Source organism: Anastrepha ludens, chromosome X (assembly GCF_028408465.1).
Source record: "Anastrepha ludens isolate Willacy chromosome X, idAnaLude1.1, whole genome shotgun sequence".
In the NCBI taxonomy this organism is placed as follows: Eukaryota; Metazoa; Arthropoda; class Insecta; order Diptera; family Tephritidae; genus Anastrepha; species Anastrepha ludens.
The window spans coordinates 18028804-18100892 of record NC_071503.1 but is presented as its reverse complement, the minus strand read 5'-3'; the positions used below and the strand labels follow the sequence as shown (position 1 = coordinate 18100892).

At 37.6% G+C, this 72089-nt stretch overlaps 2 protein-coding genes across 2 annotated transcripts; one reads left to right on the top strand and one right to left on the bottom strand.

Moving 5' to 3' along the window:
• The first annotated feature begins 18498 nt into the window (after positions 1-18498).
• On the top strand, positions 18499-19103 carry LOC128869793 (putative nuclease HARBI1). Its single transcript, XM_054112395.1, has 2 exons — positions 18499-18681; positions 18742-19103. Exons 1-2 carry the CDS (start codon positions 18651-18653, stop codon positions 19101-19103), a joined length of 393 nt encoding a protein of 130 aa, XP_053968370.1. The 5' UTR covers positions 18499-18650.
• A 56-nt stretch (positions 19104-19159) lies between these two features.
• On the bottom strand, positions 19160-51444 carry LOC128869792 (kelch domain-containing protein 10 homolog). The gene is made up of 3 exons (XM_054112394.1): positions 51252-51444; positions 20081-20634; positions 19160-20012 (listed from the first exon to the last, which is right to left on the bottom strand). Exons 1-3 carry the CDS (start codon positions 51442-51444, stop codon positions 19662-19664), a joined length of 1098 nt encoding a protein of 365 aa, XP_053968369.1. The 3' UTR covers positions 19160-19661.
• Positions 51445-72089: the final 20645 nt, after the last annotated feature.

Below are 72089 nucleotides of genomic sequence, written 5' to 3'. Positions count from 1 at the left end.
ACAGTGGTGTTTTGCGCACGGGCTTGTCGTAGAATGTAACAATGGCACTGTCCAGCGCTTCAGAACACCGCGCAGGTAATTAACCGTGCACATTACTTTTCAAAAAGCATAGCATCGGCACAGGCTAGCGCGTAGCCTTATTACCATCTAGCAACAGCAGCACCTCGTGGACATAAGTTATCATATTAGCCTTGTGCCCGCAGAAACAACTTTTCCATGAAAACTGCTTACAGCGGCGCTTTGCGCATGTGTTTGGCGTGAAATGTAACAGCGGTTAAGTCTAGTAGGATGGCCACCCCAGCATATAGCATAAATATGTAGGCTCGCGAGATGATAGTCGACGGGCAATGCTATTATAGGAGGCAAAAAAGTCCGTCCAATATAGCGAAGGTTCTGAGCCATATTATGTAGAGATAGGAGCCCTACGAAATGAAATAGCATCTCCGGCCAATGAGAATCTGACGACATTTTATACCTCACGATACCCTTCTTGCAGCTAATCTACCTGAATTACCCAGTTCACTTGCAATGGCACAAGACTACAACACAACCTATAAAGGCCTAGAAATCTCCAAATAATACCATTTCCAACGAAGTTTAGTAGTACAATTTCTAAATCGAGGCCAGTGCTGATATAAAGGCCCGGGATCGGAGCAGGTTCCAGCAGTTGTAATAATACTGCCGCTATAAGGAGCTGTGATGCCAGAGTCCCCGTAGATCCAGGTCGCAACTCCAACAACAACGCAGGCATGCTACAGCGTAGTGTATTCATAGTCCCAGCAGACTCGGATCATGAAAGTGTAGCGAGCATAAACACCGCTGTGGAGGATCCTCTTCTACGTTCTCCTGGAGGAGCCACTAAAACCAGCTCCATAATGGAGAAGAGTCCTAGGACCATACCGAACAAAGAGGGGGTCAGAACCAAAGCTCAATACAAGGCGCCGATCAAACTCTGCGCTCGTCTGGAAAACTGGACCGACCTTTCGCAGGAGAAGAAGGATAGGTTGGCCTGGGGAAAAGACAAGGTCGAGAAAGGTCGTGCATACTTTAGCGACAAGAAATGGGGCCAGACATCAGATGAGAAGTTTGCAGCCGTATCGAGGTGGAGCTAGCAAACAAACGGCAGCAGTCAACAGAATGCGAAAGCCCTTCTGGTAAGAGACTGAAGCAAAAAGATGATGCTTCTGATACCATAAAACTAAGGATGAAGGCTGGCAACACAAAAGAGCCATAAGCGTTCACGTCTAAAGCAGCTATGACAGAGATGTCCACCATAGCAATGATCTTGAGCGAATGACGCAAGACAATTGGAAGAAAGTAGAGAGGAAACTACTGGACGCCATGATCGAAAAAAGGAATACTGAGCCAAATTCTCCAATTCCATCGTTTGAGTGCGCTGGCTGGTTTAGCGGCTTTAAAATACTCAAATGCATAGATGAGCCCACCCTGAAGTGGTTAATGGAGATTGTCAATATGCTCCGAGGCCTATGGGAAGACGCATCGTCAAAAGTACTAGACCGCAGCAGCATTCCGGCTCTCTCCAAAGCGAGGTTCTTATCGCTTTAGTGGCAAAGCCAGGAGATATGCTTTGCCTACTACAGCGACAAAATCCTGACGTGCCAAATGGTGTTTGGAGAGTGTTGAAAGTTCTCAAGGCGAGGGACAAACTTACATTCTCCAAATTAACAAGTTTGCCGTAGATATTCTATATCCACGCTTCGAAAAATGTCGTGGGGAGTGGGGAACGTGTACCTCCCCCTCAAAAAGCGGCTGCCGAAGGACAAAAATCACAACATACTAGCGGCAGAAAAGAATGAGAAGGGCCTTGGGATGAAGGAAATCCTTATTTCTTCTCCAAATCTACGCAAAGGAGAAGATGTGAGTGCAACGGCTTTGGAAACCAACACCGCGGTAGAACCAGAGGCAAATGCTTAATGTTTTACGGATTATTCAAATTAGCCTCAACCGAGCTGCTCCTTACTAAAGAGAATGGCGGATACGATGTGGCCCTTGTACAGGAGCCATGGTTAGCCTTGAGCAACGCGGTATCCACACTAAGGCCATCAAACTTCATTACTTACATACCGAACGGAGTTTCTAGGGTACGGACTGTTATACTGATATAAAAGGTATTCATTCTTATATTCCCAATTCACTCTGCACAGATGATTTAACTGTTGTAGTGCTGGAAAAAGAGGAAAGTGGCAATAACCTTCTTCAGGCGTCCTACTATATAACACATGAAGATGAAATGCCATCTAAACAGCTTCAAAGTCTGGCAGAAATAGTCGGGAAAAGGAAACATGATCTTGTCATCGGTGCTGACGCCAACGCCCATCACTCGATATGGGGCAGTACCGACATCAACGACAAAAATCATTTCACAAAAAACAGCATAGTCCTGAGGAGTCCCAGAAATACTAACTGTGTTCTATATGGAAAGATTTTGACTAAGAAAATGGGGAAAATACACCATAAATTTGAAAAATAAGTTGTAATTAGCAGGTTTACAAAAGTCGTTATTAAAGCATACAATATCTTGGACACGAATAAAACGCAAACCTCAGGCTTCTTGGTGGAACAAGGAGCTGAGCGCTAGAGCGCAATCTGTTCGTGAAACCCTCAAGCTAGCGAGATTGACAAAATGAAAAAGGAAATCCATGCTGCCAGAAGAAACTCTTGGAAGGACTTCTGTGCAGGTATAGAAAAAACGGTTGAGGTGGCAAGGCTTAGAAAGTTATTGTCACAGCATCCTCCTGTACCTAACCTTGTCAGGAAGGAAGATTGAACATGGGCCCAAAACAGGAAGAATCTAGAAGTTCTTATTAGCACCCACTTTCTCGCATGTGTCGATGTAAATAATACCGACCAGCCAGGGTGACAGTAGGATTCACTAAAATAGTCGTAATTACCCACGAAAAACTGGATTGGGCAATCATTTATGGCCATGATACATAAAGCTTCACGCTTAGTAATACCAGGACTGAAGAATATTTACAATGTATGTTTGAAGTTAAAATATGTGCCGGCAAATTGGAGAGTTGCGAGGATCATCTTTATACCCAAAGCAGGTGAAAGTGGCCATCTGTACTCGAAAGTTCATAGGCCGATTAGTCTTACGTCATTCACTCTCAAAATCTTTGAATAACTTTTGGCGAACCATATAGGAAACAGGTTAGGTCCTGAAGGGCTGTCAAAATCCCAACAACGCACATTAAGGGCATATTTAAGGAGACTGCACCACATTCTCTGGTATTTAATGTTATAAAAGCTGTGGAATATGTGGAATATGTTCTAGGGGTATTTCTGGATATTGCTGGTACATTCAATAATGCATCAACTAACGCTATCTCAGAAAGCCTTAATGGTGTAGAAATGGATTCTGCCATATATCACTAGTTAGTTAGTTAGGTTTGGCAGCCGCATCGCACATAGAGACAACGATGCCACTTAGACCACGGAATGGGTCCGTTGTGAGCCGCGGGGGCTGGGCTACATTTCCCTCTCCATATTGAACCATCCTGAGTTTTTGACAATGCGTAAAAGGTTGTTGATACCTAAAGTGTATAGATTATCTATATTCGTTAAGAAGTAGGATCTTAAAAATCGGTTTCTGCTTCTGGCTAGAGCCGGGCATGTGCAAAAAAGGTTTTGAATTGTTTCCAATTCTTCCTCATTTCCGCAGCTATGACAGAAATCATGCGTGTAAACGCCTAATCTCCTTGCATGTTTTCCTAAGAGACAATGTCCTGTGAGGGCCCCTACTAAGGTCCTGATTTGAAGTCTACTCAGTTATAACACACATAAATTTAGCCTTGGCCATGTTTGCCTAGCAATTTCGGAGGTGTTAGCGCTAATCCATCTTTGATTTGCAGAATTGATTAGTGCGCCCTTAATGAGAAGCTTACAAGTTGCGAGAGGTATCTCCATAATATTACTTATGTCTAGCATACAAGTACCTTTTCTTGCAAGTTGGTCTGCCCTACAGTTCCCAGGTATATCTCTGTGGCCTAGGACCCAGCATATACGTATTGCTTGGCCATCTCATTTAAAGATTGGCGACAACGTAAGACACTCCTTGATGTTGTTTGGAATGCATCCAGGGCTCGTAGGGCAGCTTGGCTGTCTGATAGAATGCAGATATCCGTTGATGATTTTCTGTTTATCTTTAACCATTTTAAGGCTTAATGAATAGCGTTTATTTCCGCTTCAAAAACGCTACAGTGATCCGGTAATTTAAAGGATTCACTAATAGAGAGCTCTTCGCAAAATAACCCTGATCCTACACCGGTGTCCATTTTGGATCCGTCCGTGTAGATCTTAACGGGTGTGTTGGGTGTTGTATCTTCTTCAAGCCATTCCAGTCTAGAAGGGATTCTCATTAGGAAATTCCTTTCGAAGCAAAGAATGGGAGGGTGATAATCACAGTCACTGGGTATATCCGTGTAGGAGTCTAAAATGGTTGAATGTCCATGTGTTACAGTTCTGCATTGTGAGCTCGTTTTGAGCCTTAAAGCGGAGCAGACCGCTGAGTATTTGCAGAAGAGATCTAGGGGTGGCAGATGTAGCATGATGTCCAAAGCCATGGATGGCGTGGTTTTCATGGCGCCACATATTGCTAATTCCGCTGATCTCTGCACCTTATTCAATAAATTAGAATAGGGCTTTTTCTGCTTAGCACACCACCAGACAACATTTCCATATAGAAGAATGGGTCCGACGACAGCAGTGTAGAGCCAATGAGCAACCTTAGGTTAAATTCCCCAGGTCTTACCTAAAGCTCTCTTACAGGCATAAAAAGCTGGGTTCGCTTTCCTGACTCTTTCTAAGGTGTTTGACTTCCAAGTCAGTTTCCTATCTATGTTTAGTCCCAAATACTTGGTTTCTACCGAAATTACAAGAGCTTCCCCTTTGAGCATAATTGGACTTAGCTGAGTGATTCTGTATTTCCTAGTGAACAATATGAGTTGTGTTTTGTCTGGATTGATTCCTAGACGACACTTTTCTGCCCACCTAGAAAGTATATCTAGAGCATTTTGTATTAGGTCTCTTAATGTAGATACAAATTTACCAGAGACAGCAGTAACAACATCATCGACGTAAGCTATCACCTTACAGCCCACCGAATCCAGTATTAACAGAAGTTTATTTACAACTGCGTTCCATAAAAACGGTGAGAGGACTCCACCTTGCGGTGTACCTCTACTTACCAATTTCCTGAGCACCGATTCTCCTAGTTCCGCTTCAATGATTCTGCTGTTTAGCATTTTGCCAATGAAGCCTACCAAGCCCGGTTCTACCCTAAGATCAGTGAGTGCTGCAGTAATTCAATATCAAGGAAAGCGGCTAAAGTAAATTCCTGTTTGTGCAGTGAACTCTCTGCCGTGTAAATAAGGTTATGTAGAGCTGTCTCTACCGATTTCCCTTTCGTGTAGGCATGTTGTGACGTAGAGATAAGATTTCTATCTATAGTTAGGCTTAAGTGAAATTCTATTAACCTCTCCAAAGTTTTCAATAGGAAGGAAGAAAGAGATATCGGTTTTAAGTCTTTTGGATGGGTATGTGAGTTTCTACCAGCTTTTGGAATAAAAACAATGTTGACTTGTCTCCACTTAAGAGGTATATAACCGTAGAAAAAGCAACCTTTGAAGATTGCTAGATGTCCGGCGGCCTTTTGCAGTTCCACCAGGTAAATACCCTCTCGGCCCGGTGATTTAAAAGGTTTGAAACTTTCAATCGCCCATAAAAGCCGATCCTCAGATATAGCGTCTATTCTGACTTCACGACAGTGTACTGAATCTTCCATGCCATGCCGAATAATGTCTGAGCAGCCTGGAAAATGAGTGTCGAGTAAAAGTTCTAGAGACTCTTTACTGGTTTTAGTGAAAGTACCATCACTTTTCTGTAGCAGTTCCCAATTTTGAGGGCTTCCCGCTAAAATCTTACTTAGTCTGGAGGCCTCAGTTGCCCCCTCAACCTCTTCACGAAAGGATTTCCAAGATTGCCTTTGGGCATTTCTGATTTCCTTTTTGTAGATTCTCAGAGCATCTTTATAGCCTTTCCAATCTTCTTCGAGACGTGTTTTCTTTGCCTCATTAAAAGCGTTTCTGCTTGTTTTTTGAAGCTTGCTTAGTTCAACCCTGCACCAGTTAGGCTTGGGTTTACCCCTCAGTCTTCTTATGGGACAGGTTTCCGCCAAGGCAGCATTCATGTTGTAGGTAATCTTGTCAACCAAATTTTCTAGTCCTTCTATGTTTTGTGGTACCACAGATGGACATGTTCCTAGGGTAACCCCAATACAATCTACATACTTTCCCAGTCTGTTTTCCAGATATTTCTACCAGGCTTAGGCTGCCGTAGATTTTTACTAACCTCAAACGAGATATATCTATGATCAGAGAAGGAATGTTCTTCCAAAACTTTCCAGTTCTTAATTCTGTTAATAAGGGAGCCAAAAGCAAAAGTAGCGTCTAACACTTCCTGTCTATTACTAATGACAAAAGTAGATTTATTACCTTTATTGCAAATCTGTAGTTTAGTTCCTATCATATAATCAAAGATACACTCACTTCAATTAGTATCAGTACTGCCCCATATCTCGTGATGAGCATTTACTTCCGCACTTCCTCTAGGACTACCTTTGTTGCGAGCATACATCAGTTTATATTTTTGAGTCCTTAGTCCGCACACAAGTCCATGTGATACCCATGGTTCTTGAATCAGGACAATATGATGTCCACCTTTGGTCAGGTGGATTATGAGGTTGGCGGACGCAACCTTTGAGTGGTGAAGGTTAATTTGGAGAACCCGTAACATCATGGTTACTGGGCTTCCTCTCCACCACCGTTTTGTTAGGATCATCTGAATCTGACGCCAGTAGCTCTTCCTCATCAGTGAGAGTAGTATCAAGTACTCTATCTAACAAGGAAGAGATACTGCCGTCAGCAGATGCCTTTCGTAGCGCTGTAGCGGTGTTAGGACTGGAGCCAGATTCCGCCGTGGGGCCTATCTCAGCTCCGACCGGGTCCTTTAAATTAGGCGTCTTGTCCTTATTATAGACCCTCAGTGTTATGGACGAAAACCCATAGCTTACTACACCATCAGATCGCGCCAGTGCGTCCACCGAGTCCTTGCAGGCTACGAAAGTAGCGCTTCGGTACTCGCCCTTGGGATCGTCCAGCTTTGTGACCTTCCAAGACGATGTAGGAAGCTCCGGATTACATACTCGAAGCATTTCAAAGATCCTTTGAGGGTCTGATGGCTCCGCTGGTAACCAGGTCCTAGCTCTTGGTAAACTGGGGATGTCATCCCTTGTAATACCAAACATCTCTAAATTGCAAGTCTCCTGAACTGAAGAAGGATAGTGGCAGAATGGAACGAAATCATTTTAACGAGAGAGGCACGTAGAGGGACTCCTCAAAGAGGCCATCCTCAACTTAAACCCGATTGATCTCTATGCGGAAAATTCGGCTGTGAGGATACAAACAACTGATCAGCTTACCTTTAGAACCTTCGCACATATGGATAGCGCAAAAGCTTAGTTCCGAGAAGTAACACTATCAATGTACTTACCGATGGATCAAAAATTGAAGAGGGGGTTGGCGATGGCATACATTGTGCGGAATTAAGCATTAAAAGTCATTTAAACTCCCTAATTATTGTATTGCAAGTTCTGGGGCTTGAAATATTTCTCGGGCTTAGGAGAGCCTCTATTGCCAATTTACTGTCTGTGCAAATTATACATTTTTTATCTGATCGCGAGACGAAGGACACAGCTTCATGCAGTGCCGCTGCCTCTGCTGTGTATACAGAGCAGTACTGTGGCAAAACGCCAACTGTTATGGTGGTATCCTGGTCGCTTGTGACTGCAAAAGTGGTGTGGGTATCTGATTTGGAGCCGTCGTTATATATATATAAATTCCCATTCTGACTTGTAAGGTTCAGCGCATTCGTTAAATATTTGTATGTATTCATTATTGTTATGCTCAAAACAGTGAAAAACGTATGCAATCCCTTACCGCAGCCCCTAACGCGCACAAAAACTCATCCCCTGAGGACAACTGCGTTCTTTTAATTACATATTTACACAATACATCGGTTTGTATGTGTAGGTGTTTGGTTGTATCTACACAATGTTGCCATTGATATTTTTGCTTACACACTTTTTCACACATCCGCGTTATCAGTTACAATTTTTCATTGTTTAATAAACCAAAGCCAAAAACCACCAAATGCAAATAGTTCATTTATCTATAATTAGCATTGTTCAACAGTGTTTTTAAGTTATTTTAATAAAAATTAGAATTTTTCTAAGTTTATTTTGTAAATGATTTCGAAATGTACTGCTTGGCAACACTGTGTGGTGAGAGAGCAATCAGCTGACAAGGTATTATGGGAATTTTTAAATATCGTGAAATAAAATCTACGATACTACGAAGGAATCTTTCATTTACATGGGGTTCTCATTAGTTTGATCGTAACAGCTGACAGGGGACTGCGTTTACGTCGTTCACTGTTTTGTTTTCAGCATTAGTGCTATATTTTTGGTATTTGAACATATTGCATGTATATAAATGAAGCCTTAAGGCTCTGCGGCTGAGGGTGAGAGTGATGGTTGAAGAGGTTTGGTACCGATATTATGTTGAGATGTTTGATGAGCATTAAGCATTGCATGGTCACTGACGGTTTTTTTGTCAAATTTTGCTTTTGTCTTGCTGAGTTGATTAATGCAAACATGTGTGTATTCTTGCTTTGGAGAATCGTTGGTATAAGCAACATAGTGTTGTGCAATATTCTGTCTTGAATGCTGGGCACGCCTGCTTCGGTTAACACCACTTTGAGAGGTGAAGTGGGAAAGGATCGAATGCTTCTTCTAACTACTGTGTGATAAGGAGTTTGGATCAGTGCAAGATGTTTCTTAACGCAGTGTCCATAGATCGCCAGTCCAAAGTCAATTTTTGATAACATCTGTGCCTTTGTTATATTTACAAGAGTCGACATATGAATATAACTGTGTTTAGATGTAATCTACTTTGCTATGTTAAGTCTGGATATTAAACTTATTCTAATGTATTTACAGGGGTCCTTATAAGTTAGTTTTTTATCAAAAATTAGACCAAATATTCTAAGCGTGTTAGTATCAGGTATTTGGGTGTGTGGAGATATAAGTTCCGGACGTTTTTGACCATACATAGATGACGTTTAAGATATTTGTGAAGATGGTCTTAACTTGGCAAAGATCTGTAATTGCAGAAAATATGACGATATCGTCAGCATAAATCAGGTGATCTACATTTGGGTTCGAGGATATCAAAGCGCTAAGTTCATTGAATGCTATAATAAATAGTGTTGTAGAAAGTGGTGAGCCTTGGGGCATGCCATTATGCATGGGATGGGTATTGGAAGTGTAATTGTTTATCGAAACGGCAAATTTGCGATTCAAAAGAAAGGCTTTTACAAAATTATAGGTTTTGTTTCCGACTTGCCATCTTTTTAGTTCCTGTAGGACGATGTGGGTACCAATTCTGTCGAAAGCTTTCTCTAAGTCCAAGCTTAATACAGACAAGTGGTTTTTTTCGGACAGCGTTTGTGTTGCATAATGTTCGAAATACAGAAGTGGGTCAATAACCCCGAGACCATTTTGAAATGCAAACTGGTGGGGGCTTATCAATTCTCTTTGCTTTTCATACCATATGACACTTTCGATGCGCAAGCTACCACTGATATACAGTTACGGACAAAACTCTCCGTACGACCGTTTTTTCTTAATTTGTCCCGATCTAAAGTATTTAGAAGAAATGGAATGATGCACTTTTGTTTTAAGTATAATTACATAATAAATGTAAAAAAAAAAATCATTTTCAGTATTTACTTCAAAAGTTATTCACGAAAAACCAAAACCAAAAACAAAATGCACTGACTAAAGTGTGCATACGTTATATTAGGACACTTATTTTGCTCTTCTTTTCTGCGAAAACTTAACTGCAAAGTACCGTTTGTTTTATTTTGTGCTCCTACTTTGCATTATTCCTAAAATGTATGGCATTCTGTCTTTTGAAAAAGTGTACGGTCGTAATAATGTCGCTCCGCAAAGAAATCTCCACTGATTTGAGCAAATTAGTTGTTGAATACAGAAGTAATAAGAAATCCTTTCGTAAAATAGCTGATTTATTGCATTTAAGCCAGTCTACGGTACAAATTATTTGTAAAAACTTTGAAACATCCAATTCTCTCTAGAGTGAGCCGCGTAGTGATCGGCCCAAAAAGCCCAACGGAAAAGATGTATCCTCATTCGCGAAGCAGTGGATCAGAATTCGAAAATATATGCTACTGATTTGGTCCAGGAGGTAGCCGAGAGGTCTCAAATTGTTGTCCACCCACGTCTAATAAGCAGGGCCCTTAGTAATGAAGGTTACAACTGCAGAACTTCTCGCAAGAAGCCCCTTATAAGCGAGAAAACCCGAAAGCTTCGTCTGGAGTTTGCAAAAAAGCACCTTAATAAGGGAATAGAACTTTTAAAACTAGTTTTATTCACTGATGAGTTCAAATACAACTTATTTGGGTACGACGGCAAAGCCAAAGTTTCGATAAAACCAAACACTACCATGGATCCTAGGAATCTGATTCCGACTGTAAAGCATGGTGGTGGCAATGTCATGGTTTGGGGAGCAGTTGCAGCCACAGGAGTTGGAAACCTCGTTTTTATTGAAGGAAATATGGATCGCTTCCAGTACAGGACCATCTTGGAACAAAACCTGATGCCATCCGTGGACAAACTAGGCATAGGCTCGAGCTAGATCTTCCAGCAAGATAATGACCCAAAGCATACTGTGCAAATCGTCAAGGACTGGCTGCTGTATTATGCTCCACGGCAACTATATTCACCTTCACGAAGACCGGACTTAAACATTACACTGCCCTGCATCGGTTTTGCGAATAAGATGGAACTCCAATTTAAAAAACTTTTATGACGTGATAAGAAAAACCGGCGATACACGGGTACTTTTTTATGTATTTTATCAGGTGTGCGGTCGTGTGTCAGACGATGTATTAGATTTGAAAATTTGAATTTGATTTTTTTTATTTCTTTTTAAATGGAATGTTTGACTTCAGATTTGTAATCAGCGACACTAAATACCTTAGGAACACTGCACTTTTCATTATATCTTATCTTGGGTGTAGATAAGTTCCTATGTTCTTTTTTTTCCCTACCCCCGTAGGCATAAGTACACCCCCTACTCTAAGGGTGCATGCGAACAATTTGGGTTTGGGCTTATTTCAAAGAGCAAAGTTCAACCTTCAATTACTGACAATAACGAAGATCGTAGCACGTCAGGGTTCTGCTCCACAGTTTTTGAAAAATGGCCAAATACGCAATTTTTAGGGGTTTCAACCCCCTTTTTTTTGAAAACCTGACGTGATGGAAAATTTTTGAACTCGGATTCGTGCTCAGCGCGAAAATTCCCTTCGGGAGCACTAGGTCACATCTTATTCGCATCAGAAAAATTGAAATTTGCAGGGCAGTGTTATTGAACATGTTTGGGAACTTTTGGAGCGAAAGATTCGAAAGCACTCTATTACTAGTGCTCCAATCCTCAAAATGAAGTTGCTCGAGGAATGGCAGAATATCTCGGTGGAGGAACTTGAAAATTTAGCAGCTTCAATGCCCAGACGCTTGCAAGCAGTCATCGATGCAGGTGGTGGCCTAACAAAATATTAATTTCCACAAATTTATTCAGTTTTCTTAGATAGTTCTTATTTTCTAAGTTCGACTTTTGTCAGTGCCTTTTTTGGTTTTTCATGAAAGTAAATACTTTTAAAGTAAACACTGAAAATAAATGTTTTTTTTTACATTTGTTATATAATTAGACTTAAAACAAAACTGCATCATTACCTTTCTTTTAAATGCTTTAGATCAGGAGAAATTAAGAAAAAAGAAGTCGTACGGAGAGTTTTGTCCGCAACTTTAGGTCTAAAATTTGAAATACAAGTATTGGATTTATTATGTTTAGAGATAGGAATAATTATCGCTTTTTTCCAGTCTTGGGGGAAGATACCTTGGTGTTTATGTTGCTCTCCAATTAAAATAAAATATATTTAGTGTTGAATTTCTTTATTTAAAACACTTCGTTGTTTATGTAAATGTTTAAATGTATAAGAAGAAAATATTCGTATAGTTATGGATCTGATTGTTATAACTGCACTGGCATCAGCTAACTATACAACAGTTAGAAAATAAAAAAATGAATATAGGAATTAATACAATAAATGAACAACATAATAAATGAATGATGAAAAGATTAAAAGGGTTGTATTTTAGACATTCCGCCCACCTCGTCGACCATACGACGAAACTATTTTTCTTTACCGCCCACCGTCTGAAGCGTAGATACTTGGGCAGAACTGTCCTCCATGCTCATGTCGATACTTGCCTGTTCATTCAGAGATTTTGGTAATAGGCCTCTTAAGGGTTGTGTTTTGTGTTTTAATTGTAACTACTCGAACAGCTCCGTCTGCACCAGCATGTGTATCAACTACACGACCTAATGCCCAATGCTTCGGAGGCAATCGCTCATCACGAATCAATATGAGCTGTCCAATTTTCACATTTGACTGAGAAGTACGCCATTTGCATCGAGCCTGTAGCTGTTGCAAATATTCATTGGACCATCTTCGCCAGAAATCTTGTTGGACCTGCTTCAGTAATTTCCACCGTTTTAGAAATCCGAGTTTTTCATCGAGAATGTTCTGTTCAGGGATCGCCGTTAATGCTCCTCCAACCAGAAAATGACCAGGAGTCAATGCCATTAGATCTTGAGGGTCATCACTTATGGCTGCCATTGGTCGTGAGTTCAAACACGCCTCCACTTGCTTTAGAATGGTATAAAATTCTTCGAAGGTTAACGGAGTGAGAATAATTACACGTTTCAAGTGATGCTTCATGCTCTTAACCCCGGCCTCCCATAAACCACCAAAGTTTGGTGCACCAGGGGGTATAAAATGCCAAGTTATGCCAACTTTTGAACTATAAGTGACGGCTGCTTGCAACTGCATTTTGAACGCCCGCACCTCCTGCTGCATCAAAGCATTCTCTCCAACAAACGTGGTTCCTTGGTCGCTGTAGATATTGGAACATAGTCCTCGTACCAATACAAATCGATTCAGCGCTGCTAAAAAAGTTTCAGTAGTCAAATCACTGACGAGTTCTAGATGGATTGCTCGTGTAGCAAAACAAACAAAAAGAGCCACATATCCTTTGTAACTGGTGTGGCCTCGACCTTTTGTTGTTTTTACGTTAAAAGAGCCCGCAAAGTCTACGCCAGTGTGCATGAAAGGAAGTGAGACATTGCAGCGTCCTGCAGGTAAGTCACCCAAGATTTGAGTCTGAGGGGCACATACGTATCGAAAATATTGCATGCAATGTTTAATAGTTCTCTTGACTGATATTCGGCCATCAATTACCCAAAATTGTCGACGAATATAGTGAAGTGTAGCTTGCGTACCACCGTGCAATGTTCGTTGATGTGCCTGTCTGATGATCAAAATGGTAAGATGGTTCTCCTTAGGAAGAATAGCAGGATATCATTCGGAAAATGGAATGTTTGCGTTTGCCAGGCGTCCAGCGATCCTTAAAATACCCTCGGAATCGAGTATAGGGTGTAGCTTATAGAGAATGCTACTTTTGTTGACACCGCTATACTTTGTAATAGCCAATAAATCTTTTTTAAAGACAGAACGTTAACGCAGATACTCGCTCCGGCCATAAGCACATTGTCTAACGATGAGTATTGTTCTAAGATAAACCAGTCGATTTGAGCAGTTTGCGCTATCGCACTTTGTACCGACTTGCGCTCTATAATTGTATATGGATTCTTAAGAACTGATTGAGGCCAGCTTGCTTCGGAACGTAGCAGCCATTCAGGTCCACGCCACCATAGTTGATGGCTCATGAGTGGTTGTATGCTCACTCCTCGTGAAGCGCAGTCAGCAGGGTTATCTGACGTTCGAACATATCTCCAATTGCTAATAGTAGTCACAGCGTGAATCTGACTTACACGATTAGAGACAAACTCTTTTAGCGTCCGAGGATCAGATCGTATCCACCATATGGTTGTGGTGGAATCGGACCAACAATAGGTATATATGGGATGTAAGTTTAACGTAGCGCGTACCTTATCACACAATTGCGCAGCTAAGACAGCCGTGGTATTGTAACCTTCTTCAAGGGGGCAACTCTTGTTTTGGATATAATAAGCATGTATGGATGCACCTGCGAATGCGGGTAGCTCATATGAATATGCTGTATTTGATATATTTATCCAACGAGCAACTTGTATCAGAGGCACCAACTTAAGTACATTGTGAAAAGTGACCCACACCGCGTTAAGGTCGTCAGGTTGAGTGTCATTCCAGTCTAATCCGGTAAGCCAAAGCTTCTGCATAAAGATCTTGCCTCGGATAATAATAGGAGCTAAAAACCCTAGTGGATCAAATAGCTTAGCAATATCAGATAATAATTGACGTTTCGTGGAGGTAGTAAGAGTATAATCGAGCTTTAACATAAAAGTCAGACAATCTGATTTGGGGGGTCCATACTAGACCCGATGTATTGGACTGCTCGTCCATTTGAAATTCATGTGACGTTTTAAATTCGGGATGAGTTGAGTTAATTGTTTCCAAAATTTTGGTTGAATTAGAATTCCACTTACATAACGTGAACCCTCCTGGTTGAAGTAAAGTCTGCAGCTCGTTTCGGCGTCTGCACGCATCGGCAACGTTGTCAGCACCTGTCAAAACATCATCAACGTAGAATTCATGGAAGCGAAGTTTACGGAATCATGATTTTTTCCGGTTAGGGATGGCACGAGCTAATTATGCTTCCAATGCTCCGATTTCTAGAACTCTGGGTGATTTTAATTCGCTTTCAAATCATACTGGCCTGGATTTCTGTTCCACAAAGAATCACTTCAAATTGGTTCTAAATGAATTGTTGAACTAAATTCTTAGTATTAATCTAATCTTCTTCTGTAAATTATAAAAAATGTATTCTTTTTCTTTCACTCATTACAATTGAAACTAGTTAATTATAAGTTTAATTTTACTTTAATTAATTTATTCAGCATTAATCTGTTTTCATAGTCTGTAAGAAATATTGTATTTTTAGACTATTAATTAATTAAATAAATAAATAAATAAAATATCTGAGTGGCTTCTGGGAAATTGCATTTTTCGTCTGATGCCAAAGTGTGCAGCACTTTGATCGCGAGGTAAGGCGCACAGGTGGTGCCATACGTAACGGTATTCAATCGATAATGCGATGGATGCTCATGTTTCGTTGGACTCCATACGATACGCTGCAGATCTGCCTCTCGTTCATCAACCAAGATTTGCTGATACATTTTAGTGATATCGCCTGTGAGGGCGATCTGATATCGGCGCCAGTTCATCACAACCGCTGTTAGGTCGTTCTGCAACTTAGGACCAGGATTTAAACAATCATTTAGCGATTTACCCGAGCTGCATTTCTTCGAAGCATTGAATACGATGCGTAGTTTCGTTGTTGTACTCAAAGCCTTCAAAACCTCATGGTGTGGCAGATTACAAACAGGTGATAAGCAGTTTATGTTACCAGTGATGAGTTGCATATGCTTCAGCGACGAATACTCATACATAAAATCTGTATATATAGTTCGCATAGATGCATCTCGAGATAGGCGCCTTTGCAAGTTTCCATGCAGGGCAACTGCATCACATTGGGTAGTGATGAGTTGTTTCAAGTCAATGTCACGTTTAATAAGCAGGCGTACTATGCAACGCCCATCCTTCCGTCGACATGTTGTGTTTTGAAAATACTCTTCGACGAAACGCTCCTCTTCAGTAAGGCTAGTCGCCGAATAAACTCCTCTAATTCCCAGAAACGACGAAGAGTTCGATCGAGATCAATTTGAGCGCTGTGACACTCGACGGGATTCTTCGGGGTGACTAGAGCATGGTCCTGGCATCTTCCGAAGACCACCCAAACCAGCTGTGTGTTTTGAGCTACCAGATTGTTATGACAGCTGCGACGTATACCGCTTAGTAACACAGCGGCGTAATTTTCGGCGTTGAGAATTATGTCAATGAATTTAGGAATAGTAAGCTTAGGATCTGCTAGATCTAGATCCTTAAAATGCAGAAGTTCATTGTTTGAGATACTCAATGTTGGAGTGATGTTGCCTACTCGAGGTAGGCAAGTAGGCATGTGCATGGCATGTTGAAGTCGCTCTTGAGCGAATGTAGTGTGAAAGTAACTAGTCCTTTGGCAGTTGCGACTCTACTACCATTAGCACCATGAAGAGACACTTTAACTTTTGATTTAGGCAAGCAGAGTGAGTTCACTGCATATTCGCTTATGAATGTCGCCTCTGCACCACTGTCGAGTAAATGACCACATTCAGATCGCACTTCAACCAATGATGTACCAAATATCACTTGAGGCATCGAAAATTTATGATTTGATTGACTTACATGATGCGATGACACCGGATTCGTGCTGCTATTAGCCGTGGTTGAAGCAAAATATTCGTGAAGCATTGTGTGATGTTTGGCATTACAGGTATAACACCGTCGAGCAGAAGTACAACAGGGTCCGCTTCTGAGGCAATTAATGCATAACTTACGCTTCAGTATACATTGGTATCGTTCATTAGGCGACAATTTGAAAAAGTCCCCACAGAACATAATGAAGTGTTTACCGGAACAGCTAGAGCAGCGGTTTGAGGTAGTATGATTTCCAGTCACACCGTGCAAGTTGTTAACCCTTTTACTAGAGGGATGAAGCTCTGGACTATCTCTAGGGACTGAGTTCGGCTGGCAAGGAACTCTTCTAGCTCCCTGAATGTCGGAACGCTGTCGTTTGATTTAAGGGCAAGCTCCCATGCCTTTCGAGTAATGGGATCCAATTTATGAATGATAGTAAACATCAGCCAATCGTCCCATTGCTCAATGGGACGTCCAAGATATTGTAACGCCCGTATCGATGATGTTACGCCGTCAAGCAGACTCCTCAGCGCGGAGGCAGATTCCTTCTGAGCAGAAGGCAACTTTGTTACAGCAGTTAAATGTGCATTAATTATAACGCGTTTATTTTCATATTTTGCTTTCAGTAGATCCCAAGCGTCTTAAAATTAGCATCAGTCGTTGTAATGTTATCTAGTGCATTCTTAGCTTCACCCGTCAGACTATCTTTCAGGTACTGTAAGCGCTGCGTGTTTGTTAACGCAGTGTTACTTATAACAAGAGAATTAAGTAAATCCTTAAACGGAATCCACTGGAGGAAATTTCCATCGAACGAAGGCACTTTGATACGAGGCAGAGCTTGGGCAACGAGTTGTACTTGAAATGATGTTTCAGTCAACGTTTCGTGAGGTGGTTCTGAAGTTTCCAAAATATCATTAAGCTCCCCCATTGTCTCAGCTATTGTAATTTCGGCAGCATTATTTGACATAAGCTGCTTGTATTTTCTCTCCATTCTCAATTGATATATCAGATTGCAGTTTGAGTACCGATGTATGCAAATTAGATGTGGTGAGTTTCTTAAACAGTTAGAAAGTCACCAGGTTCACTACGAGCAATGTACGTATGCACGCATGTATGTACTTGCATATCAAAGGTTAGGTTAGTTAATAACACATCACGTGCACTTTAATGTTTATGAACCACCTTTCTATATTTTTGGTTGAACAGTTTGATGTGAATTCGCCTTCACCGGAGAAAATTGCCTTTTTCACCTCCGCTTTACACCAAAGGCCGTAGATTCCCCGCAAGGGATGCCAAATGTTTATGTTGCTCTCCAATTAAAATAAAATATATTGTATTGTATTTAGTGCTGAATTTCTTTATTTAAAGCACTTCGTTGTATATGTAATATTACGTTTCCACCAAAAGCAAACACCGTGTTTGCAGGAGTTGTGTTTGGGAGAACTGTCAACTGTTTCCACCGAAAGTTTGGGAGAAACTGTGTTTGAACTGTCTTTTGTTGACATTGTGAAATAAGAATTATAAAAATTGATAAAATTATAAAATGGTGCATAAAATTCAATTTGTTATGTTGATTTTATCATTTTATTTTAAAATAATTGATAGTGAGTTGGTCACATATTATTTAAAAAAAAGGTTAAGGGAAAATAAAATAATTTTAAGCGTTGCTGCCAATTTAATGCGTTCGCAAAGTGTATGGTCTTTGGTATGGTAAACAGATTTATGATACATTATTTGTGTATAATGTACATGTATATTTTAGGAACATTCCAGTACCTTTTGAGAAGTAGACTGCCAGAGTAATGGGGACAAGTTTTTCAAAAATAATTTCCGAATGGAAAGATCCTGCTTTGAAAAATTGTGCAGCAAACTTGAAAAAATAGCCAAAAGAAAAACGAACTATCGAAACCCGATTTCACTAAAAAAGCGCGTGGCAATTGCTTTGTATGCACTAGGATCATCTTCTTGAATACAGATCAATTGGACATTTGTTTGGAGTAGGCAAAGCAACTGTTTGCAAAATACTCATCGAGTTTTGCAATGAAGTTGGGACATCTTTGGCTCCAATATATTTGAAAAATTTTCCACTGACAAGGGCGCAAATTGAGAATGGAGTCGCAGATTTTAATGCAATGGGCTATCCACAATGTATTGGAGCAATAGGTAGGTTTATAAGTAATGCGATAAAAATAACGTTTAATCAAAAGCATCTTTATTATACAGATGGATGTCATATTGAAATTCATCCAAGAAAGGAAGAAGCCATTGATTACTACAACTACAAAGGGTGGTATTCCGTAGTACTATTGGCTTTGGTAGACGCAAAATATAGATTTGTTTATATACATTGCGGCAGTCCTGGAAGATGCAACGACTCCGGAATTTTTGAAAAATCATCGCTAAAGCGCGAGTTGCAAAGTTGTGCACTTCTTGATGAATTGAGCTTGCTGTATGGATCCACAAAAATACCAGTCCATATTATAGGGGACTCTGCTTTTCGTCTCTCTCAGCATTTAATGAAGCCATATCCTACAAAGAGTCCAATTGGTTTAAATCTGAAAAACAACTTTTCACCAGAACAATAAAATTTGTAATACATAATTTTATAAAATTACATTTTATTCATTTTTGATTTCTTTATTGAAAATAATTTGTTTATATCGTTAATCTGGAAAAAGCGAATTTAATTATGCATAGACTCATGGATACGAACTTTAAATCAGACGGCAGACTATTATCCTTTTAAATTTGGTGTTCATCTGGTTGCCCGATTGGCCACTTGATCCTGCTTCCACTCTTATGATACAATTTTCTAGAATTCGTGATCTGAGCATCCATTGACAGTGTATGAACCATATTGTAAAAAAAATCGCCACAACTGCTCGTACACATATGTAGCGTATAAAAATAATTACTCTTATTTTCATATTAATTAGCTTTTTTCATTTTTACTCATTATTAATGTCTTATTTTATTATGTTTATTCTTTTGGTTCCATTTCTTCCATATGAAACTATGTCATTCCTAAATGGTTAGCAAACAATAATTATGCTTTTATGTCTAGAATGAAACATAAAAATTGTCGCTTCTTATTGCTCGTTACATGACATACCATACCATATATCTCTTCATTTATTGTATAATCATTTGGCTTTTGAAGAATGCCACAATCTCTGTGCAAAGCGCAATGGTATGCCCATTTTAAGCAGCTGTGAGTGGCCATTCAATTTGAGATTTGGTCTGTAATGTAACACTGCCTCCCAGCAAATTTCACTTAATAATGGTATGGTCATCCACATTTTATAAAGGTCATTGCACCGTCGTATACGTTTTTCATCATATTCAATACCACCGAATATGTACATACAACCATTTTGACTGTGCGCTGCGGCATGGAAGTACAAAGCTTTTGGTAGAGAGGCTGTTTTTATAAGTGTCCATTGCTTAGTAGTAAAATTTAATCTCCATATATCTGAAAAATATACTTGATCGGCCTGCAAATGGAAAAGGGATATCCAACTTCAAATATAATTTAATAATACTAAATTTAATTATTACGCACCTGCAAGCCTCCCGTAATGAATGCTTCGACCTCACCATTCGATTTCGTGTGCTGTACGCAGGAAAAGCACTTTCGTGGGTTTGGATATCCGGAATTTTGTCGCTCGATTGTTAGATTTGTTTGTGATGTTCGATCGGGTAATGTGACGAAATATTCCCATCGGTTTGTAATTAAATTAAATGCAGGGATGCGTTGTAAATCATACACTAAATTCGATGTACCACCACCCAGCACATATATGTATTGCCCATCGTAGACAACTTCGTGACGATAACGACCCTCTGGATCTTCGCGTATATCTGGACGACAGATATATACGCATTCCCACACTCGTGTGCGCAAATTTAAGCGATGCACTTCACAAGAGTAATCATAGCCAGTTGTTCCCCCAACCGTATATAAATAATGTTCATGTAAAACTATTCCCGGCCCATATTGCGGAATTGGCGCATCACCAGTAGCCTCTATTCGCTCAACACTCGGTTTTTTACCTGTTGTTTGATATATATAACAATCGTTTGAGCAAGATTCAGCAAATGGATAGCCGGTGCGTCAATCAAATGTCATATTGACAAATTGCAATCATTGTTGCCATGTTTCGATAAGAATGCAATAATAAATGAGGAAAATGAGCAACATTGCCACCACTTAATAATTAAATTAGACGCAAACCCAACAAAACACGCTTTGAAAAGTGGGTTTAGGTATGGAGTTGTGTTTTAATTTTGTATGGGATTTGACAGGTGTTTTGTTTCGTGTTTGCGCTAAGAACACGATAGCGGCAGAGAACCCAAACTCCGGCTGCGGTGGAAACTTAGTATAAATGTTTAAATGTATATGAAGAAAATATTCGTATGGTTATGGATCTGATTGTTTTAACTGCACTGGCATCAGCTGACTATACAACAGTTAGAAAATAAAAAAAATGAATATAGGAATGAATACAATAAATGAACAATATAATAAATGAATGATGAAAAGATTAACAGGGTTGTATTTTAGACACTTGGTTATATAAGTTGTTGTATAAACTTACAAGCCTTTCTTTTATGGAAAATGGAAGGCTTTTTAATAGAGGGTAAGCAATTTTATCGGAACCAGGGGTTTTTCCCGTCTTTGTGATGATTGTGGAATCAAATTCTTCTACTGTAATCAGAGACTCAGGAAGGCGTGCATTAGGGAATGGACTAGGATTGTGGTATTCTTCGACAATGATTTTATTTGATAACTCAGTGAATTTGGGGTGAAACTGTGAGTTTTGAGATCTATAAGAGAACTCGAATGCAAATTGTTCCGCAATATCGACGGGTACCTTTTGGTGAATGAACAAATGTAATATTATTTTGATTTTGGACTTGAAGTGGGTTTTATTTCTGCAGTGAGTTTATGAAACGACTCTGCTTTTGCCGACTTTAGTTCTTTTCTAAACTTGGCGTTAGCTCTTTTATAGTTAATTAAATTTTTTATGCTTCTATTGCGTTTGTATAGGGCCTATAGAGATTGTTTCGTATTTCTTAATACTGATAACAAGTCCAAGTAGGCAAGTTTAGTAACAAATTTTCTAGTGCATGTTTGAGACTCTTGGTTTTGATTTAGATACTTAACTTTGGCCAGTCAGCCTTATCAGTAATAAATTTCGATTTTGGTTTTACAGCGTAAGAGGTAGGCGTAGACAATGTGGTTACTATGGGAAAGTGGTCGCTATTGTGAACATCGTCTAATGTGAGAGAGGAGAGTTTGGGAGCTATGGATGCAGAAAAAAGGACAATATCTACGTGGGTAAATGTACCATGCGTCGAAAAATGAATTGGCGATCTGTCGTTAAGGACAACTAGGTTTTTGGTGAGTATTACATCTTCGATTTCTTGGCCTCTGCGAGTAGGGCAAGAAGATCCCCAAAGTGGAATCCACGCATTAAAATCACCTAAAATAATTGTTGGGGTGGGTACAGAGTTGACAATATCCATAATTTCTTTCCTAGTAAAAGTTTGATTTGGAGGAATGTAGCAAGTAGCTACAGAAATTTTGAAACCTATTTCAAGTTCAACAGCTACTACAGCGATGTTTGAAACTACCGAAATAAGTCTGTGGTTTAACGTTTTCTTTATAAAGGGAGCAATGCCTTGTTTGCTGGTGTTATTTTGGCATAAGTTGTGAGATATCCTACAAATTTGTGGGGAGCATAGGCTTTTTTGTTTGTTGGGACATGAGTTTTTTATAGTGCAATAATGTGTGGTGAAAATTCATTTATTAGTGTATTGAGATCTGGGTAATTATTAAATAAGCCTTTTAAATTCCATTGAAGAATTTTACATATTCTATTCAGTTATGCTTTGATCTAATGGTAAGGCGGGGAGGAATGCGGATGAGTTTTTGAGTATATGCAATGCCTCGCGAAATGAACATTTGTTTTCTGTTTGAATAGTAATGATTTTCTTTATTTGAGTAAATTTCGGACAAGATTTGCTTGAGGCTGGGTGATCACCCGAACAATTTACGCAAAAGGTGCGGGTTCAAGTATTGGGATGATGTGGAGGAAGAGTGCATTTATCGCAAACGGGTGGTTTGTTACATAGTTTTTTTGTATGCTCGAGAAGTGGGCTATTTTTACACCTCATAGGATTTGGGTAGTAGGCTCTGACTTTGGTTGTATACCAAGAAATGTCGATTTTTTCTGGTAAGTGATAACGATCGAAGTTCAGAAGGACTACGCCGCTTGAAACTGCTTTACCATTCAAATTTTTGGGGAATTTGTAAACAGATATAACACCCTGTTCTTTCATATTTTCAATCATCTCTGGTTCTGATATTTCGTTGAAGCAAGGTTTTTTGTTGCTATGAATTTGTTGGCGTATATTTATGTTTTTCACAAGCACTAATAAGTTACCATCTCTTAATTCACTTATTTCTTGTATTTCGGAACTAATATTTAACAATGCTTTGTGCACAGCGAAACAAGAAAACTTATTTAAAGGCTTATTTTCTTCCGTAGAACTAACCACTAAGTTCAGAGGGTTTTCTTTTGGAATTGTTGGCAATGTTGGAAATATTTGTTATCTTATTTTGTTTGCTTTTTTTTCTTTTGGGTTGGGGGCTAGAAGATAATAGGACAAACCTATTATTTCCTAAAGTTGTCGCCTCGGGGGGCATCTTTAAATACATTCAAGACAGAGTAAGGTATTTAAATAAAAATTTACCTTGAATATCATAATTTATTTAGCTAATGTTGTGTAACTATAAATTGCACGCAGAGTAAACGCAAGAGAAAAAAATATCACTGAAAGCACAACCGTACGAGACGAGTGGCAGTCGATGACTGTACTACCGGTTTACGGTTTTTTAAGCCCAGTTAAACTCTTTTATTAAGTAATCTCTGTATCTAGAGGCATATTTAATGAAACGCAAAAGTGTATCCCAATAATCATTTTCCCCATTGAGAATCTCAATCAGCTGTGAATCATTTAAGGTAAATTTTCGACTTTTCTGTATTCTCTTAATATTGGGCAGCGCGCCAGGAAATGTGCTATGTTTTCAAGCTCGCCTAAATTACACATTAAGCAAGTTATATTTTCTGTGTCAAATCTGTTGTTATTTAAAATTACCATGTCACTTCTAGCCCTCATTATTCACATGCTTGATTCTATATGGGCATTTCCACAGAAATGTCAACCGAAGCCAAAAAATTCAAAGTCTATAAAATTATGTTGTTTTAACATATTTTTATAGGGAATCTATCAAATGTAACTAATGTAAACAAATTTTACATTTGTACATACCACATTTTGAAATATTCGAATGCAAAGTCGAACCAGTGCAAAAGTTCCGTTTTAAACATTTCTGTTGCATGTTTTGTTTTGATTAATGATCTTGATGAGATATACATATTATGCCGTGACATTTGCGTTTTTAAATCTCGGTTTATATGTAAAGAATGTAAGAAAAATGTAAAAGGAACGATGCGATTGCCAATTACGGTAAATTTTTTCTTTGATTTACCGTATAACCCGATGTCGCGTGCGACATTGAAAAAGAACATTTGTTATCAGTGAGTCGAAGGTATTTGTACAATTTGCATCAAATATTAGTAGCAAATAGATATTTTTATTGCTAATTAAATACCCAAAACTTTGCTGGAAAATAATCAGCGCTTTGCTCTTTTTACTTATTTAAAGCTTGTAGCGTGCGACATCGTAAGTGTAAAATGTACTGATTCAAAATAAATTTTCGTTCGAAAATATCTTTATTTGTATATGTAAATACAAAATATAAAATTTTTGAATGTAGATGAGTAAAAACGGCGGTGAGAAAAATAAGGCGAACTGTAAACGGTGGAGAGAAAGGTTAAAGGATGATGAAACAAAATTACAAAACTATAAATTAAGAAACAAGGAAAGAATGCGGAAAGCTAGACAGACGTGGAGAGCACTGGCCGAAGGCAAAGAAGATATAATTCGCATACGACAACGAAAGAGGCGCCAAAAACTCTTAGAAAATGGAATGTCATATGCACGTCAAAGCCAAAACGCATCTTACGAATGTAGACAAACCTTGGCGAAAGCTGTTAAAAAAGTGGAGAAAGCGATGCCAAAAGACATGCACAGAAGGCTAAAAGTTCTTGAAGTCCTGGTAAAAAAATATAAGCAGTTTGAAGAAAAGAAAAACGTTAACCAATCCAGCAGAACCGTACCAGAAAGCCTAATTAATGCCATCAATGCTTTTTATCAGAATGATAATATTAGTGTGCAAGCTTCGGGAAAGAAAGACGCCATTATAATTGAAGGCAAATTAGTAGCTAAGCGCTTTATGTTAATGACTAGTAATGCCAGTTCTCACGGAAAGGGAGCCGTTGATGGAGTTGCAGCCGTCATTAGAAGAAAAGTGTGGCAAATAACAAAATCTAAAAACGTTGTTTTACCAGATGCACTATCGTTTTATCAATGTGCACAAAACAACACAAATGGAATTAAAATGTATTTTATGCCATCTGCTCAAATTGAAAATTTGCCTCTTCATTATAAGTTGGACGAAAAATGGAAGGAAGTGAAAAATATTCCAAGTATATCCCAGTTGCATTCGTTTTGTTGCGATGGCCAACAGTTAGAAGCAGCTAGGACTGCATATTCCATTAAAAGAACTTTATTTGACATTAGTAATACTATTCTCAGTTATGTTAGTTTCCGTTCTTTGTTTTTACATAGTATATAAGATTAATATACTTATTTTTGTTTTTCTTTATTGAAGATATTTTGTTAAGTTTATAATTTTGGTTGTGAAAATAAGTATATTAAATATATTAAAAACCATTGATAATCATCTTTTTCATGTCTAATTACATAAAAAGTAAAAAAATAAACATAAAAAGTATGATGGAACAAAATGTCGCATGCGACATGTCGCGTGCGACAGTGAGTAAAATTAAATAAAAAATAAACTACTTAATATTTTTAAATAAAATAAAAAGCATTATTAAGATACATCAATGCATAACATTTAAAAATTAGTCGCATTAATATATTTCTTCAGGTTTCGCTGAAAAAAGTGTTTGATTTTTTTGCTTTGAAAGCGACTTCTGTTTTTATCGCATGTGAATGGCTTGGTTTTTTGTAATTATCTTGAAAACGATCAATTTCCCAAAATCAACCTTAGCACCAATCATAGTGCTAATCAAGTGCTATAGCTTTCTCCTTTTGTCAAAATAAAATAATGTTTTGGTATATGTTTTTTTCCACTTTGAATGCGTACGAATGTCGCATTCGACATTGGAGAAATGCCCATATCATATTTATTGAAATAAACCAGATATTTTGACCAATCTAATTCCTTATATATCCTACTAGTACTAGAGGCTTTTGTATGTACATATTCATCCTGGCCTAGTTCTGTTTTCAACATGTTTTTTAAAATTCATCTGAGGTGTTATTTCCACTCCTAAGTAAGTATATCGAGACGCAGTCTGTATTTCTTCCTTACTATAATACCATTTCTCCTCTTTACTAAGTTTTCCAACTTTTCTCAACACCATTATTTGAGACTTTGAGCGGTTTACTTCAAGATTCCACAGGTTGCAGTAGCTTTGAAGGTTATTAATCATCGCTTGTAGTTTGTCTGGGTGATCCGCTAACAAAATGATATCATCCGAATACATTAGAAGTCTAATATTTTTCCTTTCTATGCTTTATCCTCCTTCTAAGCTTTCATTTAAGTCGTTTATGTAAAGAGCAAATAGTATTGGCGGTAAAAAGCATCCCTGTTTGCCGCCTGAGTTTGTTTTGAATGTATCTGAAATTTCTGAGCCGTTCGATACAACCGTTTTTGTATCGCTGTATATATTCTCTATGAACTTCACTAGTTTCGTTGCAAGATCAATATGGTGCAGTTTATATATCAAGGCGTTTCTTGGTACTCTATCAAATGCCGCTTTAAAGTCGACAAAGTACGCGTAAACCTTCTTCTTTTCTTCAAATTCTAATTGGAAAATACCGGCTAAATTGAATATATTGTTGACTGTGGAGTAATTCTTTCTGAAGCCGGCTTGATACTCGTTTAAGATACTGTTCCTTTCAGTCCAAGAAGTTATTCCTTCGTTAATTATGCCCATCATAACTTTAGCAATGCAGTTCACCATTGAAATTTCTCTGTAGTTTCCTACCAGCGCAGGATCCCCTTTTTTGAAGATAGGAAAAACTACGCTGGTTCTAAAAGCCTCGTCTACTTTGCATTTTTCGTAAAGATTTGTGTAAGCACTTGACATAGCCGTAATGAAAGTATCGGGAGCACTTTTAAGAACTCGTAAGGAATTCTATCAATCCCTGGAGCTTTGTTTAATTTAACTTTGTTTAGCACAGATCTAACTTCGTCTAGTGAAAAAACTGCGTCAAGCAGATCGTCAGCGTGGAAGTTATGTGCATGAAAAATTTTCTTGTCATTAGCAGTAGGGCCCAGCAGATTTTCAAAATAAACCTTAAATTCATGCGTTTATATGGCGGAACTTATTTCCGCAGCTTCACCCTTTATCTTCTTAACAAATTTCCACCAGCTAGCGCTATCTTTAATGTGGTTAATATTTTCTATAAGCCTGTTATACCATTCTTCTCTATTCCTTTTACATACTTCTTCAAAATATTTATTTGCTTTTAAGTATAACAATTTTTTTTGTTTCATTATAGCTTTCTCTAAAGACACTTAAGCTTTGAAATTATGAGATTCTTGCTTCTTCTACTTTCTTTGGTAAGCTTTTTCTTGCCTAAGCTTTTTGATGTCCTTTGGTTCCTTATCGACGACTGTTTTCTGGCTTCTTGGAGATCTCGAATATTAGGTTCTTTTACTCTACTTATAATTCCTATATTCCTATTTAATTCTTTTGATACTTCTCCGTTTTTTGGATTTAACTTTGGCAATAAGCAACATTTTGAGATTTTGCTGGCTCTTCCACCCAACTTCAATTTATTGGGCAAATGGTCCGACTAACTTTTAAAAACAACTTCAACTTTGTTGACTATACAGTAATCTATTGTCGATTCTCCCACTTGCCTGTTGAAAGTGAAATTTTCTCCTAGATCCCCTTTAGTTCTACAATTTAAAACAATTAATCCGAAACGGGTGGTTTGTTACATAGTTTTTTTGTATGCTCGAGAAGTGGGCTATTTTTACACCTCATAGGATTTGGGTAGTAGGCTCTGACTTTGGTTGTATACCAAGAAATGTCGATTTTTTCTGGTAAGTGATAACGATCGAAGTTCAGAAGGACTACGCCGCTTGAAACTGCTTTACCATTCAAATTTTTGGGGAATTTGTAAACAGATATAACACCCTGTTCTTTCATATTTTCAATCATCTCTGGTTCTGATATTTCGTTGAAGCAAGGTTTTTTGTTGCTATGAATTTGTTGGCGTATATTTATGTTTTTCACAAGCACTAATAAGTTACCATCTCTTAATTCACTTATTTCTTGTATTTCGGAACTAATATTTAACAATGCTTTGTGCACAGCGAAACAAGAAAACTTATTTAAAGGCTTATTTTCTTCCGTAGAACTAACCACTAAGTTCAGAGGGTTTTCTTTTGGAATTGTTGGCAATGTTGGAAATATTTGTTATCTTATTTTGTTTGCTTTTTTTTCTTTTGGGTTGGGGGCTAGAAGATAATAGGGCAAACCTATTATTCCCTAAAGTTGTCGCCTCGGGGGGCATCTTTAAATACATTCAAGACAGAGTAAGGTATTTAAATAAAAATTTACCTTGAATATCATAATTTATTTAGCTAATGTTGTGTAACTATAAATTGCACGCAGAGTAAACGCAAGAGAAAAAAATATCACTGAAAGCACAACCGTACGAGACGAGTGGCAGTCGATGACTGTACTACCGGTTTACGGTTTTTTAAGCCCAGTTAAACTCTTTTATTAAGTAATCTCTGTATCTAGAGGCATATTTAATGAAACGCAAAAGCGTATCCCAATAATCATTTTCCCCATTGAGAATCTCAATCAGCTGTGAATCATTTAAGGTAAATTTTCGACTTTTCTGTATTCTCTTAATATTGGGCAGCGCGCCAGGAAATGTGCTATGTTTTCAAGCTCGCCTAAATTACACATTAAGCAAGTTATATTTTCTGTGTCAAATCTGTTGTTATTTAAAATTACCATGTCACTTCTAGCCCTCATTATTCACATGCTTGATTCTATATGGGCATTTCCACAGAAATGTCAACCGAAGCCAAAAAATTCAAAGTCTATAAAATTATGTTGTTTTAACATATTTTTATAGGGAATCTATCAAATGTAACTAATGTAAACAAATTTTACATTTGTACATACCACATTTTGAAATATTCGAATGCAAAGTCGAACCAGTGCAAAAGTTCCGTTTTAAACATTTCTGTTGCATGTTTTGTTTTGATTAATGATCTTGATGAGATATACATATTATGCCGTGACATTTGCGTTTTTAAATCTCGGTTTATATGTAAAGAATGTAAGAAAAATGTAAAAGGAACGATGCGATTGCCAATTACGGTAAATTTTTTCTTTGATTTACCGTATAACTCGATGTCGCGTGCGACATTGAAAAAGAACATTTGTTATCAGTGAGTCGAAGGTATTTGTACAATTTGCATCAAATATTAGTAGCAAATAGATATTTTTATTGCTAATTAAATACCCAAAACTTTGCTGGAAAATAATCAGCGCTTTGCTCTTTTTACTTATTTAAAGCTTGTAGCGTGCGACATCGTAAGTGTAAAATGTACTGATTCAAAATAAATTTTCGTTCGAAAATATCTTTATTAGTATATGTAAATACAAAATATAAAATTTTTGAATGTAGATGAGTAAAAACGGCGGTGAGAAAAATAAGGCGAACTGTAAACGGTGGAGAGAAAGGTTAAAGGATGATGAAACAAAATTACAAAACTATAAATTAAGAAACAAGGAAAGAATGCGGAAAGCTAGACAGACGTGGAGAGCACTGGCCGAAGGCAAAGAAGATATAATTCGCATACGACAACGAAAGAGGCGCCAAAAACTCTTAGAAAATGGAATGTCATATGCACGTCAAAGCCAAAACGCATCTTACGAATGTAGACAAACCTTGGCGAAAGCTGTTAAAAAAGTGGAGAAAGCGATGCCAAAAGACATGCACAGAAGGCTAAAAGTTCTTGAAGTCCTGGTAAAAAAATATAAGCAGTTTGAAGAAAAGAAAAACGTTAACCAATCCAGCAGAACCGTACCAGAAAGCCTAATTAATGCCATCAATGCTTTTTATCAGAATGATAATATTAGTGTGCAAGCTTCGGGAAAGAAAGACGCCATTATAATTGAAGGTAAATTAGTAGCTAAGCGCTTTATGTTAATGACTAGTAATGCCAGTTCTCACGGAAAGGGAGCCGTTGATGGAGTTGCAGCCGTCATTAGAAGAAAAGTGTGGCAAATAACAAAATCTAAAAACGTTGTTTTACCAGATGCACTATCGTTTTATCAATGTGCACAAAACAACACAAATGGAATTAAAATGTATTTTATGCCATCTGCTCAAATTGAAAATTTGCCTCTTCATTATAAGTTGGACGAAAAATGGAAGGAAGTGAAAAATATTCCAAGTATATCCCAGTTGCATTCGTTTTGTTGCGATGGCCAACAGTTAGAAGCAGCTAGGACTGCATATTCCATTAAAAGAACTTTATTTGACATTAGTAATACTATTCTCAGTTATGTTAGTTTCCGTTCTTTGTTTTTACATAGTATATAAGATTAATATACTTATTTTTGTTTTTCTTTATTGAAGATATTTTGTTAAGTTTATAATTTTGGTTGTGAAAATAAGTATATTAAATATATTAAAAACCATTGATAATCATCTTTTTCATGTCTAATTACATAAAAAGTAAAAAAATAAACATAAAAAGTATGATGGAACAAAATGTCGCATGCGACATGTCGCGTGCGACAGTGAGTAAAATTAAATAAAAAATAAACTACTTAATATTTTTAAATAAAATAAAAAGCATTATTAAGATACATCAATGCATAACATTTAAAAATTAGTCGCATTAATATATTTCTTCAGGTTTCGCTGAAAAAAGTGTTTGATTTTTTTGCTTTGAAAGCGACTTCTGTTTTTATCGCATGTGAATGGCTTGGTTTTTTGTAATTATCTTGAAAACGAACAATTTCCCAAAATCAACCTTAGCACCAATCATAGTGCTAATCAAGTGCTATAGCTTTCGCCTTTTGTCAAAATAAAATAATGTTTTGGTATATGTTTTTTTCCACTTTGAATGCGTACGAATGTCGCATTCGACATTGGAGAAATGCCCATATCATATTTATTGAAATAAACCAGATATTTTGACCAATCTAATTCCTTATATATCCTACTAGTACTAGAGGCTTTTGTATGTACATATTCATCCTGGCCTAGTTCTGTTTTCAACATGTTTTTTAAAATTCATCTGAGGTGTTATTTCCACTCCTAAGTAAGTATATCGAGACGCAGTCTGTATTTCTTCCTTACTATAATACCATTTCTCCTCTTTACTAAGTTTTCCAACTTTTCTCAACACCATTATTTGAGACTTTGAGCGGTTTACTTCAAGATTCCACAGGTTGCAGTAGCTTTGAAGGTTATTAATCATCGCTTGTAGTTTGTCTGGGTGATCCGCTAACAAAATGATATCATCCGAATACATTAGAAGTCTAATATTTTTCCTTTCTATGCTTTATCCTCCTTCTAAGCTTTCATTTAAGTCGTTTATGTAAAGAGCAAATAGTATTGGCGGTAAAAAGCATCCCTGTTTGCCGCCTGAGTTTGTTTTGAATGTATCTGAAATTTCTGAGCCGTTCGATACAACCGTTTTTGTATCGCTGTATATATTCTCTATGAACTTCACTAGTTTCGTTGCAAGATCAATATGGTGCAGTTTATATATCAAGGCGTTTCTTGGTGCTCTATCAAATGCCGCTTTAAAGTCGACAAAGTACGCGTAAACCTTCTTCTTTTCTTCAAATTCTAAATGGAAAATACCGGCTAAATTGAATATATTGTTGACTGTGGAGTAATTCTTTCTGAAGCCGGCTTGATACTCGTTTAAGATACTGTTCCTTTCAGTCCAAGAAGTTATTCCTTCGTTAATTATGCCCATCATAACTTTAGCAATGCAGTTCACCATTGAAATTTCTCTGTAGTTTCCTACCAGCGCAGGATCCCCTTTTTTGAAGATAGGAAAAACTACGCTGGTTCTAAAAGCCTCGTCTACTTTGCATTTTTCGTAAAGATTTGTGTAAGCACTTGACATAGCCTTAATGAAAGTATCGGGAGCACTTTTAAGAACTCGTAAGGAATTCTATCAATCCCTGGAGCTTTGTTTAATTTAACTTTGTTTAGCACAGATCTAACTTCGTCTAGTGAAAAAACTGCGTCAAGCAGATCGTCAGCGTGGAAGTTATGTGCATGAAAAATTTTCTTGTCATTAGCAGTAGGGCTCAGCAGATTTTCAAAATAAACCTTAAATTCATGCGTTTATATGGCGGAACTTATTTCCGCAGCTTCACCATTTATCTTCTTAACAAATTTCCACCAGCTAGCGCTATCTTCTTCTTCTTAATTGGCGCGATAACCGCTTACGCGATTTTGGCCGAGATTAACAAAGCGCGCCAGTCGTTTCTTTCTCGTGCTAACCGGCGCCAATTGGACACACCAAGTGAAGCCAAGTCCTTCTCCACCTGATCTTTCCAACGCAGAGGAGGCCTTCCTCTTCCTCTGCTACCACCAGCTGGTACCGCATCGAATACTTTCAAAGCCGGAGCGTTTGTATCCATTCCGACGACATGACCCAGCCAACGAAGCCGCTGGATCTTTATTCGCTGCGCTATGTCTATGTCGCCGTAAAGCTCATACAGCTCATCGTTGCATCGCCTGCGATATTCGCCATTGCCAACGTGCAAAGGTCCAAAAATCTTACGCAGAATCTTTCTCTCGAACACTCCAAGCGTCGCTTCATCGGATGTTGACATCGTCCAAGCTTCTGCGCCATACGTTAGGACGGGCATGATGAGAGTCTTGTAGAATGTTAGTTTTGTTCGTCGAGAGAGGACTTTACTGCTCAGTTGCCTACTTAGTCCAAAGTAGCACTTGTTGGCAAGAGAGATTCTACGTTGGATTTCAAGGCTGACATTGTTATCGGTGTTAATGCTGGTTCCTAAATAAACGAAGTCTTTTACAACCTCGAAATTATAACTGTCAACAGTGACGTGGGTTCCGATACGCGAATGCGCCGACTGTTTGTTTGAAGACAGGAGGTACTTCGTTTTGTCCTCGTTCACCACCAACCCCATTCGCTTTGCCTCTTTATCCAGTTTGGAGAAGGCAGAACCAACAATTGTACGCTCTTATAAAATATTGTGCCTGAGCGATTAAGTTCTGCGGCTCGTACGATGCTTTCCAACCTCGTTTGGTATCAAACGGCTCGGAGAGGTCCTTCCCAATTCTGACGGCGCTGCTGGTGTTGAGCAACGTCATCTTACATAGCCGTATTAGTTTTGCGGGGATACCAAATTCAGACATAGCGGCATACAGGTAACTCCTTTCCGTACTGTCGAATGCAGCTTTGAAGTCGACGAAAAGACGGTGCCCGCGGCTTTGTTGTTCTTCAGCCGCGATATTGCTATTCTCACCTTGTCATGGTCGGGTAACGGAACGATAATTCCGTCATCAACGATTGGGGTATGGGGATCTTCACATTCTCTATGACATGCGCAGCTGTCACTGTTTAACAGGTTCGAGAAGTGTTCGCTCCATAATTTAGGATTGCTCTGTATGTCAGTCACCAGATCGCCGTCTTTGTTCTTACAGGAAAACGCCCCGGTCTTAAAACCTTCTGTAAGCCGCCGAACTTTCTGGTAGAATTTTCGGGCGTTGTTCCTATTGGCCAGCATCTCAAGCTCCTCGCACTCACGTATTTCGGCCTCTCGTTTCTTCTGTCGGATAATACGTCTCTCTTCCTTTTTCAGCTCTCTGTAGCGATCCCACATGGCTCGCGTTGCGCCCGATCGCAGCGTGGCTCTATAGGCGGCATCTTTTCTTTCGGCGGCAGCATGACATTCCTCGTCGTACCAATTATTTTTTCGGGCTCGCCGGAATCCGATTTCTTCTTCGGCGGCGGTACGTAGGGAACGAGAAATGTTGCTCCATTGCTCGCGCATGCCGGTGTGTTGGGCAGTGCTCTCCGAGAGCAGGAGTGAGAGTCGAGTGGCGAATCTTCTGGCTGTCTGTTGTGATTGCAGCTTTTCGATGTCGAACATTCTTTGCGTAGGTAGATGTACGTTTTTTGCTGCACAGAGGCGTGTGCGCAGTTTGGCTGCAACAAGGTAATGATCCGAGTCGATGTTGACTCCTCGGATCGTACGTACATCTAATACACTAGAAGCGTGTCTTCCATCTATCACAAAATGATCGATCTGGTTTCGCGTTTTTCGATCAGGAGACAGCCAGGTAGCTTGGTGTATCTTTTTATGCTGGAATCTGGTGCTGCAGACTACCATGTTTCGGGCCCCGGCGAAGTCGATCAGCCTCTGTCCGTTACCGGATGTTTCGTTGTGCAGGCTGAATTTTCCGACTGTGGGACCAATAATTCCCTCCTTGCCCACCCTGGCGTTGAAGTCGCCAAGCACGATTTTTATGTCGTGGCGGGGGCAGCGCTCATGGGAACGTTCCAAGCGCTCATAGAAAGAATCCTTGGTCGCATCGTCCTTCTCTTCCGTCGGGGCGTGGGCGCAAATTAGCGAGATGTTAAAAAATCGCGCTTTGATGCGGATTATTGCGAGACGCTCGTCCACCGGAGTAAACGACAGTACTTGGCGACGAAGTCTCTCTCCCACAACAAATCCGACACCGAATTTGCGCTCCTTTACATGGCAGCTGTAATAGACGTCGCAAGGTCCTATGTTTTTCTTACCTTGCCCCGTCCATCGCATCTCTTGGATGGCAGTGATGTCAGCCTTTACTCTCACGAGGACATCAACCAGCCGGGCAGAGGCACCTTCCCCATTAAGGGACCGGACATTCCAGGTGCATGCCCTCAAATCGTATTCCTTATTTCGTTTGCAGGGGTCGTCATCAGTGTTGGAAGTTCTCATCCGAGGCTTTGTTGCTGTTTTCATTGGGGGGGCTTTTTAAGTGGCGGGTCCCAAACCCAGCGCACAACCAGCTATGCTGGGATGCTTCGCCTTCTCACGTTAGCTCACTCCCGAACGGGTGTTCGGAAGCTAACCAGAGGATACGTGGGCTAATCCCGGACGTTGTGAGCTGCTTGGACCATATGTAGAAGAATCGTCCTGGCCACTCCCAGGTGAATGGCGATCAGTAACTTTCCCCACTTGCGTGGACTTCCACACATGGAACCATCCTCCCTCCCTCGCTATCTTTAATGTGATTAATACTTTCTATAAGCCTGTTATACCATTCTTCTCTATTCCTTTTACATACTTCTTCAAAATATTTATTTGCTTTTAAGTATAACAATTTTTTTTGTTTCATTATAGCTTTCTCTAAAGACACTTAAGCTTTGAAATTATGAGATTCTTGCTTCTTCTACTTTCTTTGGTAAACCACTCATTCTTGCCTAAGCTTTTTGATGTCCTTTGGTTCCTTATCGGCGACTGTTTTCTGGCTTCTTGGAGATCTCGAATATTAAGTTCTTTTACTCTACTTATAATTCCTATATTCCTATTTAATTCTTTTGATACTTCTCCGTTTTTTGGATTTAACTTTGGCAATAAGCAACATTTTGAGATTTTGCTGGCTCTTCCACCCAACTTCAATTTATTGGGCAAATGGTCCGACTAACTTTTAAAAACAACTTCAACTTTGTTGACTATACAGTAATCTATTGTCGATTCTCCCACTTGCCTGTTGAAAGTGAAATTTTCTCCTAGATCCCCTTTAGTTCTACAATTTAAAACAATTAATCCGAAACGGGTGGTTTGTTACATAGTTTTTTTGTATGCTCGAGAAGTGGGCTATTTTTACACCTCATAGGATTTGGGTAGTAGGCTCTGACTTTGGTTGTATACCAAGAAATGTCGATTTTTTCTGGTAAGTGATAACGATCGAAGTTCAGAAGGACTACGCCGCTTGAAACTGCTTTACCATTCAAATTTTTGGGGAATTTGTAAACAGATATAACACCCTGTTCTTTCATATTTTCAATCATCTCTGGTTCTGATATTTCGTTGAAGCAAGGTTTTTTGTTGCTATGAATTTGTTGGCGTATATTTATGTTTTTCACAAGCACTAATAAGTTACCATCTCTTAATTCACTTATTTCTTGTATTTCGGAACTAATATTTAACAATGCTTTGTGCACAGCGAAACAAGAAAACTTATTTAAAGGCTTATTTTCTTCCGTAGAACTAACCACTAAGTTCAGAGGGTTTTCTTTTGGAATTGTTGGCAATGTTGGAAATATTTGTTATCTTATTTTGTTTGCTTTTTTTTCTTTTGGGTTGGGGGCTAGAAGATAATAGGGCAAACCTATTATTCCCTAAAGTTGTCGCCTCGGGGGCATCTTTAAATACATTCAAGACAGAGTAAGGTATTTAAATAAAAATTTACCTTGAATATCATAATTTATTTAGCTAATGTTGTGTAACTATAAATTGCACGCAGAGTAAACGCAAGAGAAAAAAATATCACTGAAAGCACAACCGTACGAGACGAGTGGCAGTCGATGACTGTACTACCGGTTTACGGTTTTTTAAGCCCAGTTAAACTCTTTTATTAAGTAATCTCTGTATCTAGAGGCATATTTAATGAAACGCAAAAGTGTATCCCAATAATCATTTTCCCCATTGAGAATCTCAATCAGCTGTGAATCATTTAAGGTAAATTTTCGACTTTTCTGTATTCTCTTAATATTGGGCAGCGCGCCAGGAAATGTGCTATGTTTTCAAGCTCGCCTAAATTACACATTAAGCAAGTTATATTTTCTGTGTCAAATCTGTTGTTATTTAAAATTACCATGTCACTTCTAGCCCTCATTATTCACATGCTTGATTCTATATGGGCATTTCCACAGAAATGTCAACCGAAGCCAAAAAATTCAAAGTCTATAAAATTATGTTGTTTTAACATATTTTTATAGGGAATCTATCAAATGTAACTAATGTAAACAAATTTTACATTTGTACATACCACATTTTGAAATATTCGAATGCAAAGTCGAACCAGTGCAAAAGTTCCGTTTTAAACATTTCTGTTGCATGTTTTGTTTTGATTAATGATCTTGATGAGATATACATATTATGCCGTGACATTTGCGTTTTTAAATCTCGGTTTATATGTAAAGAATGTAAGAAAAATGTAAAAGGAACGATGCGATTGCCAATTACGGTAAATTTTTTCTTTGATTTACCGTATAACTCGATGTCGCGTGCGACATTGAAAAAGAACATTTGTTATCAGTGAGTCGAAGGTATTTGTACAATTTGCATCAAATATTAGTAGCAAATAGATATTTTTATTGCTAATTAAATACCCAAAACTTTGCTGGAAAATAATCAGCGCTTTGCTCTTTTTACTTATTTAAAGCTTGTAGCGTGCGACATCGTAAGTGTAAAATGTACTGATTCAAAATAAATTTTCGTTCGAAAATATCTTTATTAGTATATGTAAATACAAAATATAAAATTTTTGAATGTAGATGAGTAAAAACGGCGGCGAGAAAAATAAGGCGAACTGTAAACGGTGGAGAGAAAGGTTAAAGGATGATGAAACAAAATTACAAAACTATAAATTAAGAAACAAGGAAAGAATGCGGAAAGCTAGACAGACGTGGAGAGCACTGGCCGAAGGCAAAGAAGATATAATTCGCATACGACAACGAGAGAGGCGCCAAAAACTCTTAGAAAATGGAATGTCATATGCACGTCAAAGCCAAAACGCATCTTACGAATGTAGACAAACCTTGGCGAAAGCTGTTAAAAAAGTGGAGAAAGCGATGCCAAAAGACATGCACAGAAGGCTAAAAGTTCTTGAAGTCCTGGTAAAAAAATATAAGCAGTTTGAAGAAAAGAAAAACGTTAACCAATCCAGCAGAACCGTACCAGAAAGCCTAATTAATGCCATCAATGCTTTTTATCAGAATGATAATATTAGTGTGCAAGCTTCGGGAAAGAAAGACGCCATTATAATTGAAGGCAAATTAGTAGCTAAGCGCTTTATGTTAATGACTAGTAATGCCAGTTCTCACGGAAAGGGAGCCGTTGATGGAGTTGCAGCCGTCATTAGAAGAAAAGTGTGGCAAATAACAAAATCTAAAAACGTTGTTTTACCAGATGCACTATCGTTTTATCAATGTGCACAAAACAACACAAATGGAATTAAAATGTATTTTATGCCATCTGCTCAAATTGAAAATTTGCCTCTTCATTATAAGTTGGACGAAAAATGGAAGGAAGTGAAAAATATTCCAAGTATATCCCAGTTGCATTCGTTTTGTTGCGATGGCCAACAGTTAGAAGCAGCTAGGACTGCATATTCCATTAAAAGAACTTTATTTGACATTAGTAATACTATTCTCAGTTATGTTAGTTTCCGTTCTTTGTTTTTACATAGTATATAAGATTAATATACTTATTTTTGTTTTTCTTTATTGAAGATATTTTGTTAAGTTTATAATTTTGGTTGTGAAAATAAGTATATTAAATATATTAAAAACCATTGATAATCATCTTTTTCATGTCTAATTACATAAAAAGTAAAAAAATAAACATAAAAAGTATGATGGAACAAAATGTCGCATGCGACATGTCGCGTGCGACAGTGAGTAAAATTAAATAAAAAATAAACTACTTAATATTTTTAAATAAAATAAAAAGCATTATTAAGATACATCAATGCATAACATTTAAAAATTAGTCGCATTAATATATTTCTTCAGGTTTCGCTGAAAAAAGTGTTTGATTTTTTTGCTTTGAAAGCGACTTCTGTTTTTATCGCATGTGAATGGCTTGGTTTTTTGTAATTATCTTGAAAACGAACAATTTCCCAAAATCAACCTTAGCACCAATCATAGTGCTAATCAAGTGCTATAGCTTTCGCCTTTTGTCAAAATAAAATAATGTTTTGGTATATGTTTTTTTCCACTTTGAATGCGTACGAATGTCGCATTCGACATTGGAGAAATGCCCATATCATATTTATTGAAATAAACCAGATATTTTGACCAATCTAATTCCTTATATATCCTACTAGTACTAGAGGCTTTTGTATGTACATATTCATCCTGGCCTAGTTCTGTTTTCAACATGTTTTTTAAAATTCATCTGAGGTGTTATTTCCACTCCTAAGTAAGTATATCGAGACGCAGTCTGTATTTCTTCCTTACTATAATACCATTTCTCCTCTTTACTAAGTTTTCCAACTTTTCTCAACACCATTATTTGAGACTTTGAGCGGTTTACTTCAAGATTCCACAGGTTACAGTAGCTTTGAAGGTTATTAATCATCGCTTGTAGTTTGTCTGGGTGATCCGCTAACAAAATGATATCATCCGAATACATTAGAAGTCTAATATTTTTCCTTTCTATGCTTTATCCTCCTTCTAAGCTTTCATTTAAGTCGTTTATGTAAAGAGCAAATAGTATTGGCGGTAAAAAGCATCCCTGTTTGCCGCCTGAGTTTGTTTTGAATGTATCTGAAATTTCTGAGCCGTTCGATACAACCGTTTTTGTATCGCTGTATATATTCTCTATGAACTTCACTAGTTTCGTTGCAAGATCAATATGGTGCAGTTTATATATCAAGGCGTTTCTTGGTACTCTATCAAATGCCGCTTTAAAGTCGACAAAGTACGCGTAAACCTTCTTCTTTTCTTCAAATTCTAATTGGAAAATACCGGCTAAATTGAATATATTGTTGACTGTGGAGTAATTCTTTCTGAAGCCGGCTTGATACTCGTTTAAGATACTGTTCCTTTCAGTCCAAGAAGTTATTCCTTCGTTAATTATGCCCATCATAACTTTAGCAATGCAGTTCACCATTGAAATTTCTCTGTAGTTTCCTACCAGCGCAGGATCCCCTTTTTTGAAGATAGGAAAAACTACGCTGGTTCTAAAAGCCTCGTCTACTTTGCATTTTTCGTAAAGATTTGTGTAAGCACTTGACATAGCCGTAATGAAAGTATCGGGAGCACTTTTAAGAACTCGTAAGGAATTCTATCAATCCCTGGAGCTTTGTTTAATTTAACTTTGTTTAGCACAGATCTAACTTCGTCTAGTGAAAAAACTGCGTCAAGCAGATCGTCAGCGTGGAAGTTATGTGCATGAAAAATTTTCTTGTCATTAGCAGTAGGGCCCAGCAGATTTTCAAAATAAACCTTAAATTCATGCGTTTATATGGCGGAACTTATTTCCGCAGCTTCACCCTTTATCTTCTTAACAAATTTCCACCAGCTAGCGCTATCTTTAATGTGGTTAATATTTTCTATAAGCCTGTTATACCATTCTTCTCTATTCCTTTTACATACTTCTTCAAAATATTTATTTGCTTTTAAGTATAACAATTTTTTTTGTTTCATTATAGCTTTCTCTAAAGACACTTAAGCTTTGAAATTATGAGATTCTTGCTTCTTCTACTTTCTTTGGTAAGCTTTTTCTTGCCTAAGCTTTTTGATGTCCTTTGGTTCCTTATCGACGACTGTTTTCTGGCTTCTTGGAGATCTCGAATATTAGGTTCTTTTACTCTACTTATAATTCCTATATTCCTATTTAATTCTTTTGATACTTCTCCGTTTTTTGGATTTAACTTTGGCAATAAGCAACATTTTGAGATTTTGCTGGCTCTTCCACCCAACTTCAATTTATTGGGCAAATGGTCCGACTAACTTTTAAAAACAACTTCAAAGTTCAAAATTAAGCGTTGTAACACATCTTTGTTGACTATACAGTAATCTATTGTCGATTCTCCCACTTGCCTGTTGAAAGTGAAATTTTCTCCTAGATCCCCTTTAGTTCTACCATTTAAAACAATTAATCCGAAATCATTACAAAAATCAACCAAAATCTTACCTCTACTATTCTCTATCTTATCCATTGGATTTCTTATTTCGAACCATGTAACGCCCCCTACCAAGTCTTGGAGTTGTTGTTTTTGTTCCCCAATTCGCGCATTCATATCACTAATTAAGATGGGATTAATAAAATCATCTTCTAGGAAAAGTGTTATAATATTAATTATTTCTTTCTGCCACCCAGCTTGTCTTATATATGTGGGAATCAGTGCAAATTCCTCAGCTTCGTTTTTAATTATTAATACATCTACACCAGTCAGGGTTTTAAAAAACCATTGATAGTTAAGCGTTTTTAAGTTTGTTTTTACACCGCATACTACTCCCCCTATACCTCTTACAAAAATACTAATGCTACTGGACGGTTTCCAAGTTTTTCAAAACCCACAAAATATTTTTTATACTTTTCAATTTTAACTGATTTTATGTGTGTTTCGATTAATATGAAAATATCAAAAGACTTGGCATATTGAAAAATATCAGGTTGCAATGATTTGTTTTCTAAACCATGTACGTTATAAGAGAGTATATTTAGATTAGTCTTGAGCTCTTCACTTCATTTGGTATATTATGCCTTTACATTTATTTTTGTTTTCACGAGTCATTCTCGTTTGAGTATTTAATTTTTGTGTCTTACAATTTCTTATTTTTTTGAGTTTACTTTATGTTCTTTCATTTTCAATATTAAATTATTAAAATAGAAGTTTGATTCGCAAAATTTATTACCATATATATTATTCAATACTTTTGTTGCATTCTCTTCGCCACTCACCAACATTTTGTGTTTATCCCATTTAAAGCATTTATTTTCTAATATATTTTCATCCTGTTCCCCAATACTTGAATTTTACGCGTTGCATCCATGTTACGAATTTCTCTTTTATGTTGAAGTAGTACCTGTTTTTCCTCTCGCTTGTCTACGCTTAGGTCGTTCTCAACGGAAATAGTAGAGCCCGCCAGCTTCTTGATATTCTTAAAGATTGCTCCAACTGCTGCTTCTGTTGAAAATTCCACCTTAACTGCCATCTTATTGACTCGTTCATGTAGAAGTTTAACGCCTCGAATTGTATATACTTCCACGAAGTTCTTTCTATTGCTGTCATGAATTAATCGTTGTATTTCAGTCTTCTCGCTTTCCATTTTGGCTTTCAGCAATTTGACTTCAGAAACCAACGCTTTGTTTTTTTCACTTAATGCTTTAACTTGTTCAGTTAGGTCATCAACAATTGCCGATACTATTAATAGATCGTTTTTCGTGGCTAAATTTTGTAAACTTTCTTCTAGCAAATCTTTCATAAGCCGCATTAACTCCGCTACATCCAAATTTCCAACCGACCTCTTTTCTGCATCCGGTGAGATTTCTACCGGCATTCTTTTGGATCGCCCGGTGACATCCCTGCTATTAGTATCAGGTCAGTCCATAAGTTCGTGCGTATTTTACCCATAAATTCACTTTTGTACGATTTTTGAATACAAAAAATGATTCGCGGAATATAACGGAACTATTTATATTTTCTTTGAAATATTATGCAAGGGATCTTAATCGCGGATAGAAGCACGTGTTGTTAAAAAATAAAATAGAATCTTCGAACTCGTATAAGAGGCATATTTTGTATTTTTTTTTATAAAAGTGGTAAAAATGAAACAAATGCTGCTGCAGAAATAAACACTGTTCACGGAGAGGATATCGTCAGCGTAAGGACTGCGCAAAAGCGGTTTTCAAAATTCCGAAGGGGTAACTGCTGGGAAAGGTATCAAAGCTGGGAAAATGGGTTCCGCATAGACTTTACGGGCCAACCTTCAGCAGAGATTGCATGTGTGTTGTCAGCTGCTGCAACAGCTTGAAAATTAAATCTTTTTGAACCGTATCGTTACTGGTGATAAAAATGGTGAAGATTCTCCCGTCTACTTGGTGGGATATGGCCGGTATTGTATATTATGAACTTCTGAAACTAAATCAGACGATAACTGCTGATTATTATTCCCATCAGCTATCAAACCCGAATGAGGCACTTAACACAATTGACCGACTTTAGTAAATAGACGCAAAGTTTTGTTCCACCACGACAACGCAAGACCTCATACCGCAAGGGAAACATTAGGCAAGCTGAACGAGCTCAGATGGGAACTAATGCCGCATCCACCATACTCTCCGGATATTGCACCTTGTGATTATCACCTTTTCGTGGACTTCAATCCCATATGAGTAACAAGAACTACTCCTCATAAAAAGAAGCTATAAAAAGGGATATCGAAGCGTATTTTGGCTCCATGGACAAACAAATTTTTGAGCAGGGAATAAAAACTTTGCCTTAACGTTGGGAAGACATTGTAAATATTGAAAGAAAAATATATTATTGATTAATAAATACATTAAACATTTGTTTTATTAATTTTAAAACCACCTTTAAAAAACGCACTAACTTATGGACTGACCTGATATTTAGTGCTAGTTTTCGTTGCATACTTTCAGGCTGCTAAATTGCTGTTGATTCTTAATTTTATTTTTATGCTTCTATTGTAAATGCTGTTTCTCGTCGAGAGGTTATGTCCACAGCACCAAGTTCTCAAGCTGCCGGAACAAGATTTACTTCTCTCCCAGCTCTCGTTTCCTCGTCAGGTTGGTTGCACTTGTCAAATATCCGATTGCGCAGCAGATTTAGCCTTCGTAGATAATCTTCGTTGGTGCCTTTGGAGAAAGAAGTTGCCGCTCTGTAGTGTTGTGTTTCCGCCGCAATTATCAGCAGTTTCTTTCGTTCTTAAATCTCAATCGAGTGGCCTTGTTATGGTTACATTTATGGCTGCTGCCCGCTTAGCTGTGTGCCTCACCTTTAACTGCCACCAAACAATTAATTACCTTCAAAAAACTTATTAAAGTAAATACATTTTTTTGATACACTTTTTTGTTTCACTTTCGCACTTGTGTAACCTGCGAAAATTCAAAATTCGCGATACTTTTTGAACACACCTCGTATACTAAAAGTGATAAGCCCATTTATTTAAAAAGCTACCAGTATCCATTTTAGGCAGCAAACTTTATTAACAAGGAAATATAACTTAACTAATAAACGATCTTATGAGGAAGTCATACTCACTATATAGTTCACCTGTACACGTAGTTTCGAGGTCTGGCAACCTTAAATTATCAAGAGCAGAAGTCTTTATATGCCCATAATATGCAGATGCCCATATATCTAAACCCCTTAAAAAATATTTGAGAGAGGAAAATGGACACTTTAAGACCAGGCAAATAAAACTTTCAAAGAGAAAGTGTGTCAGTGGTTAGTGCAACAAGTGAAGACAAATCCAGCAACAAGCGCTCTAAAGTTAACTAAAATGGGCAAAAAGGATTTAAGTTAGACTTGATATCGAGAAACTGTTGGAAGAATACCGAGGGAAGTAAACGTAAATGGCTGAAGGCCGGCGGGCCAATTAAAAGGTCAAAAAAATCGATTTTTTTTTTCCTGAAATCAATAGCTTAGATATTCAAGAACATGAGACACAAATTTTCAGAGTTAAATTCCAAGTATTTGCAGAGCTACAGAGCCGAGCGTAGTGCGGCGTCGAGCAACCGTGCGCTTATTGTTGTAGTTTGAAGCGCGTTTTCTCGGCTTTTCATTTTCACGATTTTACCTAATTTATGTACACGATTGCAAAAAAACTAAACGAGCTATCCATTTCATTCAAAATGCGTTATCTTCAGTATTGTTTTCTCTTCTATGTGAACTAAAAAAACATCCAAAAACTTTTTTTAAGCGACTTTTTTACCCAGTTGAAAAGTTTTTGTTTTCCTTGAAAAACCACTTTTTTTTCTACCTTCCCCAAAAATTCGAATTTTACGTGTTTCTCCCAATTTTCTTAGTTCACATGGAAGATAATTACTTAAAAATTAATAATCTTTTTTTTTTTGTTTTCAGATAAAAATTGCAAGTTGTATCTTGTACAGAAGTTGGATACTTCAGTGGCAAGGCGCTCTGGGAATCTATTGATAACTCGGCTTACAATATATCGTTGGAGATTGTACAAATTTTTTTTTTTAGTTCAAATATATATTAAACTATCCCCAAAACTTCATTTGGCTAATTGTTTTTTTTTCTCATCCTACAACGCTTCGCGAAAACTACTGAATTTAGGACATCTAATTGGCCCGCCGGCCTGAATAGCCCGTAATAAACCTTTTGTAAATTCCAAGAATAGAAGTAAGAGATTGCAGTTTGCGCGTGAGTATCTATATAATACCTCAGCATTTTGGAGGACCGTATTTTTTGCAGACGAGTTAAAAATAAACTTATTTGGGCCAGATGGCAGACTTTTTATATGGCGCGAGGCCAATACGGAGCTCATACCCAACATTTGCCCTCTACTATAAAACACGGCGATGGCAACATTATGGTTTGGGCAATCATGTTATCAAATGGAGTTAGAAATTTGACCTTTATCGAACAAATATGTTTATTTAAAACTTCTGCAAGAAAATTTGGTTCAAAGCGCTGTAAAACTACAAATTGAAGACGACTTTCACTTTTATCAAGAGAACGACTCTAAGCACAAGTCACAAATAATACAAACATGGTTTATATATAAATGTCCCCATATTGTTGAAACTCCTGCACAATCACGGGATTTGAACGCCATAGAAAATTTGTGTTCGGTTTTGGAGAAAAATATAAGAAAATATGACATCCCTAAAAAATTGATCTTGAAAATGCGAAAATTGAAGAGTGGAACCAAATTAATTCAGAATAAACAAACTGTAATAATGATAATAAAGAATACCAACAAAGTACTAAACACCTTAAAATGTTAAAAATTAGAAATTTATATATTAGTTGCTCTTTTTTAATAGCATGATTTAAGCTGCGATGTGAATTCTCCGTATATTTTTTTTCTTTTTTTGCATTACATTGAAATGAGTGGACACGTTTTTGTATTTTATGTTGAGAAATGAAATAAATAAATAAATAAATAAAATATCTGCATACTCTGTTTTTCCATTTTCGCAAAATATTATGAAATATAGAACACTTTACAAAAAAATCGTATCTGTATCAAATAAGATACAGATGTAATTAAACTTGCTTGAGCATATTATCAGTATGTATCTATGGCAATTGGTATTAGTTTCTTTTGGGCTATGAATATATCGCTATGGAGGATTTGCCCCGGTTATTCGGGATTTGGAGTTGATTTGAATTCGGGTTTACATGATGCCTTTTATACCTATTTTCTCCACAAATTTTGCATTCGTTGGATATTTTGCTTATTTTAGCCGGCATTTTAGGGAAATATATTAGAATTTTTCAATGGCTTGTTTTTTTAGTCCCTATTATGTTTTGCTGCTCATCTGTTACAAATCTTCAATTTTTGATTGAGTGAATATAAAGCGTTTTTCAGTAAGAGCGCTTCAACTTTTTTTTTTGAATAAAACACAAACGGCTTAACTTTTTTAACTAATTTTTTGTTATTATCGAGTTTGAACATATACATTTAAGCATGAAATTCGATTTCTTTTGCATGACCACCGCGTGCACGTTTTACGAAGTCCAATCGTTGAACCCAATTTTCGACCACTCTTTTGCATAAATCGGTCGAAATTCCAGCAATTTCGCGTTCAATATTGGCTCTGAGCTCACAAATCGTCGCCGGCTTGTTACTGGAGACCAATCACTTCACATAACCCAAAAGAAAATAGTCTAGAGGCGTGAAATCACAGGAGCGCGGCGGCCATTCGACCGGTCCATTTCTGGAAATAATGCGCTCATCGAACTTACTCTTCAACAAATCAATTGTAGCGTGTGCTGTGTGGCTTGTGGCCCCGTCCTGTTGAAACCACATGTCGTCTAAGTCCATACCATTCAATTGCGGCCAAAAATAATCGTTTATCATGTCGCGGTATCGATTTCCATTCACAGTAACGTGGTGATCGATCTCGTCAACGAAAAAATATGGGCCAATTATGCCGCCGGCATGTAAACCGCACCAAACAGTGATTTTTTTCGGGATGCAACGGTGCCTCATGAATCACGTGTGGATTGCTTTCTGCCCAGTAACGCATATTTTGCTTGTTGACAAAGCCATTGAGCCAAAAGTGAGCTTCATCACTGAAGATGATTTTTTGGAAAAAATCTGGATGCTGGTAGCAGCAACAGAACGATTATTTTCATAAAAAATTTGCACGATTTGCAATCGTTGCTTAAGGGGGTAAGCTGGTCTAGAATTTTGAAAAAATCGAAAATTTTTTTTTTGTCTTAAAAGGTGCTTTAGGGTCTTAGAAATAATATACCAAATGAGGGATGCCAGCAAAAATGTCTAAATGCCCAAATTTTTCATTCGACGGCAGTGCCTTGCAGGTATGCCCCGAACGCTACTTACAACTTTAAACGCGTTTTTCTCGAAATCACTTTTTTTAAACTGGCCGAAGACATAACTCGAACAAATCCTTACCGATTCTTACGAAATTTTGACAATACATTCGAAATACCTTTCTCCGGAGACGTACGTAGGATTTTTTATTTATATTACATAGTTTTTTTTTTAATCAACAATTTTATGTCGTTCTTTATAGTGAAAATTGTAACTTTTTGTTCAAACGTGCACCATTTCGCGAAAAAACAAAATATCGAAAAAATCCTACGTACGTCTCTTTCTGTTGTTATATAGAAACTAAAAAAATTTTATTTTTTGATCCAGGACAAAAATTAAGGAGTTTACGTCTTCGGCAATGGACCCACTAGAAAAAAAGGCGCCTTAGGAGAACTGCTGGACAGCGGCCATTTTGAAATTAATTCAGACGAAAAATTTTGTATTTGTACCATGAAAGCTATATTATTAAACCTATTTCACAGATTTTCGATTGATTCCTTTGTTGAGTCAAAATAAATTCATAAAATATGCCCATTTTTTGCGCTCTAGACCAGCTTCCCCCCTTAAGTGTGTAGCGTTCCATGATGAAATGTATACTAATGAAGTTTACAAATGACAACCGAAAAATAAAAAATATTGCGTCGTTCGCCCTCCCTATCGGAAAAAAGTTGAAGCGCACCTATTGAAAAACGCTTTAATTTTGAAAGTATTGAAATATATGGGATATAACTATTGTTTGGTCCATTATATTCTCTGAGGTAAATAATCCGTTAATCACAGATGGACTTAAATAGCCTTTCAATAAATTTTTGAGTGGGTTGAGTAATTGTGTATCTATGGTATCTCGGAAAAAGAATTTTTAAGCCTTAAGAGCTTTTCTGTCTAGTTAGTATCGAAATTTGGGTTTTAAAAAACTGATTAGAGCTTCTATTGATGGTCTTAAACTTTGTCCTGAGCTCTCATTGGAGTAGGATGCTATTCTTACTGAATTTAATTCCGGAGGTCGAAAAAGGGTGTCAGCATTAGTTTCGCCTGGTTTGTGTTTGAGTACGAGGTCGTATTCCTCTAAGATTTCTGTCCATCTTTTAAGCTTTGACTTCCTGTTTTTAATACTGAGAGAGTACGTTACTTGTCAGTAAATATTTAAATTTAGCCTGTTCCGTATAAGTAATTTCGAAAAGATTTGGGAGACCATTGCGATAATTGCCCAAATTTCTTTATTGTTGGCCGCCCAATTCTTCTTCGTTTTCGTTAATATATAGAGGTGAAAACAATTGGTTTAGCGTCATAAGATGAACCAAAACTGGTGCTCTTTTACTTGAACTAGAAAAAAGCAAAACAGTTAACCCAGAAGTTTGAAGCAATTAGAGTAAACAGTAAAGGCGGTTGGCTCCATTACTACCCTCAGACAAACGTCGACTTTAGAGGTCAGAAGCTTGGATGCCGTTACAAAGAAGAAGGAAGGCGATGAAGCTGTCAGGAAAGTGCTAGCGGGCACTACTGACAATATCAATGTTATGGTCACAAAACCTAATCAACGAGAACAAGTTCGGACTTATGTTACTCTCGCCATTAAAAGCGCGGAAAAAACTGCTGCAGTAAAAGAATATGATAGCCATTACATCTCTGAAGCGATGCTACCGGTGCACCTTCATTCACACTGCAAGGTACCAGACAGAAGCGGAAAAGTTCTATGCATTCGATGCGGCGAAGATGGGCACAAGATGAAAGATTGCACCAAAGAGCCGAAGAGTTGCCTATGCACTGATGTCAAACGCAGCGAGGCAAAGCATATGACAGATTCGAGAAAATGCCCGATGACAAAAGAGCAGACCAAAACATGATTTTACTCCAACCAAACATGCACAGGAGTAAAAACGCAGATCTGCTAATGTAGTAGATGGTCTTCCAATCAAAGAAAGCATGAAGATGAGTCGGGAACTGGGGTAGGTTAATATGATATTACATTTCTTGGAATTAATTACTCTACCCTCTTCTTATAAGAACATTTAGAGGTTTGACTATTCTGGCGTAGTCCTATAGGAATCGTTTCTTGTAATCGGAGAAACCCTGAAACAACTTTAGGCCTGTTAGAATTCTTGCGTAAGGGAAGTCAACGATTTCTTGGTTTCTAGTGAGATTTGTGATGATTCCATCAGGAGAAGTTAGGAATCCTTAAAATTATATTTCCTTTTTAAAAACAATCGCAATTGTCCATTTGATTGCTTCCCGTAGAGTAGTTCCCGGAACAACCGCCAGGTGACGCTCTAAGTCAAGTGATTTGAGTTCTTTTTTTTTGTTAGAATGCCACATCTGAGATTAACATTTCTACCAAAATTTTCCCGTCATTGCTTGTTACGGCCGTAAATCTTTTTCTGAACGTTTTTTATGTGATACTTTTTACAGTTCTAAAAATGGATTTGAATTCGGAAGAACGAGTTTGTATTAAATTTTGCATCAGTGGTGCAAAAACCTTAGAAATATTGATAGTCTAGACCCTGAATGATGAATAATACCCCAAAGAAAGAGTAAAACAGCCATTTACGTGGCGTGATTGCTTCAGAATAGATCGTTCGCCCATCCAGGATGATAAATATAGTGGCAGTGGCATCGAAACTACAGTGAAATAAAAGTGGATTAGTAAGCACAAATTAATCATCAGTGAGCTGGTAGAGTACTTGAACGTTGCCTGTGGTCCCGTCCAGGACATTGTAGTAAATAATTTGTGCTTGCGAAATGATGCTGTAATGTTGGTCCCAAAGGACTTGAGTTTCATGCAATAAAAAGACTGCGTTGATATTAGCAAATACATGATTTCCAAGGCAGCATCCAACGATGCTTACAGTTTTTATGGATTTCAACGGTATTGTACACCACGAAGGCCAGATACAAGGTCAAACAGTTATATATATATATATAATTGGCGTACACCCTTTTTGGGTGTTTGGCCGAGCTCCTCCTCCTATTTGTGGTGTGCGTCTTGATGTTGTTCCACAAATGGAATGAACTACAGTTTTAAGCCGACTCCGAACGGTAAATATTTTTATGAGGAGCTTTTTCATGGCAGAAATACACTCGGAGGTTTCCCATTGCCTGCCGAGAGGCGACCGCTATTAGAAAATGTTTTTTTTTATTAATTTGGGTTTCACCGAGATTCGAACCAACGTTCTCTCTGTGAATTCCGAATGGTAATCACGCACCAACCCATTCGGCTACGGCGGCCATCTTTGACTTCTTTTTTATACTGATTCATACTTATTCACAGCATTTAAAGGGAATCAATTCCAAAAAGCAATAGAAAAAAATAACACTCTTTGTTTATCTTTGACTTCTTTTTTATACTGATTCATATTGATATATATATATAATTGGCGCGTACACCCTTTGTGGGTGTTTGGCCAAGCTCCTCCTCCTATTTGTGGTATGCGTCTTGATGGTGTTCCACAAATGGAGGGACCTACAGTTTCAAGCCGACTCCGAACGGCAGATATTTTTATGATAATGTTTTTTTATTAATTTTGGTTTCACCGAGATTCGAACCAACGTTCTCTCTGTGAATTCCGAATGGTAATCACGCACCAACCCATTCGGCTACGGCGGCCATCTTTGACTTCTTTTTTATACTGATTCATATTTATTCACAGCATTTAAAGGGAATCAATTCCGAAAAGCTTCAAATTCTTTGGAAAAACGACAAAGTAGTGGCCGTTGCATCTTTGTTGACTTCTATTCCCCTTTTATAGCGGCATGTTGCAGTATCATTTATTGTTTGTTAAAGAATGTCAGCAGCTTTTTTTTCCATTTTATGTGATGCCATTAAGACCTTGTCATCCGCGAATGTGGGTATCGTGCTATTTTTTGCTATTGGGATTGGTATATCTGTTGTGAATATCAGGTACAAAAGAGGCCCCAGGACGCTACCTTGAGGTACACCTGCTGTCATTTGCATCTGGCTTGAGCATTCGTCTGCAAACTTCACAAAACTCCTTAATGCCACACACCGTCAAAAGCTTTTGCAATATCAAGGTAGACAGCTACGCAGAACCTTTTATTATCAATATCTTCTAAACTTTGTGGACTTGCTGCAGAGTTAAGTTCTGTCTTCTAAATCCAAATTGATGGCTTGGTATTATATTTTTTTCTGTCAGTATTTTGTCTAATCTGGCAAAGAATATTTTTTCAAACACTTTTGAAATAATGGGCAAAGGACTGATGGGGGCATATGATATCGCTTCTGATGCATTCTTACCTGTTTGGGTATTGCAGTTATTTGTGCAACTTTCCAGGGGCTTGGGAAGCATTGTGTCCTTAATATGTTGTTGAATATTTGTCGTATCATCAGGTAGTTCTTTTGGGATTTTACGATTTAGTAGATCATATTCCGGTGCTTTCTTACTGTTAAGATTTTTCAAATGATATATGATTTCTCCAGAGGTTGCCATTTTCCTTTTCTTTCCTGGGTTACTCATATTTACATTTTGTTCCATGTGCTGGGTGTCTTTTTCGTGTAAGAATATTGTTTTAAAGTGTTCAGCGAGTGTGTTTAAATATATAAGGTTGTCAAAAAAGTCTTGCGGTATTTTTATTGAATTTTCAATTGTTCATAAAATTGGTTATAATAATGCGATTTAAGACAAATATGCGCCGTTTTGTTCGATGACGAGTTCCCAACGAGATGCCAACTTCATAATGCCCCTCTTATAGAAGCTCGCTTCCCTATTGTCAAAAAACTCGGAGAGCCAATTTTCACAGGACTCTCTTGTGGACAACTTCCGACTACCAAGCTCGTTCGCCATGGACAGAAATAGGTGGTAATCACTTGGTGCGAGATCTGGACTATACGGTGGATGCAAAAGAACCTCCCATCCGAGCTCCCGGAGCTTCTGGCGCGTCACCAAAGATGTGTGTGGCCTGGCGTTGTCCTGATGGAAGACAATTCGGCCTCTGTTGATCAAAGATGGCCTCTTCTGCAGGAGTGCTGCATTCAAGCGGTCCAGTTGTTGGCAGTACAGGTCCGAATTGAGCGTTTGGCTATAGGGGAGCAGCTCATAGTGGATGATTCCCTGCCAATCCCACCAAACACTCAGAAGAACCTTCCTGGCCGTCAATCCAGGCTTAGCCACCGTCTGGGCAGCTTCTCCGCTTTTCGACCACGACCGTTTGCGCTTCACGTTGTCGTAAGTGACCCACTTTTCATCGCCAGTCACCATCCGCTTCAAAAACGGGTCGATTTTGTTGCGATTCAGAAGCGATTCGCATGCATCCATACGGGCAAAAATGTTTTTTTGCGTCAAGTCGTGTGGCACCCATACATCGAGCGTCTTTTTGAATCCAAGCTTCTTCAAATGGTTTATAACGGTTTGATGACTCATGCCCAGCTCTTGGCCGATGCTATGGCTGCTACTATGCCGGTCTCTTTCGATCAATTCAGCTATTTTATCGCAATTTTCGACGACAGGCCTTCCGGACCGTGGCGCATCTTCGATCATCTCTGCACCACAACGAAAACGTTGAAACCATCGTTGTCCGGTGGAAACGGAAACTGTATGGGGTCCATAAACTGCACAAATTTGATTGGCAGCATGAGATGCATTTTTGCCTTTATCGTAGTAGTACTGTAAAATATGCCGTATTTTCTCTTTATTTTGCTCCATGTTTGCGACGCCATAATTCACGAACGACTAAAAGCAAACAACAATTAATCAAACACGTGTTAGCACGTGAAAAGAGCTTTCCAAAAAGCTCTAGCGTGAACCGATGCGACGAATACAACTAGAACTACGCGCTTGCAAAGACAAGCTTGCGGAAATACCGCAAGACTTTTTTGACAACCTTATATATAATTGGAGCGTACACCCTTTCTGGGTGTTTGGTCGAGCTCCTCTTCCTATTTGTGGCATGCGTCTTGATGTTGTTCATTAAACGGAGGGACCTACAGTTTCAAGCCGACTCCGAACGGCAGATTTTTTTAATGAGGAGCTTTTTGATGTCAGAAATACACTCGGAGGTTTGCCATTGCCTGCCGAGAGGCGACCGCTATTAGGAAAAACTTTTTTCTTCATTTTGGGTTTTCACCGAGATTCGAACCGACGTTCTATCTAAATTCCGAATGGTAGTCACGCAACAAGCCATTCGGCTACGGCGTCCGCTAGTGTGCTTGCCTTCTCTTTATTTATCATTGCCCAAGTTCCGTGTTGTGTTTTGATGGGAGATTTATGTGCAACTGTTTTGGCAAAGTTTTTAGTTGCTTTCCATAGAGAGTATTTTTTAGCTACCGTGGCTCCCGAGTTATGTATGCATTTCTCAAACTTTTTAACTTGGTGTTGTTTTAATAATGTCTTAGTTCCGTTGTTGATTTGTTAAGTTTTGCCTTATATTCGGAATGTTTAGTAGTTTGCCACTTTTTACGCAGTTTTTTCTTTTTTTTTTTTATATGTATTGAAATAGATTCTTTTTGTTTTATTATTGTATTATATAGCCTAATGAATGTTTGTTCGTGCAGAGTCCCAAGAATTGTCATTAGAAGTTGCGAATGGTCCGACGATAGCTCCAAACATGACTTAATGTCAGATGAATTTGGGGAATATTTTTAACAATTCATAAATCAATTAAATCTGGTTGTTTTTTGGTATATTTAGGCCAGTATGTCAGCTCTCTGGTGTTTATGAAATGTCTATTATTTGCTCTTATAGCGTCTGGTAATTTTCGGTTTTTTGAAGTTGTTAACCTTGATCCCCAAATAGAATTATTTGCACTGTAGTCACCTCCAGCGATATATCGGCTTTCCTAGCCCGGTTAAATAGTCCAGATATTGGTCTTCTGCGCATCATCAGAAGCCATTTCACCAATCATATCCTACAGTACGATATCGAGAGTGGCCAAAAAGTATCAGGCTAAGCTTCAAACATCATCTGGTAGCAGTTTATTGTAAGGCAACGGCTGTCACTTGCAGGAACCCTGCCTAGCATAGGTGGTCCGCAAAGAGAAAGGAGGCGACTCATATCAAGTGTGGCGGACTATATTGCGTTTTACGGAGAGCCTATATGGCCTGAGGCCAAGCATAGCAATATGAGTGAGGTGGCAAATGATAGAAAATGGCGAAGAAAATGGGATGAGTCAACCAAACGCCGGTGGACATACAAACTCATACCAAATCTTGAAGGATGGATGAGTAGGAAGCATGGCAATATCGACTACTACTTAACACAGATACTTACCGGACACGGCTGCTTTATGGAATACCTTCAGGTTATTTAGCTGGCTGAGAGCTCTTTTTACCCCAGTTGCTCGAATACAGTTGAGAGCGCAGAACACGTAGTCTTTCACTGCAAACGTTTCAGTGAAGAACAAACAGTGCTGGAGAAGACGTTCGGACATCCACCGTTTCAAATTACGTTTGTTCAGGATATGTGCTCGTCTAACGCTACATGGGACGTAGTAAAGGGAAAGGAAAGCCCAGAAGCGATAACAGCTGTTGCAATTGCAGCAGCAACAACAACGGCCGCAACAATAGATTGAATTTGGTTATAAAATTCATTAGGTGGCAAGGCCAACCAGATTATTTATTTTTCTGAATGTTTCTTCTGAACATAACTATTTCGCTTGATTATTTGTTGAACAACACCAAGACGCCCACCACAAAAAGGAAGAGGAGCTTGGCCAAACTTAATAAAGCGCCAATTATATATATGTATATACAAATACTCACTACAGTATCAAACAAAAGACAAGAAAATCGCTTGTAAGTATAGGACTATTGTACAATCTACGACGTTTCATTTCCTGTACAACCGCTAAGGAATGCAGTAGCATTGCATCCTGGATGCACGAACCTGTTGTACCAATAGAAATAAGCGCGGTTCCCCTTGAAGAAATGCTAATGCGGTTTCAGGGTACAAATTAGTCGAGAAGGAGGAATGCCACACTGTTAGTGGCAACGCGCCCCACATACTATTGGTGTGACACTTTGATTTCAATATTCTTCCCCAAACAAAAGTGCATCTCTCTGAGCCTAACCTCCACCTCCTAGATACATGGTGATTTTTATTATCATCGACACCACCCAGCGACTTCTCAGTTTGATAAGGTTTATTGTAAAGACCTCCGAGGCGTCGATGAAAACACACTGGGCTATATTTTGAGACTCCAGAGACTTTTATTCTTTTCTATTTCTTTTTTCTATTTCTTTAATTCTACTCGTAAGACTATTTACAACAGTTCCCGTGAACTTACCCACTTATAGACAAACAGTTCCATATACAGAGGTGGTTCTTTCCCTACCTTTAAGGAAGAAGGAGCTGAGACTAATAGATAGGTAGAATGAAGAAGTTTACTCTAGTTTCATAGGTAAAAATACTACCTTCACTTCTGTCCACCTACTGGGTATATAGTCTAACAGTAGGGATGCTCTCTCCAGCTTATACAGAACTGGAACTATATGTTTGATTCCCTGCTGGAGTAGACAATGGTGGACCTCTTCAGGTCCTTGTGATTTATATACATTTGTATGTAATGTAGATATAGCCTATTCTACTTGTTCTGCCGTAGTCAGGTTAATTGCAAGGTTGTATTCTCAGCACATGTGTGCTCGTTTTTTCGGATTCTGTGTAAAGTTGTCACCTCTGTTAGAGTGGAAATATTATTTATATGATCTCTTGAGAGGGCTTTCAAAAAGCTTATCGCTATTGGCAGGTTGTTAATTTTTCACAGTGTTCCCCCCAGGCAGCCCTCGTGTATCCCCTTAGCTTTTAGTAGTAATTTAGAGGAAGTATATATGAGCTCTAACATTGAGTGAGTAATAACATAGAGTACAATCTCGAACAAAAATTATTTTGTAAGTGGGAGGCCAGTACTGGAAACCAATTTCCACTAAAATAGGTTATATGTTTCTTTTTGTTTTTTACAGGGTCTGGACTCGAAATTTAAATTAAATTTAGTTAGGAAAACTACTATTATTTAAGGGGTTATATACCTTGTGTTTTTCAAAAAAATCAAAATAAATTTTATTTCTTTATCGTAAAGTACAATCCCTTGAGAACATTTTCCAAACATTTCATAGAGATCTGAGCAATAGATCGAAAGTTACAGCGTTTTAAATTGTGCGTCGTCACGTCCTGAGCGTACGGCCTCATGCGGCGCTTGAAACTTTAAACGCGATTATCTCAAAAACGTGTTTTTCCAAAAATGCTTTTGCGGTGGACGCGATTGCAAAAAAAGTATTCAACCGATTTTTATAATTTTTTTTTTAAATTGTTCGTAATTGATGTCGCCTCTTAGCGAACGATCAACTTTTTATGTATAAATTTTTATTTTGCAGATATGAATTTTTTAATGCCAATTTTAGGACTGTAGAAGTGGAGTTTTTTAAAAACATGTTCCTATTTTCACAAAAATCAAAATATTTAATATATTGATCGTTCACTAAGAAGATATAACCCTATACTAATGAAATCTTTTCGATTTTTTGATTTCAGTTGACTTGGTGGACTTGAATCGCGTCCACCGCAAGCCTCTTCCAAAAAAAGGGTCTTGGGGGAAAACGCCATAACTCCGCCATTTTTAAATATTTTTACACAAACAAAGCCTTTTTTTTTTCTTTAAACATTGTAATATCCAATAATAAAAACTTTTATACAATAAAATTATTGCTACATATCTTTAAAAAAAACCCAACTTTCGCTAATTTCACCGGACCACAAGGTATATAACCCCTTAAATCAAAGTAAAAAACGTGTGAAAATAATACAAAATTAAGAAACAATTTACTTTTGCTCGATATGACCATCTTTTGACTTGATTGTGACCTTGAGACGGTCCAGAAATGACTCGCAAGCTGCCCGAATGGGACTTGCAGCGCCTCAAGACTGGTGAATCTTTAATTTCGGACTTTGCTCTCCGAAATGGCCCAAAAAGAATAATCCAACGGATTCGCGTCTGGTGAATTTCAGAGCCACTTTGTGGACGTTGTGAAGTTCGAAACGTTGTTTTTTAGGTATTCTTGGTTCACTCGACATTTGTGAGACGGTGCCGAGTCCTGTCGAAACGTTCATGGTCGGCCACGAATTCAAAGCAATCTCCAGAATATTTTCCCGATAATATTTCGCACTTACCTTGGCCAGGCTCAATGAAAACTGTGGTTACAGCGGCCCAAACCATTATCTGTGGCGGGCGTTGCCTCCTGGTGGCCAATCGATGACTCAAATGAATGGTCGGTCAAATAAACCCTATCGTTTTTGGAGGTTACCAAAAATTTGAAAGAATTTTATATTCACGAAACACAATGTTCGGAAATTCAGCGCTTTCGGCAAAGCGAAGCAACTCCTTCGCTTTCACAAGTCTGACTTATTGCTGCTTCGGTGTGAGATCATGCACCATTTGGGTCTTATAAGGCTTGACTTTGAGACCATTTTTCAATTTGCGGCGAATGCTATGGTCAGATATTTTCAGTTTTTTCGCCAATTGATTGAAACTTCGTCAAGGATTTCACTCAAGTCGCTTCTTACGTATTGAACAATTTCACGTGACGTTGCAGTCTTTTGATGACCACCCCCATAACGTTTCGCATATTAAGCAATCACACTATTATGTTTGAAGTCCATTACTGATATGGTTTTTTCGCGTTTACTCTCGGCAAAATGCTGCCGCCCGCTTATAAACAATACTCTGGACTGTCATTTAGGCATCAGCTGTGCGAGCGGTCTGAAGTTGGTTATACGTCGAGGGCCGGACCCTGTAACTAAGAAGTATGAAAAGAAGAGGATAGTCAAATCATCGTGTCGAGTTATATAGGCGACCAATGATGACTTTGTTCGTATACAGAGTAAAAAGAAAGAATAAACGACTTACAGTGTCACGACTCCCTATAAGAAGAGGGTAGAAATAGGGAAGAAGATGTATTTTGATACAAGTGCGTTTCGTAGTGGACTAGAAGTCGAAAATCAAATTTATTTTTTTACAGAATGATTTGGTGGGTTACTACCATTTGGAAGTGCGTATGCTCGAAACTTCAAATGATAGAACAAGGTTTTCATAATAGCGGTCGTCCCTCGGCAGGCAATGACAAACCTCCGAATGTGTGCCATAAAAAATAACTCCCGTTCGGAGTCAGTTTAAAACTGTAGGTCTCTCCATTTGGGGAGCAACAACAAGACGCACACCAAAAGTAGGAGGAAGGGTTCGGCCAAATGCACAAAAAGGGGTAAGCGCTAATTATATATACACATATTTTCGATGCAGTTAGGTCTAAGATGAAGATTCAAAAAAATTTGAAACATTCCAACAAAACAAAACACGTTTATATTTGGGTTAACAAACTTTTTTGCCCGCTCAGAAAGCACTGTACGACGCAGGAAAGCAAGCACCGTGCCTGGCGTACAGAAAAATAACACGATTTATCAAAAATGCTCGAATTCGTTGTTATAAGCAAAAAATATATGTAAACATAGATCAGCAAACAAGATAAGTCTAATGGACTTACCTCCGGCCAACCTTGCCATTTTTGTTGTTACCATTTCTGGAACTCTATTTTCGGTAAAAACCATCACAGCCGTCTTCGTTTTTTCCATTAGTTCCTTTCGGTAGCTAAAACGCGTTCGCCCATAGTGGTTTGACTCGATCATAGAGAAGAAAATCGCAGGGAGCCACATCAGGTGGATTCGATGGGTGTTGTATGGCATTCATTTCGTTCTTGGCCAAAAACTTACCGATAATGATGGCTAGGGTGTCCCTTAAATTTCAAGTTCAATATTTTTTTACGCATACCTCCTTAAAAGTTTCCTAATAACACTATATTGTCTAGACAAAAATATTACCTCGATTTATCACACGGGCCGGCTAGGAATTTAAACTTGTTCATACAAGTTGCATAAGTACTGCGCTGTTACTTGTAACTAGTGTACAAGTTTTATTTGTCATTTCATATGTGCTCCATTGTTTAGTGCATAAACATGTCAGTGGAATTACGGAGTGACAAACTAAATATTTTCTTTACCGGATTGCTTAGCTATCAAAAAAGTGGTGCAATTACACCATATAATTGACAAGTTCTTTCAGTAATATTTTACAATATTCGTCAGGTTAAACTGACTGCTAGTGAAAGTGTAAATCTTGTGATATGCTCTCCATATATATTGCAAGCAAGAATTCCAACAAGGGCATTTTCTAGCTGCGTAAAGAAACTTGTTGATTTATATCATGTTTGGAGACAGTTACAAAAAACTTTTAAGAAAACTCAGGTTACGTTCAAGAGCCAATAGAACAATTTGAGAGAATAAAAATAGAACAGATAAATTATTTTCCATGACATGGCTCTCGCCCAGGATGTTTAGGTAGTGTAAACAAAAAATTGACGGAAAAAGAAGAAAGATTTGTAAGATAAAGAAGATCACTGTCTGTTGCACCTACTTCCATCACAATTAACTTAGAAAGAGTAGAAGATTCAGACGAAGAACAGAACTTGAACTCTGAACTCAACTTGCCGGACGTACCCTGCAATTAGCAAAGTTCAAAAAAGGTAGAAAGAATCTCATAACACCTAAACTAGTTACAGCTTTAGATTGATGCCAGTTAAGCATTAGAGACTCCATTTTCATTCTTAAGGCGGTGGTAGAAGCCCTTGGTCTGAGTAGCGATGACTTCCCTATTAACAAATCCTCAATTCAGTGAATTCGTACTGAAACTAGAAAATCAAGAGCAGAAGCAATAAAATCTGGCTTCCTAAACAATGCACCCGAAGTAGTCACAGCCTACTGGGATGGAACATTATTACCCGCGTTGGATGTACGAAGTTCAAAAGAAGCAATCTTGCCAGTTATTGCTTCGTTTGACGATAGAGAACAGCATTCTTGCTGTGCCAAAACTAGAGAGTTCTTCTGGAAAACATCAAGTTAAGGCCGTCTCAACAGCTCCCTTTGACTGGAATCTTGATGATAAAATATAAATAATGTGCTGCGACGCAACACGGGCCATTTCAATGGAGCTTGTGCTATTTCGGAGCAAGCTTTAGGAAGTGAATTGCTGCTTTTCACCTGTCGTCCTCATGATTATGAGTTGGTCCTGAAACTAAGATTAAGAAAATTACTAGTAGCCCAGATATTCCGATGTTCAAAAAGTTCGGAGGAAATTGGAATAAACATCGATTCTAGTAACACCGAACCATCTCTTAATTTCTCATATGTCGCCGAGGCAGACATTTAAGCTTTGTTAATATTTTATAATGCAGAATTAGACAATGGGTTTGTAAGATATGACTACCGTGAAAAGGTCGAACTGTGCGTAATATTTTTGGGAGGAGACACAGAGGAAAATTTAAAACTAAGGCCCCCCGGAGCTTTGCATCAGGAACGCTGGATGGAGAGTGCGATATATTCTATAACAATGTGTTTTCTTCAGTCACAATGCAGAATGACTGCGAAGGACAAAATGGCTTCAGATGTTTGCTTATTTGTCGTTATGTTGTATGTTAAAGCTTAGCTCGAGTGCACAGTGGCGAACAAAGCACCAAACCAAGATTTGCGCTTCTTGAAGATGTTAAAAGTGTACGAAAAAGTTCACGCAACAATTTCTAAACCTTCTATAAGCAAGTTCAGTAATCACTTCTGGTATTTATGTTAGGAGACATTAATTCTATCACTGTTTGATGATGAAGTTGATAACCAAACTAAAACGAAAGTGATTCGCAACCTAACAGGGACAAAACACTGGATGATTTCGTATCGGAGAAGAGCAAAAAATGTCTATCAAGATTGCAGATCCACGACAGATTTCTAAAGGAAGATGTATCTTCATGGGATTATAATGCCGCTTTTCTGGAAGCTAAAAGAAGAAGAATAAGTCATTGGAGAATTGTGAATATTCATTTTATTTAATTCACTTAATTTATTGCATATATATAGTGATTTTATAGCAGACCGAAATATCAGGACAAAACACAATTTTTACTAAACTTTGAAGCAGGGTCGGCAATGGATGCAATTATGCAAGAAAGAATAAATTCAATATTTGAACATCTTATAGCATTAGCAAAAAATGTAAAGGGTATGCAATTCGAAATTAGAAAAACAAATTGTTGGTCATATAAGGGACACCCTAATGATAGCATGGTGCTACAGTGCGTTATTATGCTGCAAAATCCAAGAGTTGTTTTCCAACCTTTGTAATCTATAAAAAGGAATGATGCATTCGAAGAATGTTGGGTCGGATGCTATCTTGGTACCTTTTCGGAAGGAAAGTTAAGTCATTTAGGACCATGTTTGCATCAGCACGGCGCAAGCCGAAATCACCTACAATGTCCTGAACGGATCCATAAGCATTGTTCAAGTCCATACCAGCTCAGTTATGGTTAATATGTAATTACTAATCAACTTCTATTTCACTTTATTTTCGAAGTCACTGCCACTACATTTGTCATTCTATTGCAGATGGGCTAACGAGCTCTTCTGTAGCGTTGATGTCACTCGTAAGCGGCTGTTTTACTGCTTCTTTAGGGTATCATTACCAAAAAGACTTTGCCAACGTTTCAAAAGCTTTCACCCTATTGAATCAATTTTTGACGCAAAATTTAATACAAACTCGTTGTTGCAAATTCAAATCCATTATTACAACTGTAAAAAATCAGAAATACGAAAAGACCTAGATTTGCTCAAGACGGCGGAACTTTTACAAATGTCAAGCAATGGCGATAAAATTTTGGTAGGAATTTTAATCACAGATATGGCAACCTTACAATATATATTATATATAGAGTTCCCGAAACAACCGGTAGGTTAAGCTCTGATTTGAGTTCAGTGATTTTGTTAGATTGCCATATCTGTGAACGTTATAATATATATTACAATTATATATTCACATATATTTATATACATATATATCTAAGTATATGTGGCGCTTACATCCTCTATTGGTTCTTTTGCTGAACTACTCCTCCAATTTGTAGCGTGCGTCTTGATGTTTCTCCACAAATGGAAGGACCTACAGGTTGACGCAACTTTCGAACGGCAGATGGTTTATACGAGGCTCTTTTTCATGATAGAAATACAGTTAGAGGCTTGTCACGGCGGGTTTTCTATCATTTTGGAGTTTCGTGCCCACACCGGCTTTCGAACCTAGACACCACCGATTAGTTGGCACACACCAATCCCCTCGTCTAAGGCGGAAAAATTCCGATGAATTAATATGTATAGATATATATATAATTGGAGCTTACACCCTTTTTGGGTGTTTGGCTGAGCTCCTCCTTCAACTTGTGGCGTGCGTCTTATTGTTATTCCACAAATGAAGGGACCTACAGTTTTAAGCTACTATTTTGTTTTTATGAGGAGCTATTTCATGGAAGAAATACACTCGGAGGCTTGCCGTTTCTTGCCGAGGGGCGATCGCTATTAGAACCTACGTACTCCAAATTCCGAATGGTAGTCAAGTACCAACGCATTCGGCTACGGCGGCCGAATGTGGATATGCGCCTTTCGAAGGTTTTTTTTTGAGTTTCCATAGGAACTGCACACCCCACAGGAAATCTTAATTTTGCACCTTCCGGATATAAAACTATCTACTTATGTAAATGCACGGGCCTGAGTGCACTTGAAGTTAATAACTCAAGTTATTGATTCACTTAATTTTAATACAAACCAATATCGATGCTGAAAATTGTTTTAACGAATAAAATATAAAAATACCAATTAAAGAAGTTAATTCGGTGGAGATCGAAAATTATATTACCTCAAACATTTTAGTAAAATGTAATTTTGGCTGCGTATTAGAGTCAAACAAACTCATAGATAACGAGAGTTATAGCATTTAACATCAGCCGCACGGACGGATACTTAGTTCAATATAAAAAAGTGGACATATTTTGTCCGATTTCCATAATATTTATGTCGGATTTAAATGAGAAGAGAAGCAGTACGTGCACCAAGCTTGGGAGATTTCTATTTACACGTTCTCCAGATAAACGCGTTTACCCAAAAAGGAGCCTTTTGGCTCCTATTTTCAAAATTTATTTTTTTAGTTCATTATTTTTACCAAATTTGAAAAACTTTACTTCATTTATAACAGAGGTATCATGTTTTTTCCGCATGTAAGGACGGGCAGGCATGGCTAAATTGACTTCTCTTATCGTTCTTTGCATTTTGTATAAAAATCAATTGCATACTCGTAATTGCATTAAATTAACTGTGTCTTACATACTACATAATTTTACTTACCATCTGCACGCAAGTAATCGTTAAGTATTTGAAATAGTGGAAATGATTCCCATGTATCAGATGGTTGTTCAGAAAGTACTCTATCCATATCCACTGCAAAGAGTGACCAGAAAATCTCAGCATGTTCCACCAGCAGATCGCTAAACCATGCGAATGCCTAAACAGCGAAGAATTATAAAATAATTAGCGTGAGACAGTACAAATCCACACATAAGTATAACATTTCTAGTATATGCCAAAAGCTCCACATAATAGCCGTGTTTTTTTATGAGCATATGCATCTGTGCTTACAGAAAAAAAAAAACGCTCACCGTAAACGCAGTTAGAGTCACAATTCAGCAAAAATGAGTTCAATGTTTATTGAAGTAAATTACGAACTCAAATATGTAAGCGGTAAGAAAAGGTTTTAATTAGTAGAAAATGATTATTGATACATATACCATTATTGTATTCCGAATTTTCGTTTAATATTTATAGTACGGTCAATAAAGCTGATTTTAAAAAGCCGATACAAACTATTTAACAAAACTGTTAAGTACCAATTTCATCCGGAATTATTTTAGAAGCGTAAATAAAAATTTGCGCTTTTTGCTTTATAAAATTATAAGCGTATACGCATATGCGCGTAAAAAAACAAAACTATGTTCATATTGTACTCTTTTAGCAAAAAACCTCTGATTTTTTAAATTAAACTCTGCGTTGTTTTCCAATGTACATATATACATATATGTGCCCATAATTATGAAAGTGGTCTAAGTCAAAATTTCAAAAAAATGAGTTTATCACTTATTTCACATCCAAATTATCTTAAACTATATGTATTTAAAGTAATTCTCCCGATATTGTTAAAAATGAGCCGTCAGACAGTGGATGTAATTTCAACGTTATACGAGTACGGAGTTCATTTAGTGTTAATAATGAAAGTGGTCTATCAAAAATTGAAAGAAATTACATATAAGCCTAACTTGAATTATGATGAATTGATACAAAAGTATAGAAGGGGAAAAGTAATGTCGCTGCCGGATTTTATTTATTTATTAAAACTTTCTACAAAACTTATTTAGATGATTCTAAATTCAACGTTTTGGATCTTTCATCTAAAAGAGGAAAATCAAAAATATACGAAAATGTGAAATTACTTCTATCATACACCACCCCCGCCCAGAAACTGAAGAAAAACACATTATCATACATCCCTCCAGTTTATCATGAATTATTTCATCAAAGTTATTATTTCAAATAAAACTCATACTTCTTTATGCCATTGAGTCATTTATAGGACATTCAATTAATTTTGAAAATGGTCTAAGTCAATTAGAGCTTTAAAAACAACATTTTCCTTGAAATTCATACACAATTTTATAGTGATAACAAATTTGCATTAATCAAGGCTAAATAAATTAAAAATTAAAATGTCGCATAATATCATATAAAGATATATTTTTTAACTCGTTCAAACGCAATTCATTAAATATCTCTTAACAAGAAATATAAGACTTAGACCACTTTCATAATTATGGGCACATATATGTATTTTTTACAAACATGAAAATTAAATATTTAGTTTTTATAATTTTATGTACGTTTTGAAAAGCTACCAAGAAGGTAGAAATTAAAATACCATGTGCGAGGTGTACTCAAAGAGTATCGTGAATTTTGAATTTTCGCAGGTTACGTATATTCGAATTTCGATTTTTTTGTTGCGATATGTTCGTACTCATGTTTCTCACTCATGCCGACGAGTTCGGCCGTTTTGAATGTTCAGTTAATTGTTGACAGCTGCTTTATCACCTGTATCAAATTTTGTGTGAAAAACGAAATTAATGTTGACTGTGTCATACGCAGAAGCTACTTTGGACCAAAGCAAGCACAAAAATTGGCTCTTGCATCACGATAACGCCCCTGCTCACAATTCGTTTCTTGTGCGCGACTTTTTGGCCAAAAACAAGACACTAATGATGACACAACACCGTATTCCCCAGATCTGGCCCCTGTAACTTTTTCTTGTTCCCGAAACTGAAGAGGCCCATGAAAGGACGACGCTACGGTTCGATTGACGAGATAAAGACGGCATCGAATGAGGAGTTGAACAAAATAAAAAAAAGTATTTTTTGAAGTGCTTCGAAGATTGGAAAAAACGTTGGCACAAGTGCATAATATCTCATGGGGATTACTTTGAAAAAACACAAAATTCACGATACTTTTTGAACACACCTCGTAGATAATGAGAAACAAAGGAAAAATTTCGCACTTTCTGTGGGCGTTATTATTTTATTTAGTTGAAATACTGTTAAGGTATCGGAAACAATCACTTCGTTGACATTAAAATCATGTATATTTGGTATCATAACATCAAGTATATTATGGTATTATTATAAAATTTCAAAACTTCACAATTGTAGCGCGTGTGGGCCTACCGATATCTCAGATGACTTTGCAAACGACACTTTTTATGCAAAACTACAAGACGTAATGTCAACAATATGTAAATACGACATTAAAATTATATGTATATAACTGCCGCGTACACCCTTTTTGGGTGTTTGGCCGAGCTCCTCCTCCTATTTGTGGCGTGTTGTCTTGATTTTGTTCCACAAATGGAGGGACCTACAGTTTTTAAGCCAATTCCGAATGGCAGATATTTTTTATGAGGAGCTTTTTTATGGCAGAAATACACTTGGAGGTTTGCCATTGCCGGCCGAGGGGTGACTGCTATTAGAAAAAACTTTTTCGTGAGAAATAGGCGGACATTAAGCCACGCATAGACCTTTTGGTCCATAGCGCTACCAGATGGAGACCGACCTCTATGAAAACTGCAAGTAGACATCATGTAGGATGTCAACACTTTTGACGAATCTAAGCAGAACTGGTAGATCCACTTTTGCGACGTCCCCCAGACCCTCTAACAGTGGGGCTCCCAGGCATTTCAAGCGCGTTTTGATAATGCCGGACAAACGCACAGAAAGTGTTGTAAAGTTTTCTCGACATCTTCTCTGCATTTGTCCGTGCTAGCAATACCTATTTTATGCGCATGTGCGGCTAACATATTATGACCTGTCTGCATACTTATAATAGCTCTGCAGCCCTTTCGTCAAAACCTAGTTGACCCTAACAAAAAAAGACAAGCCGCAAAGAAAATTATAAAACAGAAAAAAGGACATCAACAAGATTTTTCACTGCAGCTCGTAAATGTTAGCTTATGCCCATGTCATTATCGTAAATGCGCAAAATGAGCAAGAGCTTAAGAAAATGTATGTATATGTAAGTGGGTATACGTGTAAGCACAGAGAAAACGAAATATATGCACTTCGCACATTGAAATCGATGGTGAATGCATTCAGAGCGTTGACAAATTTAAATACTTAGGCTTCTTCATCAGCAATAATTCTGACAGTTCCGTGGCAATAAAGGACCGAGTAACAGCGGTAAGAATGGTTTATTCTTTGCACACATAAAATTATTCAAATCTCGATTGCTATCAAAAGCTCAAAAGAGCAGCAGCGAGGCATGAGTACTTAAAACAACAGAAATGGACCAAATACTGAGGTTTGAAAGGAAGGTACTGCGAAAATTATATGGTTCCTTCCGCCGAGATGACGGATCATATCGGATAAAATACAATCACGAGCTCGATGCATTGATTCAAAATGGAAACGCAATACGCTTTATAAAAAGTCCACGAATCAGATGGCTGCGGTACATGTGCAGAATGGTGAGGTCACTGTGATCGCAAACTGGAAAGACGTAGCAAAGGATCGATAAGATAGTATTTAAAACGCAGTTGGCCCTGACATATTGATATGTACATGATACAGATTAAAAGCACAGTAATTCATTAATAATGATGTTTTATATTGTTATTATTTTTATAATCAATATCCAATGCATGTTGGCGCGGCGAATCTTTTAAAGGTGAAGGTAGTAGAATAGCCTCTTCGTAGGGGCGAGCGGAGAGCACTTAAAAGAGGGCATTACAACGTCTTTAAATTTTTGTGTACCAAATGTTTTTAAACTGTTTTGTACCAAGTGTGGAAAACAGAAATATTTAGATTTTATTGTTCTACTTATATTGGATATTGCATCCTGCCATCCGCACGATTTAAATAACCCAAATGTCAAAATAATTTTTTTACCTCTAAATACAACTGCTTTACTTCAATCGAGATCATTAGAATGGATTTTGAACCAAATCGATAATGAATCTATGGGCGTCTAGGAGATTTGGAAACTCTTCACAATTTTGGACTGCATTTATCTAATAAACGCATCAATCAGAGATATATCAGACGACATTAAATGGTTCTTGGATGGCCGGAGTCAATTGAAAGTGAAAATTTGACCAAGGCAGCAGAAAACAGAATGGATGCAATAATGAGAGTTGCTAAGTCTCCAGGAGGGGAAAGTTTTTGAAGAAATTGATGAAGCAGACTTGGTAGAAATGATATCAAGAATCCATAATAAGTCAGAGCATGACAGCACAGATGAAGGCGAAGAAGTTAAAAAGTTTACGCTACAAAGCATAAAAAGGCATAGGTTAGCCGAATAGTTAGTCATATTTCTAAAATAAAGATCGTTCAAATGAAAGGAGCACAAAGATTAAAAGAGAAAAGAGAATTGCTTAGCACCATATATGGAAATTTATAAAGATCTTTTAACTAAAAGCAAGCAATCTAAAATAACAGATTTTTTGCAAAAGGTAGAGCATGAATCTGAAGATAATAAAAAAAATGCTCAGAGGTTGAGGATATCTTGCCAAAAAAAAAAACACCCGTGGTTAATAGGGCTTAGTGTTTGACCAAGAAAACATTGTTAAATTCGTATTAATATTTATAACTTCTTTGAATCTTTATTATGCAAATACAGGGTTTTCCAAACAGAGGTGTTATTTTGATATTCAAAGAAAAATGATATTTTTTAATATAAATGATCGGATGTTTATTTCATTATAAAGAGGAGAGTATGCCGTTAATAGTGGAAAATAACATCAGGCAAATGACCACCACGACCACGCTTACAGAACAATATCCTTTTCTTGAAATTTTTCATAACCGAATTGCAATTGCCCTCGATAGCCTCAGGAATTCCATCATTGAGGCCTTGAATCGTCCCTAGGCTTTTGCCGTAGACCTTGTCTCACGTGGCCCCAAATAAAAAGTCGCAAGGTGTTAAATCACAAGATCTCAGTGGTAAATTGTGATCACCTCTCCGAGAGATAACACGGTCCGGAAACTTTTTCCGTAAAAGATCAATGGTTTCGTTGCTTGTGTGGCACGTAGCGCCGTCTTGTTGAAAATAAACGTTGTCCAGATCAATACCATCCAATTCCGGCTATAAAAAATTGGTAATCATCTCTCGATAGCGCAGTCCATTCACTAATAACACCCGTTATTGGAAAACCCTATATAATAGAATTTTTTTGTAATTTTTGAAACCGAACCCCTCTTTTCGAACTAGTCCTTTGTTTCGTATAACACGAGTTCGCATAACATTTCAATTTTTTGGAACGTAACTCCCGTGTTATACGGGGGTCACCTGTATACTATATATGAGCATATGTATGTAGATGAACGCGGGCCGCGAGTGCGCGTCGTTGCTTTCGCTTGTTTTCCTGTTCGCTTTATCTGCGTAACCAAACATACTGCTTCATTATTATTTTCATGTGCTGTATACAAAAATATTTGGTTGGACACCTCAAAGTTAGTACATCTGAAATATTTATTTTTTAACAAATATTTTGTTCCTAAAATACAACAGGCTGCTGGAATTTCTAATTTATGGTATTTCATTTTGATATATTCGAATCGATTCCTTCCACATTTGCCGCGGTGAAAAAATGCAAAGAAAATGTTACTGGATGAAAACCATTATATTCAGTTAGGCCGGCAAATCATCTGTTAATCTTTTTTGTCGGCGACACGAAGACAGTCAAAAGTTGGTCATCGCGCAGTTCAGCAATTACCGGCAAGCAGCATAGAAGCTAACACATAATAAATCATTTCCTTTTGTTTGCACTATAAAGCAATTTACATATTTACATACTTACAATTTTGATTTCTCATAAACAAATTAATGCTGATAGTCCAAATTAATATTAACTAAAGTTTAGCTTTCATTCCGCTATAACAAAGCCATCAACATATTTACATAATTACCTATTTGATTTCTCATAAACAAATTAACGCTGATAATTCAATTTAATATTAACTTTCGCAATCAGAATTTCCCACAGGTGAATTCTTCATAAGTTTTGCTAAATTACATTTTTGCATTTCCTTTCTTACAATCGAAGTTGCAACCAATTCCACGAATTGGCGCAGCAAGCCAAATATTGGTTATCAAGTTACTGCACACGCATCCGGTAAAACGCTATTGCTTCTGCTAAATACTGACGCCTGCGTCTGGCGTATTTAATGCAAACAATTGTTGTTGCTTTTAATAATTAAAATCTGTTTAAAAGAGGAAGAATTAGAAGTCAGTCTTCAGTCTACATTCTGTAGTGCTTCGATCAGGTTAATTTGAAGAATAAATTTGCCTTGTATTATTTGGCGCCCGAGCTAAAGTAAAAAACCCGAGCTAAAGTAAAAACCCCGAGCTAAAGTAAAAAAGCCGAGCTAATGTAAAAAAAGTCGAGCTAAAGTAAAAAAGTCGAGCTAAAGTAAAAAAGTGCCACAAAAAAAGTGCCACTCTTAAAAAATTTCTTTTTAAATGAGCATTTGTATAAAGTGCCACTCTTAAAAAATTTCTTTTTAAATGAGCATTTGTATAAGGCCACAAAAAAGTGCACCTCTTAAAAAATTTCTTTTTTAAATGAACATTTGTATAAAGTGCCACAAAAAAGGTGCCACTCTTAAAAAATTTCTTTTTTAAATAAACATTTGTATAAAGTGCCACAAAAAAAGTGTCACTCTTAAAAAATTCTTTTTTGAATGAACATTTGTATAAAGTGCCACAAAAAAAGTGCCACTCTTAAAAAATTTCTTTTTTAAATAAACATTTGTATAAAGTGCCACAAAAAAGTGCCACTAAAAAACTAAGGCAAACGAAATTCACCCGATCAAGAAGCAACAGTTCTTCTAGGAAGGGTCCCCAGTACCGCGAAGAAGGAAAAAGGAGCAGCCCACGGAATGGAAAAGGATGTGGATTACCCTAGCGGAGTAAATTATAATTTAAGAACATACATACAAAAACTCTGAAATAAAATCCAAAATTTAAATTGGAAAACGTTAATTAAATTGTGAAACTAAAAACTGCCTAACTTGATAAGATTTTAGTTGAAAGAAATTGTAAAGGGGTTATGAAATTTTTTAAAATAATTAAAAGAAACAGAAAGTGAAAAATAAAATTCAAAATTTTGAAGCGAGAAATATTCTTACAAGAAATCAAAATCTTATATTAGAAAAAAAGAAAAAATAATTAAACTTAAAATACCAAATTGCGTAACATTAATAGAGGAAATAAAATTTCTGAAACATTTGAATATTTTCCATTTTTGCAAAAACAAAATAAATAATAGAATCATAAAACAACTACAGGCGTTTACCTAAAACCTGTTGCCAATCTAGGAATTCTATCTTTGAACGAGTATTAACTAATAAAATATCGCAAACCCAAACAACTTGGTGCGACCACCAGTATTGGTAAGCAACCCACAACCCAATCCAAATCCCAACAATGTTTTGCAACCCTCACCCGACTTAACAAACCTAGTAAGGAACTTAGTGACCCAGGTACTAAATTCTGACGGACGGAGCATAATACGGAATATTATAGGAACCGAAACACACTCGACACACATTAGCGGCCAAACAATAGACGACATTCACATAAACAACCTCACAGAAATGGATAAAATCCCCGACATAGTGAGATCACTGCGGGAGTTCGCTGGGAAACCAGCAGAATTCAACTCATGGAAGTGTTAAAAGAGTCCTCCAAATTTATGAGCGCACCAAAGGAACTCCCAAGTTCTTCGGAATCCTAAGCGTTATTAGGAACAAAATCGTTGGCAGCGCTGACACAGCGCTAGAATCCTACAATACACCCCTGGATTGGAGAGTATATCAACATGCCTCGCGACAAATTATGCCGATAAAAGAGATCTAGGCACGTTGGAATACCAAATGACTGGCCTAATCCAAATTAAAAACTCGATCCAAAAATTTTACCAAATTTTCCTTAATTTTGAACAAAATTGGTTGTATGGAAGTCAGCCAGGAGTCAATTAGACTACTAAAAGGAACATATAGAACAAAGGCCCTTGATACTTTCATTAGAGGCCTTAGCGGCGATCTCCCACGGCTGTTACGAATGAAAGAATCTAAAGACCTTCCTGAAGCACTTCATTTGTGCTTAAAGCTAGAAAATCAGAAATTTACTAGCACGCATGTCTACCAACAGAATAGATTCAATGACTATAAGCCACTCTTACCACAAAGAAACTAGCTAAAACCACTCCAATTCTATCCCGAGCTGGCGCACCTTCCACAACCCATACAGCACTTTAGAAGGAATCAAATATTTTTAAGGCCACAACAAGGATATGGAAACTCACAACAATATCAACAAGGACCTTACAATTTTGCAAGGCAACAATATCTCTAGAGAGCAAACCTAAAGGCCACAAGACCACGCCAACAGCCACATAAAATACGCCGGAAAAAGATAAAGTAACTCAAATTTAACAGACCCACCTATTAAAACAAAAAGAAATTTCCACGTAACCGCTAGCGAAGAAAACCCTTCACCAGATATTAACGAAAATAACCTTTCTAACAGCTATGACCATTATGGTGTCGAGAGCTCCGAATATCAGAAGGATTCCCTATATTACCCTTACGACAACGAATGCGGAAATTTCACAGATATCCATTTTTTAGAATAAAAAACTC

Bases quoted from the DNA above. Each gene is read 5' to 3' on its own strand.
- LOC128869793 (XM_054112395.1), top strand. From the start codon at position 18,651: ATGGGCTATCCACAATGTATTGGAGCAATAG. The intron at 18,682-18,741 runs GTAGGTTTATAA...TTTATTATACAG, and splicing joins ACAATGTATTGGAGCAATAG to ATGGATGTCATATTGAAATT.
- LOC128869792 (XM_054112394.1), bottom strand. From the start codon at position 51,444: ATGGCAACCTCTGGAGAAATCATATATCATTTGAAAAATCTTAACAGT. The intron at 20,635-51,251 runs GTAAGAATGCAT...TGACATTTGATT, and splicing joins TAACTGCAATACCCAAACAG to GACGCACCGGCTATCCATTT. The intron at 20,013-20,080 runs GTGCGTAATAAT...TTCCATTTGCAG, and splicing joins TCATTACGGGAGGCTTGCAG to GCCGATCAAGTATATTTTTC.